Source organism: Delphinus delphis, chromosome X, assembly GCF_949987515.2.
Source record: "Delphinus delphis chromosome X, mDelDel1.2, whole genome shotgun sequence".
Classification (NCBI taxonomy): domain Eukaryota; kingdom Metazoa; phylum Chordata; class Mammalia; order Artiodactyla; family Delphinidae; genus Delphinus; species Delphinus delphis.
In genome coordinates this window covers 113,167,691-113,239,779 of record NC_082704.1, presented here as the reverse complement: position 1 = coordinate 113,239,779, position 72,089 = coordinate 113,167,691, and the positions used below count along the sequence as shown (strand labels likewise).

The window sequence follows — 72,089 nt, the reverse complement described above, 5'->3', positions numbered from 1 at the left end:
TGTGGGTTCTTCCCGGACCGGGGCACAAACCCGTGTCCCCTGCATCGGCAGGCGGACTCCCAACCACTGCGCCACCAGGGAAGCGCTGTGGTGAGAATTTTTAAGATATATTCTTTTAGCAACTTTCAAATATACAATACAGTATTATTAACTATAGTCACTGTGCTGTACATTACATCCCCAGGGCTTATTTATATTATAACTGGAAGTTTGTACATACGTATTGACCCCCTTCACCTATTTTGCCCACCTCCACCTTTGGCAACCACCAATCTGTTCTCTGTATCTATGGGTTTGGTTTTTTTAGATTCTACTTTTAAGTGAGATCATACCGTTATTTGTCCTTCTCTGTCTGACCTATTTCACTTAGCATAATGCCCTCAAGGCCCATCTGTGGTGGAAAACGGCAAGGTTTCCCTTTTATATGGCTGAATAATTTTCCGTTGTGTTTATATACCACAGCTTTATCCATTCATCCATCAATGGACACTTAGATTGCTTCCACATCTTGGTTATTGTAAATAATGCTACAATGAACACAGAGGTGCAGATATCTTTTTGAGTTAGTGTTTTGGTTTTCTTCAGATAAATAACCCAGAAGTGGAACTACTGGATCGTGTGATAGTTCTATTTACATTTCCTTTATATATTTTGGTTCCCATTGGCTATGGGCTTTCATCAAGTTGATTTCTCTGCCTCAAACAATGCTACATGGCTTGTGCAAGGGTCAACAATTTGGTGAAGGAGGTAAGGACTGGGGCAGGAAGGAGAGAAAAGGACTTTCCAGCTAAAGTATTCTTTACTCATAAGACTGTTACGAGTGCAGCATAGGGTCATCGATTTCTATCCATACTGGGGACAAGTGGAATTTCTTTGTGGTTCATCCATCTGTCCATTCATTTAATAAACATATATTAAACGCTCACTTTGTGCAAGATCTTGGAATAGAGAGGTAAATCATACCCACAGTGACACTTTGGAAGAGGGAAGCAGATCAGTAAGTAAATGCATATAAATGGAGAGAGCCTGTTTTCACCTTACAACCTCCCAGCCCTGAGTTAAATGCTTTTGCCATTTTCATCAGAAGGAGGGAGAACACAAGCTCAGAGCCTTCCGTTTCCTCACCCACTCAAGTGAATCGAGAAGGGTCTCAGCATTCTCTAAATGATGTGCTGTCCAAACGTATAAGCCGAGGAATGGGGTAAAACTCAGTGGAATTAATGTGAGCTGGGTTCCTGGACTTTTTCCATTTGCTTTAAAAGGTCAGCAAGTTTAATGTGGAATACGTGTGGGGAAAGATGAGCTTTGGGCAAGAATGAAGGAAAGATTCAAATACTGTCCAAGGTGGATGAAAGGAACTAACTGTGTTTTATCTTCAAAGAGGCCATGTAATTGGGGTCAGCAGTTATAAGGGGTGGGCATGATATGTCTGCCAGCCTCACACATCTGTTTAGTGGCAATTTGAATCCTAATGGCGTTTAACCTGGCTCGGGCAATCCTGCCCCCCAGTTCATGCCTATTATCCTGTGTAGTTATTAAGAGCACACCCTTTTGCTTTCAAAATGTCCTAAGTTAGAAGGCAAATTATGTGGCCATGGTAGTAACTCAAGAAGCTAAAGTCAAGCCCCATCTGCATTCCTCATGGAGAAGTATGACCAAAATATGTTTGTTATTAAAATCTTTCATGTTAACATTTTACTGGTGTGGGAAGTTGTAAATCTGCTGGAAATAATAAGGTCCAGCAAACATTGTTTCTGCAGGGCTTGTGTTAAGAGAGTAAAGGAGACAGAAAAATGGATAGGATAGAGGCCTACTCTGGAAGAGTTCATGGACTGACAGAGGTGACACAGAAAGAATAATGTGTGCTTGAGACACTAAAGGTTTACATCCCTAGAACTAAAACGCTGGACCAGGAAGGGACCTGGGGATAATCTTACCACCTCACTTTACAGATGAGGATGCTGTTCGCCTGGGTTCACATAGCCTTTAGGTGTGGAAACGCGGGCTTTGCCTGGGACTGTCCTTGTTTATGCCTATTGTCCTGGAATAGCTACTAATAGCATCCCCTTTTGATCTCAAGAGTGTCCTGGTTAGTATGATAAATGATATGGTTCCTCTACTGTAGGGAGCAGGGTTTCTTGACTCTGACCAGTATTTCTCCACTGTGGCACTATTGACCTTTGGCACTGGATAACTCTTCATTGTTCGCCGGACTGTGTCCTGCTCATTGAAGGATGCTTAGCAGCATCCCACTCAAGGCCAGTAGCAGCTTCCCTCCCAGCTGTGACATTAAAACTGCCTCCAGACATTGCCAAATGTCCCCTGGGAGGCATAATCACCCTGGTTGAGAACATCTGCCCTAGACAGTGACCTCGACAGTGGTCAGGCAGACTTTACCAGGTTGTCACAAAACTCTAAAATATAACCTACCAAGGATACTTTTATTTGCTTCTTTTTTTTTTTTTTGAACTGTTCATATGACAACCTCAAGGAAACTATTTAAAGCAAATGCTTTAATGGGAAGATATTTATTTCAAAAAGCCCTCAAGCAGAATTATTGTTTTTCAGGTAAATTAATATTTTCTGTGAACAGAATATCCTCCTACGCAAAGGGTATAGAATCTGAAATGTTGGTGCACAACTGTGCAACAGGTTAAAAATCATATGGATTGCTATTTTAACCTGTTGCCCAAGTGGAAAACAGAAAGGAGAGAGGATAGTAAAATTATTTCTATAGTACTTGGAACCTACTTTTAAAGTGATATTTCTGAGTATTTTTTTAATAAACAGGAAGAGATAATGCTGCCCCAAACTGTGAAATTGGTATTCTTCTCATACACCCCACTTTCACTCCTTCTCCTGTATTCTCTCCAACTTGGAATTATTATACTAAATTTTACCGTAATGAAAAAGACTTAACCTGTTCTCAAGAATAGTTTATTGATTCAAGCAATATATACTAAGTGGCTCCATGCCAGCCTGCTCCAGTGCTGGAGATGCATTGGTGATCCCTAGTCACTGCCCTTGAGATGCTCAATGTCTAATGGGAACTCATTCATGCCCAGGTGGACTTCAATGATAACATTTAGTGCATGGTGGTTCTCAGACTTGAGTGTACATCAGTATCACCTGAAGGGGTTGTTTCTGATTCACTAGGTCTGGAGTGGGGCCCAGACAAGTTCTTCAGTGATGCTGATATTGCTGGTCTGGAGACCACACTTTGAGAACCATTGGTTTTATCTCAAGGATATTTAGGCTTCATTAGCATTCAGGAGCACCCAGGCAGGGTGGTAACCTGGCTTCTTTGGCTTCATCTTCCTCAAGTCTCCCCTCCCTGTCTTTGCCCCTTTCCTTCCTCTTTTCATTTCCCATTTCACTTCATGCACCCAGCATTGTCATGCTCCCTTGACCCTCCTCTACCAAACATTGCTCTTAAGGAAGAATTTTATATCAAACATTAGCGTGGCATTAAGGCAATGTCTTACCTTTTCTAGGGTAATTGGCATTGGGACATATCCCTGCTTAGGAAATGGGACACAGTGTGTATGTCGACTTTTTAGGACTGATTTAGGCAAATCTCCTCTATATAGGAATCCTTACTGCACTGGACCTGTTGGTGTAGTTGTTACACACACATCAAGGGGTCTCTGCTCTATGATACACATACACACAAGCACCAAACAAACAGCCACCTGTGTAGTGAGGGTGTGATTGTTAAGGCACCTTCAAGTCCTGATCTCTTATGATGATTTAAGCAAATCCAGGGTCTGGGTAAACCTTGCTGAAGTGTCAGGATTGTCCTCTCTCTTGTTTAGATGCTAATAACACTTAGAAGACCCCACCACCAGCACCATCACCACTTTATTCATACCTATCAGTTGGCAAGAGAGCAAAACATGTATCCACCCTCCTACTTACTGGGATTGTGAAAATTAATTTAAATATGGAAGTATGTGCAGAATGAAAAATTTTAAATGACATCTTGACTTAAGGACTATTATTAAAGTTAAGGCCTCTCACATTCAAAGTAATCACTAGGTATTAACAATAGGAAGAAATACTTCCTTTTTAAAATTTTGGTGGTTGTTTTCTCTTCACCCCCAAATTACTGGGGTTAATCTTTGATAAGAAAGGGAAAGAACCTACGATTACTTCTAGTGTGTGAAGTTGAGGGAAATTCAACATGAACACTCAACCTACCAATGAGTTTGTAACAGGTCATGTGTCTGTTCCTCTGGGTTAATGTCATGTGCAGTTAATGACTGACTAGTCTAATTGGTTCTTGATCTAGTTAACTTTTAGCTTAATGGTTGGATCTGAATCCCAATTAGAGCAGTGAGTAGAAAATAACATATGTGTAAGTGTTGTGACCAGTGAATTTGAAGAATAAGAAAGAAAGAAAAAAAGCAAATGCTTTTATCTCTAGAAAAGTGTGGCACAGGCAGAAGTTGTCTTACTCTCTCCCATTGCTCCACCTCCACTCTAAGGAGAAGCAGAGAGGAGCTTTGGTGATGAGGGGACAGGAAGGGAAGGAGGAAGACAGTTTCTACCTGGCCTAGAGATTATGTTTCAGGAAAGATATTTGTGTATTACCCTGCATTTCCCCTTCATATTTTAAAAAGTCCTACCCACCCATCCTCTTACCATGTGACCATTCTAGAAGCCAGATACATAATGATGATGCGGACTTAGAAGCCTGCTAAAGCAATACTAGGTACAGGTTCTGGACATATTATTGGTAGCCTTATCATGCTCTGAAACTGTTTGCAAAGCTACCAGATATTTAAGGGAGGATGAACTGTCCAATCAGAATGAGTTGACGTATCCTAGAACAATAATGATAATAATATCAGCTGCAGATTATAAGACTTCACTGTGTATTCCTTTTCTGATAAGTACCTTTTACCCCTTTGGTTCCTCAGAGTATTACACTGAAACATTGTGATACATGGAGAGGCTGAAAGCATAGTGAGTACGCCAATTAGGAATGCATTTGGCTGCACGTAACAAAATTCACCTTCTAAATACCAGGCAAAGTGTGAAACCCTTTTCAAATATGGTTTTTATCTTTATAGCAACCCTGCAAGATAGTTTTTTTTTTTCCTTAAGTAAGCACAGAGCAGTTAACTAACTTTCCCAAGGACCAATCTTAAAATAATAGCTTTGCCTGGTATTTTTCAAATCAGTAAAAGTTATAACATTGCTTGAGAATATCAAAACTTCTAAATAAATACAGAAAACTCAGGATTAATTTCTATGTCACCTGATGAAACGCTCAGATGGGCAAGTTCCTAAGTGGAACAGAGGCCCAGGGACAAGGTTATTGTTTAGTTAGGGGTATCCATGGGATGTGTATTGTGTAATTATTACAAGTGGGTACCTGAAGGTAAAGATTGCTTAGAGGTAGGGGTGGTTGAGTACAGGGATCACATGTCCCTTATGTGGTAGATATCGTCGATTGTCTCGACAACCCTTTCCAATAGCTTTCACCCTTGCCTTCTTTTGTTATAAAGGATATAGAGCTTGAAACCTTATTTTCTAATGAGATATAAGTGGATATCTACTTAGGGTGGCTCTGGGAAAGTTTTGCTTTCTGAACATAAGAAGAGACTGTCAGCTACCATGGTCCTCTCTCCTTTCTCCCTGCCAGGAATATAGACTCGACATATGAAGCTACACCAGCCATCTTACAACCACAAAGACAAAAGCCTGTGCACTAACAATCATGGAGCAGAAAGAGATAAAGAGCTGGGTCTTTGGTGATATCATCTGTCTCAGATTGCCTGCCTTTGAACTGCTCGTCACATGAGAAAAATGAACTCCTATTTGTTTCAGCAACCGTAAGTTGAGTTTCACGTTATTTATTGTTGAATGCATTCCCAACTGACATCCCCTCCATGGGATAAGCCTCACCTTCCCCCATAATGTTTTAATATAACAGCCTGACTAACCAAAGGAAAAAAGTATTGTACCTGTCAAAAAAATGATAGAAAGTGAAGCCTTGTAATACATGTAATCAGCTTTGTAAATTGTGAAGCGTAAGTCATGTTGCAAATTGTGAAACATAAGTTTCTATTTGTCTACGGCAGTATAAGAATGATAACTGTATAGAAACAGACAAAAAGAAGAAATCAACCTGTAGATTAGACTGTTGTTCATGATATATTCATTCCTTCCCACCCTACTTCCCCAAAACTCCATGGGAGAAGTGTATTTCCCTTCCACATTGATGTTAGACTTGGCCATGTGACTTGCTATGGTCAATGGGTTGTGGGCAGAAGTGACCGCCATAGTCTAGGCCTTAAAGAGATATCAGGTGTTTCTGCTCTACACTCTTACCTTTCTGTCATCACCATGAGAAGAGCATACCTCGAGTAAGGTGCTGGTCTAACGAGGATGAGAGATGTATGGAGCAGAGATGAACTGAACCCATAGCCTAGAGCCAAGCCCAGCCAAAATCTAACTGACCCCAGGATGCATGAGTAAGAAGTAAATATTTGTTACTGTACATCACTGGGTTTTTGAGGGGCGTTGTTATGCAGTGTTAGTGTGACAATAGCTAACTAATACACAACCCAGATAGCATAATCTCACAAAATAAACTATAGTTATTTTAATTTTTGAAACAAATATTAGTGTTTTAATGACCTATAATGACATTCTAAGTGGAACCCAATTTATTAACAAATAAAAAGCCAACATTTACAAAGACATATTTTTATGCAATAAATTAAGTATTTATTTGCTTAATCCCATTACTTCAGGAATTAGGCATCTCCCTAAATTTAGCCAGTTAAAGTAGGCGTTCTGTTTTTTCCTCACCAAAACTTTAGCTTTATTCTTTCGGTCTGCTTCTGTCCTTCTTCTGTTAGTTATGCTGTGATCAATAATACCTACTCTTTAAATTTTTGTTTAACTAGATCAAAGAAAACCTCTCTTATAAAACAAACGGAAACAAACTATTGAACAGAGAAATGTTTTCTTTGCTTGAAAGTAATATTTGTTCTAAATTCTATTAGTTATCTATTACTGTGTAACAAATTACCCTAAAACTTAGAGGCTTAAAACAACAGTAAACAGTAAGCAATCTCAATGCATTAGGGATTCAGGAGTGGTTTGCTGGGTGATTCTGGCTCAGGGTCTCTCATGTGGTTGCAGTCAAGATGTCATCCAGGAATGTACTTCCAGGAATGGCTTCACAGGGGCTGGAGGATCCACTTCCAAGGTGGCTTACTCAAGGCTCTTTCCATGTGGACCTTGCCCATTGGGTTGCTGAGTGTTCTCATGACACGGCAACTAGTTTTCCCAGAGCAAGAAATCTCGAAAAGCAATGTCTCTTATGACCTAATTTGAAAAATCACACTCTCTCAGTTCCACAATATCCTATTGGTTACACAAGTCAGATCTGTTAAGTGTGGGAGAGGACTACACAAGGGTGTGAATACCAGGAAGCAGGATCGTGGGGAGCCCTCTTACAGGCTGGCTACCACAATTTCTAATATACTTTTTTTTTTTTTTTTTTTTTTTTTTTTTTGCGGTACGCGGGCCTCTCACTGTTGTGGCCTCTCCTGTTGCGGAGCACAGGCTCCGGATGCGCAGGCTCAGCGGCCATGGCTCACGGTCCCAGCCGCTCCGTGGCATGTGGGATCTTCCCAGACCGGGGCACGAACCGGTGTCCCCTGCATCGGCAGGCAGACTCTCAACCACTGTGCCACCAGGGAAGCCCCATTTTCTTTTTTAAAAAATAAATTTATTTATTTTATTTGTTTATTTTTGGCTGCGTTGGGTCTTTGTCGCTATGTGTGGGCTTTCTCAAGTCACGGTGAGCGGGGGCTACTCTTTGTTGCGGTGCACGGGCTTCTCATTGCAGCGGCTTCTCTTGTTGTGGAGTACGGGCTGTAGGCACGCAGCCTCAGTAGTTGTGGCGCACAGGCTTAGTTGCTCCGCGGCATATGGGATCTTCCCGCACCATGGCTCAAACCCGTGTCCCCTGCATTGGCAGGCGGATTCTTAACCACTGCGCCACCAGGGAAGCCCTCTAGTATACATTTTCAATGCAGTCTCTCTCAGACTCTTCCAAGCATCTTCTCAAAATGGATTTACAGTTTAAACTCGTGGTTCTCAACCCCCCTTCCTGGGGACATTCAGCAATGTCCGGAGACATTTTTGGTCTCCTGGCATCTAGTGAGTAGAAGCCAGGGGTGCTGCTAAACATCCTATGAATGCAAAGGACATTCTCCCCCCAACAATTATTCAGCACAAAATGTCAATGGTGGTAAGGCAAAGAAACGCGGCATTTAAACTATTTAAACTATTACAGTCTGTTAAAATTTTAAACACTTTCCCCTTACAAATCCTTCAATGTATCATATAAACACTGCTTTTCGTTTTCAGTCAGGTATAATCAGATTAAGCAAAATTGAGTTATTATAGGTGCACAACCAAAAGGGAGTGAGCAGGAGAAATGAATTTGGCCAAGAAACACACACACACACACCCCTCCCCAGAAGAGCTGGAGTCGAGGGAGAGCTTTCCCTATTGTGTGATATACTTGCTGAATTTGCACAAAACAACACCAAATAATTGCTATTTCACTTGAGAACTCCCTGCCAACAACTAGAAACAGCCCTAGCTGGGTGACACTGTGAATCCTGAGATAGTCAACTGGGGATTTTAAAGACAAGCAGAAGAAGAATAAGAAAGTGAATTCAGTAGTTTTATTGACAACTTAGAGCTTATAGAGCTTTTTCTATAACTCTTGACAAGTCTTCTTTGCATCCAAGGTTTGTTTGAGTGCTTAAAAGGGGCTAAGATAATACATTCACAACACAGTAGCTTTTTCTGTCAGAGACTGATCTCCTCCTTCCTTAGAAGCTGAGGAGGAGTGATTATTAAGCAGACTGCCAGATTTGGGACAGCCTCAGGACTGTTTGCAACAATTAGGGAGATAAAGAAGATCAGCCTGAGCTCTAATCTTCCTTGAACAAACCATGAAGAACTGAACTGGCTTCTGGGCAATGTTCAGAGCCACTGCGACAATGGGAAAAAGTCACATTACACCAGATCCCCTAAGTGTCTCTAAGCTAGCACATGGGTAATGGTTCTTTAAAAAAGGAAAAACGTTAATGTATCTTTGCATTGTAAGTTCTACTACTTGATGAATATATATGCCTATATTCTTAAACTTATATGATTTCATAAATAACTATAATATATACAATACATATATTCCCTCTTTCTCTCTCTCTCTCTATATATATATATGTATGTATGTATATATATATATATATATAATGATTTTTTTCTTTTCCACATGGGAAGCCATGTGAAGCATTGGGAGGGGAGGAATAAAGTAATTCTTAGAGATTGGGGAATGTACAATGAGAAGAAATTATTATCTCATTCCCCAGTTTGGCATCAGCAGGGGTGGGGATGGGGGTGGAGAGGGAGAGAGAAAGAGGTGGAGGGGGAGAGAGAGGTGTTACCTTATAAGGAAACAGGATCATTGAAGATGTGATTGAGCTAAGGATCTTGACAGTATCACTGGGCTGAAATCAAGGTGTCAGCAGGGTGAGACTCTAGGGATGGTCCATTCCTCGTCTCTTACAGCTTCTGGTGGCTGCTGGCTTCCCTGGTTTGTGGCTGTATCACTGCTATCTAGGCTTCTGTGGTCACATTACCTTCTCTTCTTTCATCTGTCAAATCTCCCTCTACCTCCCTGTGCATATGATTGCATTTCGTGTCCACCCTGACAATCCTGGATAATCTCTTCATCTCAAGATCCTTATTTTAATCACATCTGCAAAGATCTTGTTTCCATATAAGGTAATATTTACAAGGTTCCAGAGATTAGGACCTGATATATTTGGGGAGGTGGTATTTTTCAGCCTACCACACCCAGTATCTTGTTCCACCCCTATTCCTTCCAAGGTTCAGCCCTACACCCTATTTATACACACACACACACACACACACACACACACACCCCCCTACCTCTTTCTCTCTCCATCTCTTCTCCTTTTCTTTCTTGATAGAGCTGAATGAACCAAATCGTTAGCCTTCATTAGCCTGGCGGGCTCAGCTCTGTGTATGCACTCCAGCTGTAGTGGCAGTGCTGGTGGTGGAGTAGGTTTTTGTATATTCTTCTAATGCAGCAAAGAAAAGGAAGAAAAACAAAGGAGAAAATTAACTTTCCATACTGAAAAAAAGTTAAATAGTGTTATTTCGCTATGTGAAGAAATTACATGGTATAGTCGAGAAGTTGTTATAAAAAAACGAGTACAGAGATATCTTACCAGGGAAGAGGCTAATGATCGTTGGTCCCCAAAGGTAAGCCTTGATTCAACCCTTTTGGCTAGAATTCCATAAGCCAAAATATAAATGCTTCGCAGGAGTCTAGAAGATGCTGACCCTTCTTCCCCTCACATCTGTCTGTCCAGGAGACATACTTAGTTTTAGTCAGTAAAGAAACAAGGAGTTCTTTCTGAAACTTTTACTTTGAAAGTCAGAAATTAAATGTATACTATTTATCTGAGGATCAATTCTGCACTTTTCATGTCGCTCTTTAGCTATGGTTGAAAGACTTTCTGTTGTTCAGTGAGTGTTATTAAATATAGAACTGACATATCTAGACACAGGAGCAGCACTTCTGAAATCAGTGTGCTTTAGAAGTACAAGAAATGATAAAGAAAAATATTCAGCTACATAGAAATGAAGAGGAGTTCATTTTAGAAATAAAAATGTTAAAGCTAGAAGAGATCTGAAGTTATTTAGTAAACTTACTCCATTTACTGATGAGGAAACTGAACTGAGGCCCAGAAAGATAACAAGATGTGTCAGTCAGCTATTGCTGCATAACAAACAACTGCAGACTCTTAGAAGCTTAGAACAAGCATATATTTAGCATGCACCTCTGGGCATTTGCTGATTTGGAGTTTGGCTGATCTAGATTTTTGTGCCTAGGGTAGTTTTGTTTCACATTTTAGGTCCTTGGGTTTGCTCCAGGTGACTCTCACCTTCCTTGTACCAGTGGGCTAACTGGCGTAGGTTTTTCTCCTGGTAATGGTGAAGGCACAAGAGAGCAAGTGGATGTGCACAAGGCATTTTAATGTCTAGATTTGGAACTGAAACACTGTTATTTCTACCCAAATGTCATTGGCCAAAGTAAGTTACATGGCCAAGCTCAAAGTTAAAGGGCAGGGAAATACTCTCTGCCCACAATGAGGCCCTGCCAAGGGTATGGATTTTGGATGGGATGAAGAATTAGGGCCAGTCATTTAATCATCCATACAAAATTTGCCTAAGGTCAAAAAGCTACATAATGCCTCAATTAGGAGACTAGAATTCTACTACACTGCACAAGTGGTTACATTTATTTGATCTAGATTTTTCTCTTTTCCATCCACATAATTAAAAGCCATTCATAGATTTCTATAATTATTATCCACAGAGGCATATGACACATTGATGCATGTTAAACGTGGTACTGTTTTCATTCAGTGTCAACCCAAGTTTCTCTAGCCCATGGGTACTAAACTGCTCATATTAAAAAGAAAAGTCCAGATTTCACTGGCTTTGCAAAATCCCTTTCTGGCGGCTCATGAGAGACCTTCTCATCTTCTTCCCCTTGAACACCTCAAGAATATCTGCTACTGGTGCTGTTCACTGCTACACCAGCCCCTCTGGGAGAGCGCTGATGTCCCAGGTGCCCCAGAACTGGGAACCCTTGAGTTGCCCAAGTGACGTTGTGTTCCCTTCTGTTTTATGGCTGAATAATATTTCATTATATATATATATATGTGTGTGTGTGTTTGTGTGTGTGTGTGTGTGTGTGTGTAAAACATTTTCTTCATCTATTCATCCATCAAAGGACATTAATATTGTTTCCATGGCTTGACTCTTGTGAATAATGCTGCAATGAACATGGGAGCGCAGCTGTCTCTTCGAGATACTGATTTCCTTTCCTTTGGATATACCCAGGAGTGGGGTCAGCAGGATGTTTTAAATTTTTGAGAGAAACCCGGGGCTATGCAAGCTAATTGCTTGATGTAGTTCACAGTGTCAACATTAGATCTGGTGACATTACTTTTGATAGCATGATGTCTTTGTGAAAGTGGGAGTTCAGCAGTTGCTGTGGTAAAAAGAAAATACCAAGTGAAAATCAGTGTAGAACAGAAAATGAGGGTGGTGGTGGCCAATCTTACTGCAAGGTTTGAGAAACTGTACAGTGTCCAACAGGTACACCCATCCCATTGGGAAGTAATTGTGGTCATTCAAGAATGAAATTCTATAATATATGTTTTTTATTTCCATGCATTATTTTTTTTCAGATAGCTACTTAGTTGTTAGGATACAAATATTCAATAAGTCATTTGGACTTAACTACTTAATAAATGGAGTTGTTAGGTGTTCCTTTTGGCCCAGGGGTCCCATGAAAAAATTACAGAGACACAGAGTGTTGTAAACTGAGAAAGTTTTGGAACCTTGGGTTTATTATATTTTGTCTATTAAATAGCTAATTGAAAATTGAAATTGATTAAAAATATTTGGCACATAGAACTTTGTATCAGCCTACTACTTAAAAATCTCAGTGTCTTTGCATGCCTACCAAAGAAAACACCAAATTTCCCAGACCATTATTGCAGACCTTTCATGATCTTCCCCCCCAACATACCTTTTATTTTATTATTATTTTTTAAACATTTTATTTTTTTTAATGAAAAAAATTTATTTATTTTATTTATTTACTTTTGGCTGCATTGGGTCTTCATTGCTGTGCGCCGGCTCTCTCTACTTGCGGCGAGTGGGGGCTACTCTTCGTTGTGGTGCGCGTACTGCTCATTGAGGTGGCTTCTCTTGTTGTGGAGCACGGGCTCTAGGCACACAGACTTCGATAGTTATGGCACGCAGGTTCAGTAGTTGTGGCTCACGGGCTCTAGAGTGCAGAATCAGTAGTTGTGGTGCACGGGCTTAGTTGCTCCGCGGCATGTGGGATCTTCCCGGACCAGGGCTCGAACCCGTGTCCCTTGCATTGGCAGGTGGATTCTTAACCACTGCACCACCAGGGAAGTCCCCCCAACGTACCTTTTAGGTTTAACCTTCTATCACCATCATCTGGCTAAAAATATTCACCATTCTCAGAGCTCCGATTTGCCCTCTCTACCAACCTCTTTCCCAAAAATGTACTCTCTCTTCTGTTTATGGTATCGTACCAATTCTTTAAGAATCTTCAAAGTCCAAAGTAAATTCTGTCTCTTTCATTGAAGAAGTTTGTCTTTCTCTTCTGTCAGATGTGAGTTCTCATGCTTTGGAAATCTGTAGACATACAACTCCCGGGAGCATTTATCTCATATTTTCTCTTATTTTCTTTTCTCCCCTATTAAATGGAAGGTTCTCATATGGCAAGGACCATTTCTTATATGTGTCTATATGCACTGCAGTGTTACTCCCTTGAGTGGATTAGTGGAATGGATGGGTGAATAGAAGGATGGATGCATGGGTACATGAATGGCTGGATAATAAATTAATGGATGGTTAGAAAGATGGATGCATGGATGGAGGATGGATGAATAATAGATGGATGGGTAGATGAAGTAGTACATGGATGAGTGAGTAGATGTGTGAATAAATGTTACAGCAGTTTAAAAACCCATTTTTCCTAATATTTTAGTCCCTTATAGTCATAAATTACCCAGGGGTTACATTCAATTAACAATCCTTTTGCCATTCCATGCCTTATTAGAACTATAACATCCCTTTTCATCATATCATAAATTAGAACAAAATTTCTCCTATTCACCAATAAGATTTACTTTTTACAGTCAAATGTACACATCAGCTTCCTTATCAAATCATTTGATTTGTGTGTCCAAAAACAACTATAGTGATTATGATGTATTTTTATTATATTTATATTACATAATCACATAAAGGCAGTGTGCTTATGGGTAAAAATCAAGTCTTCCCATAAAAGATAGGAATTAGTTAATTGTATACAATGTGGTTCAGAGGACTATACTAGAGCTGACTGTGAATATCAAGCACAAAGTTAGTCAGTGATATCGCAAAAGGGAACCAGTGTTTATTGAGCATTGCTATGTGTCATTTAATGCTCACAACTACCTTGTGGGTTAGAGATTATTATTCCTATTTTATAAATGATAAAATAGAAATACATGGAGGTTGCGAATCTTGCCCAAGGTCACATGTCTCATACGTGGGGGAGGTTGTATTGAGAGTTGCACTATTACTACCAATTTAACGTGTCTCCGACCCATGCTCTTTGCTCCTCATCTCAGTGGGATGCATACATGGGCGCCCAGCAATAAGAACTAAGAAGAAATCACGTTGTTCTTATACCAAAACTGTAAACAGAGAAAAAGTGGCATAGGTTTGTCCTCCACTCCCCAGTCTGCAGACCCTTATAACAGCAATTCCAGTTTTCTACTTCATATTTCAGGGAATCAAGGAGTAGAAAGGAGAAGAGACTGAGGAGAGAGGAAAATAAAGGGAATAAAAGACAAGAGGGCCCTGGGAAATCTGCAGAATTAACTTTATCAGCAGCAGAAGCAGAGAGTCTTTCCCTCTCTTTCTCCCACCAGGCCTCTTAAGTATTAATCAGATTTAATTGCAAGTTGTTCACTTCTTAAGAAGAGATGTCTAGGAAAAGACAAGAACAGGGCCTGCTATTTCATAGCATAGTCCTTCAATATCTGGAGCTTGAGTCCTAGCCCCATTCCTTTCCAGATATGTGACTTTAACGTCTCTGTGCCTCTGACTTCTCATCTGTAAAATGGGTACAATACTATTACCTACCTCATTGTGTGGTTGTAAGGGTGAAATAGGTAATTCAGATGTAGTTCTGGTAATGAGTAGTATTCAATAGATGTCAACAGTGATGATGTATGGTAGTGGTGGTAGTGGTGATGATGCTGTGGGACAGTTCTGCCTGGGGAACTCCAGGAAGGTCTTATAGGAGTGACATTCTGGAGGAGAGAATGAAGGGGATTTAGGGCATTTCAAGCAGCATGTTTGAAAAATTATAGGGCAGCAAAAGAGCCTACCTAGAGAAGAACAAGCACTTCTGTGGGATAAATTCATTACATTCTTAATTGTATAGGAATTTCTTAAGGGGGAATGTTACATTAAGGATCACCTTCATGGAAGAGACTGTTGAAAGCACAATGTTGTATCTTAGCACTGAGAGATCTTACATGTAATAAAGACAAGAGAGAGGAGCAAAGGCAGTATTCAGAACACTGACTCCTAAATTTGATTGTTTTCTGTCACTTACAATGTTGGAAGTATCAAAGAAGTCGACTTGGTTCCTGTTCCCAGTGGGTCCTCCCCATAAAGCAGGCAATGAAACAGCATTAGGTGAGGAAGAGATGTGCTGGGGAGGTAACACCTGTGAAAGATACAAGGGGAAGGAAAGATACAAGGGGAGAGCCTCAGACCAGGATGCAGCTCCAAAAAAGTCTTCACCAACCCAGTGGGAAGCTCTGGGACAAAGATTGCCCATTAAAAGAGTCCCTCACTGGGCAGAAATGACCAGGTCTTAGTGTTCCCGCCATGCTGGGGTCTTTGGCTGGGGGCTGCTGAGAAGAGCATGGCCTCAGCTCAAAAGTTAAGGTGGATCTTGAAGCCATTTATCAACTGGAATTTCTTAGCTAACTGTATTCCTTGTATCTCAACAAGGAAGATCTGAGAAACGCATCTCTGTATATGCATTGTTCCTCTGATGAAGTGTCTCCTAAGAGAGCACCGTGGATGGGAGGTGGAAGAAGAGAAGTCAGTAAGCTCCCAGAAGACCTAGTTTCTGACCCCCACTCAACATTAGTTTACTGTGACAGTCTGTTAATTTTGGGGGGGGTCTCAATTTTCTCAGCTAGGAAGGTGTGGGGATTCTGGTTGAAATCTAGAATATATTTGATTCTAGATAGCAAGAATTCTTATTCAGAAATCCCATGGAATGAGAATGGTATTAAGAACATGGATTGCCTGAATTTGAAAGCTGGCTTTAGCCGTGACTAATTGTGTAATCTTGGGTGAATTATAAAATCTCTCTGGACCTTGGTTTCCTCATCTTTAAAATGGGACTAATACTAGTACCTACCTAATAGGGTTGAAAATCCAAAGAGAAGAGAGTGTTTAGAATAGTGCCTGGCACATGGTGAATGAATCCTCAGCAAATACTAGTTGTAACTCCCATTCCCTGCCTATACATGTTCTTGAAAGGACCCGACCTTAGAGTGAGAATTTAAGGGGCCAATGGGTCCAGGTTAGGCCCAGCAGCAGCTAAGTCTAAGGAAAAACTTTAGCCCTGCTTTTGTATCTCCTTGATTCTGAGAAAGGGCAAAAAGTGCTTTTCTTCCAGAGCACAGTTTGTGATGCTTCTGGATTGCCTAGTAACAAAAGCTTCTCCTCACTCTTTTTCTGGTCTGATTGTTTTCAACTCAACAGTTTTTTTTTAATTGAAGATTTTAAAAAATTATTAACTGAATTCTGCTCCCCTGACCATTTGAAGTCACTGCATCTCAAACAAAATACTTCAGAAGCCCGTAAACATCATCGTTTGGTCTAACCTGCTCAAAGTTACTAACTGTCTATTCTTTTATTTTTTGGATGCTTGGCAACCGGGCTGTCTTTGCTGTAGACATAATGAGACATCCCTCTTAAGTCAGCTTTGCAGCCGGGAGGTTGGTGGTGGCAGGGGTGGTCGGGTCAATCTCTTCTCAAAGGCAGGGTTCCCACACTTTCAGACCTTTGATTAAAGCAAGAGAATGTGCTTGGGGAATTGATTCCAATAGTACAAAACCCAAAGAGCAAGACTCTTGTCAATCATAGTCATCAAAAAGAGAGGTTACACATGAGGGAAGAGGAGTGCACGTTGTTAAATGACTGCAGTGAGGTCTTTCTCATCCCAGCAGTGCAGTTGAAGCTGTTCGTTTTGAAAGGTGGTGTCCTTACTGTTGGCAAAGCGATGCAGAAGTGGAATTAGGACTATTAGAGGGGTAGGATATGTGAGAGTGGAATGGAAAACGACGCATCAAGCCTTGTTCTGAGCCCATGAGTAGCCTCTTTGCCAGGAGATCAGAAACGGAGGCGTGTTCACTGTGGTTAAGAGTCACTCTGAAGCCACTGTTTTCAGCAAAATGATGCATAATTTGCTCATGTTTCCATGAGGATGTTTCATCTTGTTTACTGAAAGAAGAAGCACAGTTGAGGTCCTATCACCATTAGAAATCAGTGAGTTTCTTCTTCTCTCTATTCTACATCTTAAATTACTTTGATATTAAAGAAATGTGACTGTAGACATCCCAAAAAAACAGAAAAACAAAAATCACAGGACACCATTGCCGAGGAAGAAATAGAAACCACAGCTGCTGGACTCTCTGTGGTTTTCTTCCACTAGTTTTTCAGCTCCCTAATTTTCCCTAATTTCTACTTCCTTGTGTTTCAGTGTTTCCCCTCTTTCCTACTTGTCTGTTTCACCTCCCAGGAGAACTATGAGGCATGACTGTCTCTCTGCTGCTACCCTTTGTCCCCTGAGAGGCATGTGGTCTAGTGGTTAAGCACCCAGTTACCAGAACACACTTATTAACTGTGTAAATTTAGGCCAGTTGCTTCCCCTCCCTATACCTCATTTCCTCATCTGTATAAGGGATGTTAATAGTCCTGTATATAGGGTGGCTGTAAGGACTCCATGAAGGAACATGTATATAATATCTGGAATCAATGTTAGTTCTTTCTATTATTTTATCCTTTGTCCTCTCCCCTTCCCGTAGATCCTGTACTATTCATTATCTGGCAATTTACAAGAAAAGGATGAGAAAACTTGCTAAGAGAAATAGAAAGGTAAATGCTGGTAGTAGATTTCAAGCAGGGGGAAAATGGAGTGTTTAGTTGTTGTTGAAGTATAAGAAGGCCCTTTCTAGAATTTTAGCATAAGGGTCCAAAACAATCATTTGAGCCTATACAACTCATACGGGAAAATAGGGATATAGGCAAAGCCACTTCTAGTTTTTTGGACTCCTTGATAAAGAGCCTGGGTTAGGACACCTAGTCTTGAAAAGGAATTTGGTCTAAAAATTGGTCTCACATTTTTGAGTTCTGTAGGACACAAGCAGAATTTAAAATGCACTAATGTGGCCATGGAGAGGAACGAGAAAGGATGTGTGAGAGAGAGAGGGACGGGGTAGTAAAAAAAAATGTAAATCAGTCTATTTCCCCACTGCATCTAAGAGGCATTTTCCTAAGCTGACAATCCAACAGCCACTCTGAAATCAGTCCCATCCCAAATCATGTGTGCTCCATGCCACTTCAATCTTGGGTCTCCAGATTGATGTGGAATAGAGGAAATGCATATCTGAATCGCCAGAGTGATGCTGCAAACCTTCTAGGAAGCTCCACTCTATGCCAAGTTCTCAAAGATACATGTGTAGTTACTTGTTTGGCATTATTTATCATGTTAATAATAAATTACCTTTTTGATACTATTTAATTTAGTGGAGAATTTAAAACATATACAAAATAGATGCATTACATGAATCCCCACATTCCCTCACCTTTCTTCAACAATTACCTACTTGGCCAATCCTGTTTCATTTTTGCCCCTACTCACTTCTCCACTTTCCATGGTTTGGAAATCCTGGCTGTCACATCATTTCACCCATAACTATTTCAGTAAGTTTCTCTGAAACAAGGTTGGCAAACTCTGGCCCATGGATCAACCTCCTGTTTTACAAATAAAGTTTATTGGGTCACAGCCACGCCCATTCCTTAACCTATTTTCTATTGGCTGCTTTCCCAGAGACCCTATAGTCCACAAAGCCTAAAATATTTACTATTTGGCCTTTTAGAAAAAGTTGGCTGCCCCTGCTCTAAAAGATAAGGACTTTTAAAAACATAATTACAGGGGCTTCCCTGGTGGCGCAGTGGTTGAGAGTCCGCCTGCCGATGCAGGGGACACGGGTTCGTGCCCCGGTCCGGGAAGATCCCACATGCCACGGAGCGGCTGGGCCCGTGAGCCATGGCCGCTGAGCCTGCGCGTCCGGAGCCTGTGCTCCGCAACGGGAGAGGCCACAACAGTGAGAGGCCCGCGCACCGCAAACAAAACAAAACAAAACAAAAAGTGGGAAATGGTCACAGAAAGTCCAATCGGACTTCAGAAAGTATAAGAAAATTAGTTTCCATTTTCACATGACCTAAAACTCTCTATACAATTAAAGGTCATCACCAAAACAGTGTCCAGGTTCTTTAAACAGAAAGCTTGCTTATGTTTATAAACTTGCTTTTTTTTTTTAATGAAAATAAGCTTTATTACATCGAGTAATAAATACAAAGATGCAAACAGTTCCATTTTCTTCCAGATCTTTGGATCAACTTACAGGAAAGGCAGAACTGAAATCTACATACAGTCTCGGGAAAAATTTCGGGGATCCTTTTTGGGTTTGTTTGGGAGGTTGCTCTTTCTTCTGTATGTATAACTTGTGCATTTTAAAAATCGACTTCAGAGCACTAATAGTCATGCAAATGCTTAAGCAAAAAAGAATTTACGATAAGCAGAATCTATAGTGTATGGGAAACGAGGGGACCAGCTACTAGTTAAGTGTGCTGTCAAGTCCGCACTACAAAAAAAACCCTTCAAGTTGTATCAGCTTATGAAAAGGATCAAAGAACAATTCGGGTAACATAAATGTATTCAAAAGAGGAGAGCGAGACACTGGTATCTTGGAGACAAACTAGTTTGCTGTAAGATAGGTAATTTTTACGTGCATCTTTTGAATCAATGCTTTAAAAAACAACAACAAACACCTGGGTAGTTCCTAACTATTTAAAATGTAACTCCCAATCAACTGCAAAATCTTTCCTCAATCTTACAGACTGTAGATTCGGAGCCTAGTGAACCATGGGAGGGGCAGGGGGAGGAGAAACCAAACTGTTACCATTTTGAAAACGAAAGTTTCGTCTGAACAGGGGAGATGAACTGTAACTTCTCTCCGAAGATGGAAAACCGTCCAGGCTCACAAGGCAGCTACGACCTGGCATTCCGTTCCTTTTCAGCCAAGCACTCCCGCACCAATCCTCGAGCGTGGATGATGCCTCGTTTTAGTCTCTCCATCGCGCTCTTGCTGCCCGCGTAGGTGGGTCTGATCTCTTTCCCCAGCTCTTCGATGATGGCCAACAGCTCAGCGTATTTGCTCTGGGGCACCTGGCTGTTCCCAGTTCCCTGGGTGTAGCCTAGAGATGGCGGCCCGTAGTCAGCAGCTGGCGGTACTGTGAAGACGTCACCATACTGGTGGAGGGCGGGTGGACACTCCCAGCGGCGTTGAGGGAGGTGGCGGGCATGTGCGCGGTAAAGTTCGGTTTGTAAGACATTCCCCCGAGCGGCGGGGCGCACCGGGGCGCAGCGGGGCCCAGCCCGGGAGGGTGGCGGCGAAGGCGGCGAGGCCGGGCGACAGCGAGGCGGCCCGCGCGTCTGTGCGTGCGTCCATGCGCGCGCCAAGCTCCTGCACGCTTTTTGTTGTTAACGGCTCGGGCTGCACCGGCGAATATGGCCGTCCCTCACCCTGACACCCGCTGCAGTATATCACCCATACATCGGGCGGGCGCAAGGGCGGCCGCAAACTTTGAGCCTAAACTTGCTTTCTTTAAACAAATTGCAAATGTTGTCCTAGTTAGGCAATTATTTCCTTGAGGGTATGGACCATTGCTTGTTAATTTTTGTATTTCCAGGGTCTAGAACTGGGTCTGGTAGGGAATGACACTTAATATAAGTAATTTTGAATGGTTACATAATGTCAACATCATTACTTTGGGTATGAATACAGTCATATTTCTGGTAATTAAAAGGAATCTGTGCCCCCTAAACAATAACTTTACAGTGGAGAATCCTGGCCTACACAGCCTTAACAAAGTGTTGAAGATTAACATGGCCACTGATAAATCATATGGGTATCATGTACTCTGTGTTGGCTGAGCAATAGCCCCCAGTGATATCCAGGTCCTGTTCCCTGGAACCTGTGACTATTTTATATGGCAAACCTTATGTGGTGGGACTTCCCTGGTGGCGCAGTGGTTAAGAATCTGCTTGCCAATGCAGGGGATACGGGTTCAATCCCTGGTCTGGGAAGATCCCAAGTACTGCTGAGCAACTAAGCCCACGAGCCACAACTACTGAGCCCATGTGCCAACTACTGAAGCCCGCGCACCTAAAGCCCATGCTCCGCAACAAGAGAAGCCACCGCAGTTAGAAGCCCGCGTACCACAACAAAGAGTAGCCCCCGCTCTCTGCAACTAGAGAAAGCCTTCATGCAGCAACAAAGACCCAAGGCAGCCAAAAATAAATAAATTTATTTTAAAATAATAAAATTACTTTTAAAAACAAACAAACAAAAAACCTTATGTGGCAAAGTGCACTTTGCAGATGCAGTCAAGATGGGGAGATTATTCTAGGCTATCTGGGTGGGCTCAGTGTAATCACAAGAGTCCTTATAAGAGGGAGGCAAAGGAAGATTTGCCTATGGAGGAAGAGAAGGCAATGTGATGACATAAGCAGAGACTGGAGTGATGTGGCCACCAGCCAAGGAATGATGGAGGCCTCTAGAGCCTTCAGAAGGAACCAGGCCTGCCAGCAGCTTGATTTTAGCCTGTAAAACTTATTTCAGACTTTCATCCTTCAGATTGTAAAAGAATAAATTTCTGTTTTAAGCCACTAAATTCATAGTAATTTATTATAGTAGCAACTAATACATACTCCCTGATATGATGTGATGAGAAGAGCACCTCACCTCTATGGTTTTTCTACCCCAAATTCACATCTCCAGTCTCACAATGAAAAATATCAGACAAACCCAAATGGAGGGATATTCTACAAAATTCCCGACCAGTACTGTTCAAAAGTGTCAAGGTCACGAAAAACAGGAATGTCTGAGAAACTGTCACAGATAAGAGGAGACTAAGGAATCATGATGCGTAAATGCAGTGTGGTATCTTGGATTGGATAGTGGAACAGAAAATGACTGGTAGAAAACCTGGTGAAATCTGAATAAAGTCCATAGTTTAGATGATAGTCTTGTGCCCATGCTAATTTCTTAGTTTTATAGATGCTAACAATAGAGGAAGCTGGGAGAAGGGTATATGGGAACTCTTTGTACTATCGTGGCAACTTTTCTATAAACCTAAAGTTATTTTAAAATAAAATGTTTAAAAAGGAATTCATCCCAGCAACATGTTGTCTTGTCAGACATCTATTAGTAGAGGTATAGACATAATACAAGGGATGCGTTTCAGAGGGGCCCGGGGTCTCACTGATCAGATTCTTCCAGGAGAGAAGAAGAGCTGGAAAGAGAGATGGCTGAGGGCAGAGGGGAAGGTGCCACTTTATGTTGCCTTAGGTGCCACTGGGTGATACTAATGCCTCAAGTTGTCCTGAAGCATAGGCCAAGGGAAAATGCTCTGTATTTTATGGATGGGGAATCCATGGCACAGAACAGTTCAGTGGCAAATAATGTTCACTGAACTGACTTGCCCAAGCTCACTGAGCAGATGGGGAAATGGGATATAAATAGTCTAATTTTCAGGTACATGGTGGCCAGGCAAGAAAGTTCACCTCATTTATAATTTTTTAAAAATACACATATTTTATCCAGATAAAAATTCTGGTGGTACTGAATAACAAATGGATTTCAGTCTCCATAACTCTTCTAGATTTGACCATACTTTCCTTCACACTCTAACCACTCAAGGTTCAACCTGGTTTATAGCACTTGCCTTTTCTGGTATTTCTTTTCTGTTTTATTTTGTCTTTTTGGTGGTTCCCCCCGCCCTTCATCCATTCTACTTACCAGGTGTTCCACATCTATCACTGCATAACAAATTACCATAAAGCAGTGGATTAAAACCAAAAACATTTATTAACTCACAGTCTCTGTGGGTGAGAAATTCGAGAGTGTTTTGACTGGATGGTTCTGGCTTAGAGTATCTCTTGAGGTCGTGGTCAAGATGTTGGCTGGGGCTGCAGTCATCTGAAGGCTTGACTGGGGCTGGAGGATCCATTTCCAGGATCACTTACTCACAGAGCTGTGGACGGGAGGCCTCAGTTCCTCAGCCTGGGGATCTGTCCGTAGGGTCACTTGAGTGTCCTCACAATATGGGGGCTGACTTCCTTCAGAGCAAGTAATCTAAGAGACAGTGCACGGAGGGAGCTGCAATGTCCTTTGTCATCTAATCTTGGAAGTTACACACTATCACTGATGCTGCATTCTGTTTGTTGGAAGCCAGTCACTGAGTGCAGCTCATATCCAAGGGGAGGAAAATTTATCTCCACCTCTTGAAGGAAAGAGTACCAAGAACTGGTGGAATATGTTCAAGCCGCCATGCGAGGTGTTCTGTCAGCCTTGGGTCTGACTGAGAGTCCGGTGCTCCACTCCAGGCCTTGTCTGGGCATCGACCTGCCCTTCTGCAGCTTTGTGTGGCACAAAATGAAACCTGACTCTTTCTTTCAGAAGACTCCCCCCATCTCTCCTGAGTTTCCAAGCACCATGAAAAGCCACAGAATGTTAAGAGAAAAGAAGGGAACTTGAAGTGATCCCGGCATTACAGGATCTGGATACAGTCATCCATCTCTTTTGTTCCTGCTGCAGCACTAAAATTTGACATCTCTGATTCTTCTCAAGCAAGAGTTGCTGCAATCTTTTCAGCAGCTTCTCCATGGTGCTGCCACATATGTAATATTGCAATCATGTTTGGTACCCACTGATTTTCAGCACATGACCTTTTCCTCAGAGCCTAACTTCACTTGATTCTTGGTGATTTCTCTGTACAGTTAAACTACTGTCATTCATCATCCTGGTTCCCAGCCAGTCCTCTTAATTATTTACCTCTCTGCCTCCAGACTTCAGCTGTCATTTTCGTTGACTTCCTTCCTTTCCCTTGTTCATATAGTGAACTCGATATGCCTAAAACCAGATTCAGCATTTCCCTCCAGAGTGGCTTCTCTCTTGTTCTTGCTGTTTATACTGAGTCACAAGCCTAAAAAATTTCACCATCTTGGGCTTTTCCATTGCCTAGATTCCCTACATTTGTAATGGGATTCTGGCCCCTGTCTTGTGGCAAAAACAGCTTGCCTGCCATGCAGTCCGGGACAACTCCCAGCCATTATCAGGGGGATATCAAAAACCCCAAATGAGGGATTCTTCAGTCAGCTTCCAGTTGGTCCAGTTGCTGGTTTCATTCTGAGCTTGAGATTCCAGTTTCCTATCTGTTCCCAGTTCCTGCCCTGGTTTCTTAACCTTTTCTGCCAGAGCTCCCTAATGCCTAGAGCAGTACTTTTCAAACTTTAACATGCACCTGAATCCCTGGGGAGCTTGTTAAAATGCAAATTATGATTAAGGAGATCTGGGGTGGTGCCTGAGTTTCTGCATTTCTCACAAGCTCTACGGTGATACCCAAACTGCTGGCTCAAGGACCACACTTTGGGTATCAAGGGCCCATAGCAACTATCTCCTAAATGTGCTTCCTTGCTCACCCTCTCCCTCCACAGAGGGCAGGCACAAGGACTGTAATGTTGCCGTGATCTCGGGGTCACACACTGCCTGCATCATTGGTCCCCAGCATAGCAGAGGGCTGGAACCCCTTCAGGACCTCATGAAAAATAGTGATTCTTGGGTTCCATCCCTGGAGATCTCATTCAATAGGTCTGGGGTATGGCCTCAGAATCTGTATTTTTAAGAAGCACTCCAGGCAATCTTGAGTTTTTTTGAAGAACCAGTGTTCTATAGACTGAAGTCCAACCAGAAACCTTAAATGTAAAGTCTTCCCCAGCAGATCCAGTCTCCTTTTTCTCATTTATTACTCCCCTCTACAGCTTTGTTCAAGACTATCTCACAGACAGACCCAAAGCATCCCCTTCTCTTTACTCTGGTTCCACCTACAAATTCTACCCACTCTATAATTCATTTGTCTTTTCTGTGTATGTTCATTGTCAGTCTACCAAGAATGCCAGCTGCTGGAAGACACAGTGCCATGCACATAGCTGGTGGGCAGAGACTTTGTCTTTACTCTCTTTGGTCCTGTTGAGTCCACCCATCCTCCCAAATTCTACCAAATGACTGTGTCCCACCCCCATATTAAAAAACAAAATGCAATTGTCTGGAAGAGTGGAAAATGTGACTCTCTTGACTGAAATAGAAATGACGCTCCTGCCCCAACACGTAAGAAAGGATGCTGAGTCACACTCCAATTCTATTCAGAAACTGGAGTCCCTGAGGACGGGGACTTTGTATTATGTTTGTTCTATGTCATTTTCATAAGTCAAAGGCATCTCATGCTCACCATTAAATAAAAAGCTAAGCAAATGTCTAAGTATGTTTGGTGATCTGCTCGAAGGCGACACAAAGTGGTAGGGATGGAAAGAGTCATTATAGCTAATTAGTTGAAATGACATCAAAATTCTCTAATTAGCTTTCTAAAACATCCTTGCTCCCAGAAAATATTAAGTGTTGAACCTCAATATATCCTCACTCCTAAAATACCATCAGAACAGTCTATAGTGTTGTGGGACACCTAACACCAACAACAGCCATGAGGAATCACTGCTAACTCTCAGCATCAGTGTAACTTACACGGGAAGAAACACTAACAGCCCAGTTGGATTTAAGAGGTGTGGTTGACTCAGCACACGGGTGTGTCTAAAGAAATAAAGGGAAACAACATCTGGGAGTCCTCTTTGTGAACCAAAAACATGCCCTTCAGACCAAACTTCTTAACAAGAATACAAGATCCATCACAATTTCACCCAAACCTGCCTCAGGCTTCATTTCACACTGCTCTTTCCCTGCCCCCTCTCTTCCAGTCTGGATGCCCTTTCCGGGCTTGAAGCTGTCTGCTGCTCAATGCCATGCTCTTTCCTTTAAGCCTCCATCCTAGGTGCATACTATTTTCTCTGTTCAAAGGGTTCTGCCAAATAGCCTTTAAGGTCAAATGTCGGGACTTCCCCGGTGGTCCAGTGGTGAAGAGTCCACCTTGCAATTCAGGGAACGTGAGTTCGGTCCCTGGTCAGGGAACTGGGATCCCACATGCCGCGGGGCAACTGGGCCTGTGTGCTGCGGCTGCTGAGTTCGCACGCCTCAACTAGAGCCCGTGCGCCACAGACTACAGAGCCCACGTGCCACAGACTACAGAGCCCACGTGCTCTGGAGCCTGCACGCCACAACTAGAGAAGAGACAACCCACTCACCACAACTAGAGAGAAGCTCGCGCGCCTCAACGAAGATCCCGCATGCAGCAACTAAGACCTGATGCAGCCAAAAATAAATTAAATAAATAAATAAATCTTGAAAAAAAGATCAAATGTCACCTTCTCTGGAGAAAAGGGAGGGGATGGGGTGTAAATGCTGCGACTTTTTTTTTTAAAAGAAGCCAGAGTTTATTTCTATTTAAACAATACTCAAGGAACTTTCAGAAGGTTAAAAGGCCCAAAGATGCCCGGGTTTCATATAATAATATAGCCAGGTTCTGGCTTTTGCTACCTCTGTTTCGAAATGCTCAGGACTACCCTGGGCAGTTCAATGCCTCACTAATTCTTCTAGTCCAAGAATGGTGAATTTCTCTGAGTTTTGGCATAATTCCTACAAGGCTGTCCCTCTGGTAATGACAACAAAAACAACGCCAGAAGCAATGATTGTCATTGAGAGGAAGAAAGGTAAATGATCAGAGAAGAAAGCCACCACAGCAATTTCAAGAAGCAGAATTATGAATACGGTAGAGAACGAACAGAAGCATTTGCAGAATCTTCTTGAAAACCCTTCTTGGCATTATTCTTTGAAACCAGGTCCTCTGACTTTACGCTTGAGTAGTTGGGATCATGACGGGTCTTATCATAACATGTATCTTCATGTTATTTTTCTCAGGCTCTTACACAGTGCCTGGAAACTGGCAGGTGTTTGATAAATGACTTTCAAGTAAATGGAGGACTGGCTGCTATGATAGAACTTTTAGCCTATTGATCTGAGGTCAGTCTCTCTTCTGACTTTACTGGGCTTTTCCAAAATAAAATCACAAAAATAGTCTCTTTCAATCACAACAATAATAATAGGTTTAATAATAACAGCTGATTATTACTTGAGCACTTACTATGTGCCAAATACTATGAAGTCTTAACACGGGTAATTTCATTTAACTTCACGAATTATCCCCGCTTTACAGATGAGGAGCTTGAGGCTTAAGACATCAAGTAACTTGCCAAGGTAATGAATGAGGGAGCCAGGACTTAAGCAGGGAGTCCATGTACAGCATTATTAAGCTCTACTGCCAGTAACTCATCAACACCACTAGGCTTGTGGTTACTGACTCATTAATGGTGCTACTGATCACCACTGAGAAGCTCTTCGCCCTCTGGGCGTGTAACATTAGAGTCTACTGCTGGCTGAGAGGAGCACAAGCCCTTGGGTTTACGGAAGAAGCATGGCAGCCGCCTCAGTGTTGTAAGCTGCCGTTGGAAATTTCCATGACAGCACACTTGGTGGGCCCTGGCATGGTGATGAGTGCAAGCTTCTTTATTCCTTATGAATCCTGAAAAACCAAACTTTCAGTGGCAGCGCCTGCTAGTAACTGGCTTCCTGTGATGTATCTGGAAGAGCTTGAAGAGCTTCACATAAGTCTTGAAGATTCACGCTTGTAATGTAATTATGCATTTTTGCTAAAGGTCTAAGCTTAAATCTAATAGTACCTCCTCAGTAAAGCCTTTCCTGGCACCTGTCAACTCTGTTATTCTTTCCACTCCCCAATTCCTCAGTATTCTATCTGTAACTCCTTTACAGTTCATTTCTCACTCAGAGCTTACGAGGAAATTTGCTATAAAACGCAGCAAACATTAACTTAAAATTGCAAATAGCTGCACCAGAATGCCAATTCATGTACCTTTTAGATCCAATGAGAAAATTCTCCTGGAAAAGACTACTTATCTGTGAGAGTTAGAACACAGCTGGCTTCTGATTTTATTTCTCTCTGGTAAAGGGAAAAAGAATGGCCTGGCAGATCTACAGGACAGAGCGTGTGTGCGTTCTGCTTTCTGCTCTTCCCAGATGTCAGGTGCTGAAGGTTTAAGGCAGGAGTCGTGTGCCTATTTGCCCTCAGTAGCAGTCCCTGTTCAAATAGGCAGTGGGAAGGCCGAGTGGGACCACTCACATGTGGACGCTTTGCTCATCTGTGTGCAATTTAATTCAGGGACAGACCTCATTTTATAGCAACCTTAACGTGTCATCCTAATGTATTGGAAAAGATGAGAAAATGGGATGTGAGTCTGGATTTGGAGCCTAGTATCAGGAAGATTTCCAGTGCTTTGCGGAGTGCCGCATCTGAAAAAGAGAAGCCCAAATTATCTGCTAGGACCCGCAGATTGTTGGGCGAGTCTCATCTGGGCAGAGCAGGCGGCCGGGCAGTGACTGAAGTGTCCAGCAGGGGGCTGGCACTCTCTGCCTATAAGTAGCCCGGTTCCTCTTCAGAGCCTCAGCTCAGCAGAGCTGCCGTTTGCTGGTGAAGCCGGTGAAGCCGGTGACGTGCAAAGCGTTCCTGCCTATAGCATTTCAGGCTTTCTCGGTACAGTGTTTTTCTACCCTCTTTAAACCTTCAGGTTCTAAATATCAGGAAAGACGGGAAATGCCGTGTGAAAATAGCAGGCCAAAAGTTCTTAGTAAACTGCAGCCAGGGAGACTCAGACTAGAATGGAGGTAGAAGGAGTTGGTACAGAGTGGGTTTGATTCTAAGCCCTTTGGGAGCTGAGTTTTTGTGGGTGTTTTGTTGTTAACTTACTGAATTTAGAGATGTATTACATTGGTCACGTAAAGACCAGAGCAGCGCCAGCGTCAGAATAGTGACAATTTTGAATGCCATAGTCTCTATGTACTCAGAGTATTCTTATTAAAGAAGATAAAGAGCCCAGCATAGATTTTATCATCATCTTCACCAAACTGCAAAGTCAAAAGTTAAGCAACAGCATCTAAGGGCACTTTTTAGGTGGGAAAGAACCTAGAGGATGGCTCTGAATGACTGTTTGCTTCTAAACTTGGACGTGGACCATTTCGTACGCTGCAACATCTCTAATCACAGTGTGGATCTCCCCACGAACGACGACTGGTTCCACCCGGGGGTCCTGTATGTCATCCCTGCAATTTATGGGGTCATCATTCTGATAGGCCTCGTTGGCAACATCACCCTGATCAAGATCTTCTGTACCGTGAAGTCCATGCGAAATGTACCGAACGTATTCATCTCCAGCCTGGCTGTGGGAGACCTGCTGCTCCTGGTAACCTGTGCGCCTGTAGATGCCAGCAGGTACCTGGCCGACAGATGGCTGTTTGGCAGGATTGGCTGCAAACTGATCCCTTTTATCCAGCTTACCTCGGTAGGGGTGTCTGTCTTCACACTCACAGCTCTCTCAGCAGACAGGTAAGTCCTGGAGGACAGCGACCTTCTCTCTGAGGGTGGTAGATGCTTCGGTAAATGAGCTACCACATCGGGACAAATAGGGTTGTTTGTGTGCAGGGAAGTTTCACTCAAACTCCCATTCCCTTCCAGGCATGTTTCTGTTCTAGGGACTACTTCTTGAGTTTGACATATTGGTTTCAGAAAGAAAAGTCAGTGGATAGCGGTGGGGGTAATCTCTGAGTATAAGATTGAGGTGCATTTTCTGGAGACAGCTGATTTAGCCTTGCTTCTTCCTAACTTCTCACTCCCTGCAAAATTAATTGACTGGTGAGGAAAAAAAAAAAAATCACACCTAATAGAGTTTAAACCCCAGGTAAATGTCTCTTGGAAGCAATTCAAAGTCTTCAGAGAACAGAAAAGTCCCACTGCATTTCTTCTTCAAATGTTCTTTCAGAAATAACCAAGAGGAGAAAATAAGCAGCATTTCCTTGAAATCCATTCTCTTCAGACAGTTTAACTTTTCTCACAGCTGATGTTGTATTTGGTTCTCTGGAACTGAACAGTTTGTGTGCTGGTTTTTCTAAGTATCTCTTAGGTGAAACCAAGCATTATTTGGATTTTTTTCTTTCCTTGAGAAAGCTCCATTCAAGGTTGATTTCAAATTTTAGTATCTTTATTGATGTACTTCCATATACAATACTTTTAGGGTTTTTGTTTTTTGGGCGGGGGGAGGGAGTCCAGTACAGTGTTTTATTCTGGGAAATATACATATTTGTGAACTGCATTTCTTGTGTGAACATATTGCTTAAAAATTCACATTTATTCATTCTTAAACATTCATATTCATTCTTTGAGCATTTATCAGGTGTCTATCACGTAAAAAACACTTGCTTGAAATAACCAGTCAGGAAATACCTGCAGATTGTTCACATAAATTGCTGAGCATGTCTTATGTACTTCTGGGCTCTAGAACTGGACACAGTAATGAATAGGCTTCAGACACATTGTCGACCATATGGTCAAATTAAGAAAAACTGGTGCAAGGAAACAGAGACTATCAATTTTCATTTTAAAATCAACTGTATGTTATGGTGTTAAAGATACAAAGGGATTTGAGAGTGTACTGAGGAAGGCATAGAAGCAGCTCTTGAAAATTTATACTCTGAAGAAAATGTCCCACATTTTAATACATAAGGTGCTGGATTCTCACTTTGTAGAGGAACAAACAGTCCCCAGGTGATCGGGGTTTGTGGAGTAATGGACAAATAAAGAGAGTGTTATCAGTATTTGTAGACATGTGTTTATACTTAGCTGCCTGAAGTACACTGCTCAGCACACACAACTTTTTCAGACTGAAAAATAATAGCCCAGGAACGAGGTTTGCACACGGCGCCCACTAGGCAGGGTTTCTCGGTTCCTGCCACTCACTCTCAGCTCGCTCTAACCCTGAACATATGCCCACCAAGGCCTGATGACCACAGGCAGTCTCACTGTTGAGCCAGGGCAGGCAAACTGTGGAGCTGGCAGCAAGTTTGTGGCTGGTTACCAGTGGCCAAGGGCACCTCAGGATGACAGTCATTTTCTTGATGGGATGATGAGATTTTGGTTTCCGGGTTGGTGAGTGCAGTGGTACAGATGGCCTTTCCTGTCTTCCTGGGATGGGGTGGGGAGTGGGGGAGGGGGAGTGAGGGAGAGGAAAGTGAGGGAGTGCAATGGAAAGATACAGCTGCAGGGAACTCTTCTCCGGGGTTTCAAAGCAGACGAAATTCCCCATCAGCAGAAAGGCTCTCTCAAAAGCCAGGCTGCACCATTTGGCAGCTCTGGTGTGTTCTCAGTAAGTTTACAGTTACCGCACATCTTTCCCAAGTTCAGAAATTACTGTAAGCTTCCATATAACTAACTTTCTGTGTTTTGCTAAGGCTTAAAAAAGCTGACCAATTACCTGAATCACAAGTAGTGCCTCTAACCAATTTCAACAAGAATAGGTATTGAGCTAGTTAAAATATATAAGACTGTACGTCTCATCTTTGAAAGGTATTGGAGTTTTATAACAACCTCATGAGGTTGGCAGGGCAAATACACACACGCACGCACACACACACACACACACACACAATATCTGTATTTTTTTCTTCTCAACAAGGTATAATTATATACAGTAAACTGAACAAGTGTACAGCTCAATATATTTTCACATATTCTGTATAACAACATAACCACCACCCAGATAGAGATAAAGAACAGTTCCAGCACTCCAGGATTTTCCTTTATGTCCCTTTCCAGTTAATACCCAACCCCACAGAGAGGCAATCACTATTCTGAGTTCAATTACCATGTATTATTTTTGCCAGTTCTTTAATCTCATATACATGGAATCATACTTCTTATGCCTATCCTTGTGTCTGGGAGAGTCATCCACGTTGGTGCACATAGCAATGGCTTATTCTTTTTAATTGTTGTGTAGTGTTCCATTGTATGAATATACCTCAGTTTATTTATCCATTTTAATACTGATGGACATTGGATTTTTTCCAGTTTGGGGTTGATCATAACCTGCTCTGGGTATTCTTATTCATGCCTGTTGGGGGAACAAAAGTGTTTCTCTTGGGTATATGCCTGGGAGAGGAATTGCTGGATCATAGGGGCAGGTATTTAGTAAATATTGTCAAAGAGTTTTCCAAAGTGGTAGTCTTTATCTGATGGATTGGTCAAAGGGTGAACCAGAAGACCCTCAAAACTGGATGATCATCGCAATCATTGGGGAGCTTAAAAATATGCAAATTCTTAGCTCCCATCCATCCCTGACCCCTATAGATTGACCAGCAATGCGAGTACTCATCCCAGCCTCCCTTCTGCAGCTTTCTCTCCCCCAGGTGGACTTGAGTCTTTGTTAATATGAAAAGAATAACATTTTTCTAGAAAAGTTTATACTGGGGCACTAAAGGGAGACTTCAAGGCAGTCCCAGAAACCAGAATTCTGTGTTTCACGAAACTGACCAATTGCAGATTTGCATTCAAACCCCTTCACTATTGGTCCCAGCCTCCCCCTCACCCCATGCTATCTTCCCCTCCTTACACACATTGAGATCCTCATACACAGTTGTTACACCAACAAGTTCCTGGCTCTGCTTCCTTGCTCATGCTGAGTCACATCCACTCTCCAGAATCCTTTCTTCTTTCCTAAATAGAAGACTCTTCTCCCCAACCCATGTGATGTATGGAAGTGGAATGGATATCAACAGCCCTGCATTTTAGGCTTCTTTTATTCTGCCATTACTACCCATATAAGGGAGTCAGACCAAGTCTCTTACCTCTCTGACCTTAGTTAAGTCATCTGTAAAATAATAGACTTGAGCTAGATTATTTCTAAGGTCCTTCCGAATTTTAAACTCATGATTTTTATCTGTCATCTTGCCCATCACTCAGATTCTGGCTCAAGCCTCCTCCTTAAAGCCTTAAGTTGGACCATTCTAGTCCAGATTTTCTGGCCCTCTTCTAAACATGAGGCTTATTATCTAATACATGAATTATCTCGTGACATCTTTCATCTTGCTGTTTTGAAGTATTTCATTCATTTGTCTTATTTTAGTCTCTCGTATATTCATTGCTTTGACTTTTCAAGTAGATTATTAAGAATGTAGAAGGCAGAGATTGCGTATATATTATATCTTACAGTGCCTCAGATGGTTTCTTGTACCTAATGGGTGATCAAAAACTATTGATTAGGGCTTCCATGGGGGTGCAGTGGTTAAGAATCTGCCTGCTAATGCAGGGGACATGGGTTTGAGGCCTGGTCCAGGAAGATCCCACATGCCGTGGAGCAACTAAGACTGTGCACCACAACTACTGAGCCTGCGCTCTAGAACCTGCTCGCCACAACTAGAGAGAGCCCGCGCGCAGCAACGAGGACCCAAAGCAGCCAAAACTAAATAAATAAAATAAATAAATTTATTTAAAAAATATATATATATATAGATAGATAGATAGATAGATAGATTGGGGCTTCCCTGGTGGCGCAGTGGTTAAGAATCCTCCTGCCAATGCAGGGGACACAAGTTCGATCCCTGGTCTGGGAAGATCCCACATGCCGTGGAGCAACTAAGCCCATGCGCCACAACTACTGAGCCCGCGTGCTGCAACTACTGAAGCCTGCGCTGTAGAGCCTGTGCTCCACATCAAGAGAAGCCACCGCAATGAGAAGCCCACACACCACAACGAAGAGTAGCCCCCGCTCGCCGCAACTGGAGAAAGCCTGTGCGTAGCAATGAAGACCCAACACAGCCAAAAATAAAATTTAAAAAATTTTTAAAATAAAGTTAAAAATAAATAAATAAATATTGACTAATTAAAAGTATGGTTAATCATCTGAAAGCATACTCTTAAAAAATATATCACACAGTCACCTGCTTCTTCTCTGTTCCTCTCTATTAAGCTCTCATTATTTGGGCAAATGAGAGAAAATCTATTCTTTGTGAGTCAGTAAATAGATTTGGGGGATGAGATGGGTTGATGGATGGATAGATGGAAAGAGGTGGATGGATAGGAGGATGGGTGGTTGGATGAGTGGATGGGCAGATGGATGGAGAGATAGTGAATGTTTGGGATGGATGGATTTTTTTTTTACATACTGGTCTTTGCTACTAGATGCCCATCTCTATACTAGGTGCCTCAGTATTATATAAGTGGAATTTAAGACCTAACAGGAAAAGGGTAAGGAGAGTTTGCGTTTTCTTTTCCAGTATAAAAGCAAAGAATAAAGGTGGATTTAATGTTAATAGCATTTATATTACATGCCCAAGTTATCTTGTGTCTGCTGCAGTATTATTACTCAGTTTTATTTCTGCTAGAATGGGGCTGACAGAATAAATCCTATGGCCAGATGTGCTCCACTGTAAAGTCATCCTTCTTTGATTCCATAGAAAAGACTTTTCCTAAGTTTTCCCCTCCCTTGTGATTTGGAATGTGTAAAGAAACAGGAAAGTATTACATTAATGCAACCTTCCTGAAGTACAGATTCTTTGAATTCACTGCAAGGAATTTATGAGATAATGTAGTTATCAGCCTTTCCTGACATCTAGAGCTGTATGGTCCAACATGGGAGCCACTAACTACATGTGGTTATTTAAATTTAGATTTAATTTATTATTATTATTATTATTATTTTGGCTACGCCACACAGCTTGTGGGATCTCAGTTCCCTGACCAGGGATTGAACCTGGGCCACAGCAGTGAAAGCCCGGAATCCTAACCACTAGGCCACCAGGGAACTCCCAAGATTTAATTTAAATAAAACTAAAAATTCAGTTCCTTAGTCAAACCAGCCACATGTCAAGTGCTCAGTGCCACATGTGATTCTACTGGACAGCACAGATACAGAACATTTCCATAATTGCAGAAAGTTCTGTTGGACAACGCAGAAGAAAGTTTGTTCTGTGCCTTGGCGTCCAAATCTCTTTCCCAGGATCCATGTTAGCTGCTTTCGTTCATTGAGGGTATCAGGAATCCCTCAGGCAAATAACGAATGCCTCCCAGCTGCATGGGCTCTTCCTGTCTGTAAAATATCTTCTATTGGAAGATGCTCAAAGATGAAGAGAGAAGAATACAGGCAACCAATGCAATCACCAGTCACAGGCTTGGGGAATTTAGGCATCCCACTGATGAAGTTTTGAGACTTTCTGAAGAATACCTATGGGGTTCACTTTCCAGTCTGCGCTATGAACTTCTGTCTGATCCTTCCATTCTCTTTTGCCAGGCCCTCTTCCATCTGCCAGTCTATCTTTTTACCTTCTTATCTCAAAATTCACCAGAGCAAACACTGCTCTAGGTAAACTCTTATCGCCTCCCATACATGCTGCCTGACTTCTCCCCTCTTTTACTTCACTTCCCCCTCCCTGATGACTGAGCTGTTCCCTCCATCTATCCAAATGCTACCAATCTTTCAAGGCACAGTTCAAGCCCTTCTCTTCCATGAAGATTCCCCGACCCTTTGGCTTTCATTGATATTTTCCCCTTTCCTAAGATGCTTTTGCCTGTACTGTTCTTTAAATATCAAATTTATCCTACCTTGTATTACTAGGTCCTTTTTATAGATGTGTTTTCTACTTCCTTCATTATATGAGACGCTCCATGGGGTCTGTGCCTGCTACAACGCCCAGGCCCACCTTACATCTAGTAAGAGGACAATAACTACAGCGTGGTTGATGTTTAAGCAGCGACAAGATGATAAAGTGTAGCAGCTACAAGTAGAAGTCATTCTCAAGTTCATACCCTTATACATGGTGTTCTGAGACTCAATTTCCAACATTGGGGGAAGGAGTTCCCCACACATCCAACAAGCAATTCTCAGAACACCAGCTAGGTGTCTGAGAATTCAACTCAATTCTGACACTATTAACCCAGAGGTAGTGTCGCATTTCACAGGTTGAGGGCTCAGTCCTACGAGACTTGCACCACCCGCCACTCCCACTTCAGATGCCAGTCACAAACCTGTGCTTCTGACCATCTGGCTAAAAATCAGAGGTCCCCATGACCCCCTGTCCTCAGGTTCCATTAATTTGCTAGAGTGACTCACAGAACTCAGGAAAGCATGTTGCTTATTAAATCACTGGTTTATTGTAAAAGGGTACAATACTTTTATCCTCAGGAACAGCCAGGTGGAAGAGATGCATAGGGCAAGATACAAGGAAAGGGAGCTTCCTGGCCCTCTCCAGGTGCCACTCTCCCTGCATCTCCATGTGTTCACCAACCCAGAAGCTCTCTGAACCTTGTCCTTTTGGGTTTTTAGGGAGGCTTCCTTACGAAGTCATGATTGATTAAACCACTGGCCACTGACAACTGATTCAACCTCCAGCCACATCCCCCTCCTCAGAGGTCTGTTGAATCACGAGTTGAATCACTTGGTGACCAGCCCCCATCCTTAACTGCTTTCCCCAAGTCATTAACATAACAAAAGACACCTTTATCACTCTCAACACACTTAGGAAATTCCAAGGGTTTTAAGAGTGTGAGCCAGGGACTGGACAAGACCAAATGTATATGAGAAATATGTATTTGGTCATCTGAATGACCAAATATATATTTCTTATAAATCACAATATCTCACCTTGTTTGACACAGAGACCAAAAGAGGTGATGGAATTTGGCCTCGTCACAACAAATTCAGAGTAGAGTCACATTAGAACCCTGGTTTCCTCATTCCAAGTCCCAATTCCTTCAGGGAAACTGAAAACTTTTCTTCAGAAACCATCAAAACAAAGTCTGATTCCATTTCCCTTCTCTGGGCAGTGGGAGCTACTGATCCTGAACTCTTCTGTTCTGTGGAAAGATACCCTGAGTGATTCCAAGTTAGCCCTCTTCTGAGGGGATCACCCCAGTCATTCCAAAGCTCCTCTACTGTTCTAGAGCCCAGCTTCACTGATCCCAAGGAGACTGGCCATTTCTCACAAGGGAGGACAATTTAATGTCTCGTAAAGCAACTTTCCCAGGAAGTCTATCTGTTGAAGGAGTTTACATGAATCACCAGTCCATAACTTCTATAGGGTATGATTTTTCTGAAGCATACGCTGCCTCTCCAGAAGGAAGCTCAACTCCTGTCTCCCCATGGGGAGGGATCTGTCACAGCTGCTGGCCGGCTCTGGGAGTGCTCAGAGGGCAGGCGCAGTGGGAGGGGGGGTTCCCAGCAAGACTCTTTGAGTTGGAGTGCTATGGAGATAAGGGCAGCAAAGAAGTCTGACCTTGTCTCTCACACATTGTCTTTTAAAGTGGTAGACTTTTATGTGATTAATTATCATTTTTGGCGACTTAAAATGCATGGAGGCGAGACAGGTCACATGCTTAATCATGAAACATAGAGCATAGACTGAAAGGGCTCCCTGGTGAGGTGTTTTTGAACTGTGCTTCTCAATACCATCCTTTGAAAATAGACTAAATTTGCATTTTTGCACTTGTAAGTCCTCCTAGTGTGTGGGGTTTGCATAAATTCTCTCTTAATTAAAACACATGTTTTACAGAATAAAAGAAAAAATTTTTTCTTCATTCCTTTTTCTACTTCCCTGTAATAGATCAAGGGATCTTTTTTATTACAGTCATCTTTGAAATTCTGGTTATTAAGTATTGGATTAGTATCTGATATTTGCTGCTACATGAAATGATTTGATTTCCCTAGGAGCCCCTAAGAGGCTGCAGGTTCATTTTACACATTAAATGTCACCTTCTGTAGGAGGTCTTTGTTGGCCACTGAGACTAAAGTAATGACCAACGCTCTTCTATCATCCAGTTTCTTCTTTCAGGTTGATTGAGGTGTAACTTACACAGTAAACTTTTAGTCGTGCATTTCTATGAATTTTGACAATCTTCCACAGTCATGTAACCACCACCAGCACAATCAAGATATAGAACATCCCATCAGCCCCCCCAATTCTCTCATGTCCCTCTGTAGTCTATCCTCTTCCTCCACCCAGGAGGGAATTTTTTTTTCCACATCCAAACTTTCTTTAGTTTATAACCTCCATTACACACTAAGTTGTTCTTACAGAAAATAAAGCTCCTAGAAAAAGTAAAAGAAAAGAAAGAAAGAAAGAAAGAAAAAATCTCCTGGCAGCCACTGATCTTTTCCAAAATATATGAATGACATCATACAGTGTGTAGTTGTTTGAGTCTGGCTTCTTTCAACTCATGTTGTTGCATGTATCAGTAGTCCCTTCCTTTCTATTGCTGAGTCCATTGCATGGCTAGGTCACAGTTTGTTTATGCATTCTTCAGTTAATGGCTATTGGGGTTGTTTTCAGTTTTGGATGATGATGAATCAAGCTGTCATAAACATTCACATACAGTTTTTGTATGGATGTATGTCTCCATTTCTCTTGGATAAATATCATCCACTATAATCTTTTTGAGAATTATTTTGTTCATTTGTTTGTTTACTTGCTTTCTGTCTCCTACCACTAGAATATAAGCTCAAAAAAAAAAAAAAAAAGAGAGAGGCTATGGCATTCATTAGCATATTCACTGACACTAGGACAGTCCCTAACCTGTAGTAGGTGCTTGATAAGTGTGTATTGAACACATGAATAGATGGATACATGAAGGAAGGAATAAAAGAATGAATGAATTCTGGTAGGTTCTACTATCCGTGTTGCTGCAAATGGCAAAATCTTACTTTTTTATGGCTGAGTAGTATTCCATTGTGTGTGTGTGTGTGTGTGTGTGTGTGTGTGTGTGTGTGTGTGTGTATATACCACATCTTCTTTATCCATCCATTGATGGACACTTGGGTTGCTTTCATATGTTAGCAATTATAAATAATGCTGCTGTGAAAATTGGGGTGCATGTTTCTTTTCAAATTAGTTTTTTGGTTTTTTTGGATATATGCTCAGGAGTGGAATTAATAGGTCATATGGTAGTTCTATTTTTAGTTTTTTGAGAAACCTCCATACTGTTCTCCACAGTGGCTGCACCAATTTACATTCCCACCAACAGTGCAGGAGGGTTCCCTTTCCTCCACACCCTCGCCAGTATTTGTTATTTGTGTTCTTTTTGATGACAGTCCTTCTGACAGATGTGAGGTGATATCTCATTATGGTTTTGATTTGCATTTCCCTAATGCTTAAGGATGTTGAGCACCTTTTCATGTGCCTGTTGGGTGATATGTTTTTCTATAGAGAAATTAGAAAGATACCTCAGTCTTCTCGCATGGTTGATTCAAATTGACTTATTATTAATGAGAGGTTAGAAAAGTTTCTTTCAGCTTCATAACTCATTATTGGTAATGTCATATAAGTGTTTAAGGTTATTATCAAATGTTTAAGATCATCTGAGAAAGACACTATCAAGTTTCTTTCCTATACGGGCTGTAAAATTTCACAGCATTTCACGTTTTCTTGTGCCTTGAGTAATCTTAAATACTCATTTAATTGATGACGCCCATTAACCAATTTGCCATGGATGTCTTTGCATTATGAATTTTAAGTTACCTTCATCAATGTTGGTATTTTGTGGGTATGCATGACATGAGTGACTTCACACAAATGTATTTGCTATTTGTAACTTGGCTATAGGTTTCTGCCCTATAAACACAGACACTCTGATAACCTCAATTTTGCTGATATATTTGGGTTTTTTAAAAAATTAATTAATTAATTAATTTTTTTTGCTTCATTGGGTCTTCGTTGCTGCGCGTGGGCTTTCTCCAGTTGCGGCGAGCGGGGGCTACTCTTCGTTGTGGTGCACGGGCTTCTCACTGTGGTGGCTTCTCTTGTTGCAGAGCATGGGCTCTAGGTGCATGGGCTTCAGTAGTTGTGGCACGCAGGCTCAGTAGTTGTGGCTCACAGGCTCTAGAGCGCAGGCTCAGTAGTTGTGGCACATGGGCTTAGTTGCTCCATGGCAAGTGCGATCTTCTCGGACCAGGGATGGAACCCATGTCTCCTGCATTGGCAGGCAGATACTTAACCACTGTGCCACCAGGGAAGTCCCTATATTTGGGTTTAAATCTACCATTTTATTATTTGGTTTTTGTTGGTCTCACCTGTTTCATAATCCTTTTTCCCTCCCTTCTTGCTTTCTTTTCAATTAATTAAACATTTAAATTATTCTATCCTCCCCCCACCTCCTGGCATGAATTTGTTAATTATACAAACTCAATATTCTTTTAGGGGCTACTCTAGTCTTTACAACATGTATCCTTGACTTATTAAAATTTACTATAAATTAGAACTTTCCTACTTCCCAGACAAGGGTAATAGGACACTTTAACTTCATTCTAATTTCCTCCTGCCTTTTTTTTTGGTTATTGTTGTTCTATATTTCAACTCTATCCATTTAAACCCCACAAGACATTATGTTAATTGCTTTTACATACTTACATTTACTCACATATTTACCTTTAGATTTATTCCTGTATTCACCTTTTCTCGCTCTCCACTCCTTCCTGCATCTCTGTGACATCATCTGAGATTATTTCACTTCTGCCCAAAGAACGTCCTTAAGTATTTCACTTAGTGTAAGTCTAATGGGGATACATTTTATGGTTTCATTTGTCTGAAATTGTCTTTATTTAATGTCATTTGGAGAGGATAGAATTCTAGGCTGGCTGTTCTTGTCTTCCCCACTTTGAAGTTGCTATTCATTGTCCTCTGACTTCTGCTATGAAGTCAGATGTCAGTTTCATTGTAGCTCCTCTAAAATTATTGATTTTTTTCTCTTTGACTCATTTTAAGATGTTTCTCTTTATCTTTGGTTTTCAACAGCATTACTATGTTGCACTTAGGTGTGGTTTTCTTTGTATTTTTCCTACTTGAGATTCATAGCTTTTTTTTTCAACCTGTGGCTTGATGATTTTAGCCACATTTGGAAAGTTCTCAACCATAACAACTTCAAAGATTGTTTCTGCCCCATTCTCTTTTTGCTCTCCTTCTTTATGCTGTCTACATGTAAATAGAATAACTGCAGGTTAACTTAAAGCTTTTCAAGTTTTTTTCCCCTTTTGGTTGTTTTTGCTTTTATTGCTGCAGGCGATTTCATACTTCAGTCAGGCCTCTGTGACTGGGAACTATTTTAAACACAATTTCAGTTCACCATTTTGCCCATACATTTCTATTACCTTTTCTGTGTTTTCCATCCTTCTGTCTCACCGTACTTCACTCTGGCCATTTTCAGCTCAAAAATTCTCTCCAGTTGTGTCTAGTCTGCTTCTGAAGCTTCCATTTAATTCTTAATTTCAGTTACTGTATATTGCAATTCTAGAATTTCCATTTGATTCCATCTTGTCGCCTAATTTCTTGAATTAGTCCCAGTATATTGTAAAATCCCTCTTTGGTAACTCTAACTTGTGGAACGTCTATAAATCTGTTTCTATTATATATTTCTTCTCTTGTTTTTCGACCATTTTGTTTTCTCTCCCAGTATATGAGGCAATTTTTGTTTGACAACTTGATTTTGTATATGAAGAAGTGTAGATGATTTGGGGCTCTGGATAGTATTATCTTCCAGAAAAGATTAGCTTTTGCTTCTTGTGGGCAGGTAGGAGGTGGCGGTGTATCTGACCTTGTCAGGGATTGAATAGATTGGAGGCTGGGCTTGGTCTTTGTGAGAACTGGTCTATTTCTGGTTCAGTGCTACTACTAGGATGTACCTCTTTGGGCATCTCAACTGTAAGCCTGGAGTGTTTACCCTGGCTTCTCTCCTTTGTGGGCCCTGAATAATTTATTATTCCCCTTCATCCTGAAACTGCTAGAAGCTCTTCTCAGCTCTCAGTTTCTCTTGGTGCTGCTTGAAATTTGGTAAATGCCTTAAGGGGAAAATGATGCTGAGTAACAGCTTCATCTCTTTGCACTTCCTTTCTCTCCAGGATTTTGGCCCCTCAAATCCTTACTGCCTTGTTATTTCTCTGATGTTTTCAAAGGGATTTTCTAGCTTTTCATTTCTGGAGAGTTGGTCAGCAACAAGCTGGGTTGCCATTATCAGAAGTGGAAAATCCTGTACCACCTCTCTTAAAGACCTGATCTGCTGCCCACCGAGCTATCCACATCCCAGTTCCTCTAAAGAGGAGTCCAGAACTACCTAGTCAGACCTTTGAGATCAGCATTCAGAGAGATCAGCATCAGCATTTAATTGCTCAAATTAAATCAGCAATTTAGATGCAGAGAAATGAGCTCTGGCTAACCTCAAAGTGAGTAAGTCAGGAATCTCAGCTGAGGCCTGCGGCAGTGGACACTGCCAAGTATTATAGGTACGTCAAAGCCTCTGGGATCTTTCAACTAGGCCAGGTCTCTTAGCCCCAATAAGCAGGAGCTAGAGCTGACATTTAGTTATGCAGTGATTGATAAAAGCTGCAATTTTGTGGGAAGGACAGCGCCAAAATGTTGCTAAGATACGCTTCTTTAAACTTCAGTTCTTTATTACTTTTTCTTTTTTTGTATTGTACCCAGACTAATTGGCCAGTGGTGATAGCTAAAGGTTACATAGGAAAGAAATAGGGGGAAAACGTGAAATGCGGCACATAAAGAAATCTATTTCCAGTGTGAGAAGAATTTACTTTGACAATAGATAATAGGTCCATGTGACTCACTTATTTCTATGCTGTCTACATATAAATAGAATAACTACAGGTCAACTTCAAGCTTTTCAGGGTTTCTTTATTCTCTTTGGTGGTGCTTGTTTTTATTGTCAGGCAATTTAATACCAGGGTCAGGCCTCTGTTATGAGAAATACTTTAAACATAATTTTAAAACAATATAAAATTATGTAAAAACAAAATTACAGTAGTTTATCCGTGAGAACATATGGGAAATGCTTATTTATTTTAACATAAATGGCGGACAAAACAGATTGTTAAGAATTTCATTATCTTTTCCCTCTCCACTTTAAATGATTGGAAACATCACAGAAGAGCAGAAAAATCAGAATTTGGCATCTTTTCTTTCCTAGATTGTCAACAGAGGTGAAATTGAAGGTTAAAATGATGGCTTCAGGAATACATATATATACTACAAGATGAAGATAAATGTGGTCAGTATTTAGTTTTAAGCATTCTTCACTTGTGCTTTAAGAAGCCTGCAAATCCGAAGTGCTGTAGACAAATATAAGTGACTTGGGGATCCAGAGACGGAGGTTCTACTCTTGGTTTTCAGCTAACCGGCTGTGGGAACTCTGTGGGCACCAGTTTCCTCTTCTTTAAGTTAAGGAAATGGGACTTGAGGATGCCTAAGTTTTATATTCCATAGTTATATATAAAGCAGGTTTATAATCAAACATATTCTCATATGTCTGTACCATGATGACAGCAGGGCATATACCGACCTAGCATCATCTGTTCTGAGTCTTCCACGAAGGAGAATATACATGTGTGAGTATCATTCTCTTGTTCTTTAAGGACTTTACCTGGATGTATCTCAGTCCCTCGACCAGATTTTAAATCCTTAGTGGCCAGGGACTTTTATATCCATAGTGCCAAGGAGAGCCTGAGATACTAAATTAGTATTTAAATGTGCTGACAGATTGACTAAGTATCCTGAGCCATGAGTGTTTAATACTGGAAGACCAGTGCCAGAGGTTAGTGGCCTGTAGTCTTCACTATCACGAATTAATAAGCCTAATGGGCGGTTCAGTGTGAAATGCAAGACGGGCTTTCCTCTGTCTAAAGAAGGAACCACCAGCTCCAGTGTGGACAGGCAGAGAGCAACAGAAACGTGAGCCCTGGTCACACATTCAGTGCACATAGGCCAGGGACCGGGGAACCTTTTCCGTAAAGGGCCGTATAGTGGATATTTTTGGTTTTGTGGGCCATGAGGTCCCTGTTGCAACCACTCAACTCTGCCGTTATAGCGCAAAAGCAGCCATAGACATGATGTCAGCAAACGGTCACGACTGAATTTCAGTAAAACCTTATTTATGGACACTGAAATGGGAATTTCGTGTAATTTTCACATGTTGTGAAGTATTCTTCTTCTTTTGATTTTTTTCCCCCAACCATAAAAAATGTCAAAACCACTCAGCTTGTGGGCCATATGAAAACAGGCAGAAGGCCAGGTTTGGCCAGCTGGCTTTAGGTTGGTGTCCCTGATATACAGGCGTGTACACACTTGCTGAGGTGGTCATTTAGCAGAGAGAGTTTCCTATTTAGATGGAGTGGGACCTAAGGGGATCCATGACCCCTGTCCACTTAGCCAGGACAGACTTCCTAGGGAAGATCATAAAGACAGATCATACAGCTGTGTGATGCTTTACGGTATGAGGCACCATCATATCAGGCACATTAGCTTTTGGATCATCAAAAAATTGAGAGTCAGGCCAACGTTTTTAAGCCACGTGTCTTTTCCAGCATGCCTGGGTCCTCTGTGACACTAACAGTTGTTTAAATGAAGAAAATGAGAGTTTTAAACCCAGACTTAGCTGGGTTCCAGCTCCCATAGGAGGGAGTATCTTTTCATTATGCGCTCATGTAAGCAAGTCACCTTAAAATTGCTAAAAAGGGAAATTGTGCTCAGGGAGAATCATTTCTTCAGTACCCCCAGGGATTCTTCTGGACTTGAAATGGTTAGAGAAATAGGATGTGTTTGGGTCACAGGAGATCTCTTGGGAAAAGCCTAATAAGATGGTGTCCAGACTGATCTGGGGTAAGTGGACTTGAGAGGAGGATTTGGCTAGGAGCGTGGCAGCGGAGGAGTGGGTTATTTTGAGCATTGTGAACCCATTTCCTTACCTGCAAGTAAGACAATACAGGCCAGACAAATTGGGTGCACAGTTCTAGATTTTTAATTTTAATTATATATTTGTTCAGTAAGCAAAATAGGCATAAAATGAACAAGACATAGACCCAACACTTAAGAAACTCAGAGTCCTGTGACCCAGGGTGCATGAGCCTTTTTAATTTCCAGGATGGAATAAGAGAAAATGTCACTGAGTGTCCAGGGCTTATGCTTCTCTTGACCTCTTCTGTACCTAGTACAGGACCGTGCAAAAGTAGGTGCTGAAGATATGCTTTTGATTATTAAAAGTGCTAGTTTTTGAGGAGTGGGGATGCTTCGCTTCATTTAGACGGGACGTGTTGCACTGGAGCTAATCCTAGGAGGGATCTGTGAAGGCAGGGGCGTTGTCCTCTAGTGACCACCAGGGCTCCTCAGAGCTAAATGGACATGGTGCCCAGACAGGCCAGCTGGTATCTGCAGAGCGCCGCCTGCTGGCTAGAGGAGTCATGGGCATCTTGAGGCAGAAATGCTTAGGCTATATATAGACTCTAAAAAAGATCTCAAATTGTATGCTCTGGATTCTGTCCAAAAGACGAAGGAAAGTTGGAAAGAAATATATCAAAACATCACATGTAAGACTTATGGATGATTTTCTTCTTTTTTTTTTTTTTTAAGAATTCTCTGTCTAAATTTCTACAATGAACTGTTAACACTTTTTTTTTTGTTAACACTTTTATATTAAATTTTTTAACTGAAAAAAGTTGTTCAAATGAACTAACTGCCTCTAGACCACCTTCCTTGACATTGTCTTTGCTGAATCAAAGCAAACTTTTCCAATTGGTTCTTAAGATACCCCCAAAATTTCATGGTGACAGACTTACAAACTTTTTCCCTCCCTCCCTCCCTCCCTCTTCCTTCTTTCCTTTCTTCCTTCCCTCCCTCTTCCTTCCTTCCTTCCTTCCTTCCTTCCTTCCTTCCTTCATTTTATTATGTTTTGGAGGTTCACATTTAATAGAGCACTATTCATAGTAAGGATAAATTCAAAAGCATTGGATTTTGTTGAAGAGATGTCTGAGTTTGAGCTCTGATTCTTCTAATTGTCAACTGTGTGACTTTGGGCAAATTATAAGCCTCAGTTTTCTGATCTGTAAAAAGGGATAAGGGTATTTACTTTTCATATTTCACAGGACTGTTGTAATTTTTGTCATGGTGAAATGAAATAATGTGTTGACTTCTTTATGAAATGTTAGAATTCCCAGTCAAAAAAGTGAGTGTACCATTAGCACGATTGTTGTTTCTGTTCATAAGGGAGCTAAGAGAGCGTGGTTGAAATCTCACCTGATTTATGTTCTAGTGGACAGTCACTTGAAAAGTGTTGGGAGCTGTACCAGGCACACAATAAGTGCTAATAAGTTTTGGTTAAATAAAAATTGAAAAAGAAAACGAAACTGAGACAGCCTGCTTATACAGAAATAGCTAATTATGGAAGTGGGAGTAGAACACGGGGCTCCCAGTCTCCCTCCAGTCCCTCTCTCTCCCTGTCTTGGGCTCCTTCACCACTAGCGTTTACCTCCGCGATGCTGGCAGGATCAGCCTTCTGGGCCAGGAGACCTAATAAGCTACAAAGTTGGGTCATCATATCTCCACGTATAAAACCTCTCACAAAAGGTTATTTAGATATAGTGCTCTTAAATTTTTATAATTAGCCACAATGACTCATATGCCATGATGGTATTTTTGAGCTTTAATGATTCTTATTTTGAAATAAAAAAAAGATAATATTTTACTGAGATAATTTAGAAACTTAGAAATTCTTTTTTTTTTTTTTTGCCGTACGCGGGCCTCTCACCGTTGTGGCCTCTCCCGTTGCGGAGCACAGGCTCCGGATGCGCAGACTCAGCGGCCATGGCTCACGGGCCCAGCCGCTCCACGGCATGTGGGATCTTCCCGGACCGGGGCACGAACCCGTGTCCCCTGCATCGGCAGGCGGACTCTCAACCACTGCGCCACCAGGGAAGCCCAGAAATTCTATTTTTATCCCCAATAATTTGAAGTATATTTAAAAACTGAAATTGTCTCATTTTCTGTATATGTTTGATAACTTAACTGGACCAGGGGAAGAACTGACATACTGGATGCGGTTGGTGGACCCCAGAGGTCACTTACAGACCTGGGCTTCCTGTGTTTCTCTGACCGAGGGTGATCCTGGCCAAGGGAAGGTGTGCGGCAGGCCGGAGTGCCCTGAATTAATACTGCAGGACAATTCTCGACCAAAGAGGGATGGGAGTCGGTGGGTAGACACACCAGCCTCCTCGGCCCTTGGTGGCAAGTTCTGGAATGTGCTCACCACAGTCTCTCAGGGGGTCCCCAGCTGGCCTGTGCTCCAGTTGCCCTGTGTGGTACCCTATATTGCCTTTCATCCCCTCCCTGTGCCACTTCCCGACTCCCTCCCTGTGCTTCCGGAGAGCCCCTCCCAAATAAACTACATGCACCTAAATCCTTGTCTCAGGGTCTGTTTGGGGGTGAATGACAATTTATATAGACAATTAATTACCCAGAGTCTACTATACCCTCCACGCTAGAGCATGGGTGATTTTTTTTTTCTGTCTTTGTGATTTTTTTCCCGATTCTCTGTGTATCTTCTATGCCACGCAGTAGAGTAAATGCAGGCTGTGTAACTATCATTTGAGATGGGATTTATGAACGTTCTTCAAATTTTTTGGCTCATAAATTGCTGAGGGCTTCCCTGGTGGTGCAGTGGTTGGGAGTCCGCCTGCCGGTGCGGGGGACGTGGGTTTGTGCCCCAGTTCGGGAAGATCCCACATGCCGCGGAGCGGCTGGGCCCGTGAGCCATGGCCGCTGAGCCTGTGCGTCCGGAGCCTGTGCTCCACGACGGGAGAGGCCGCGGCAGTGGGAGGCCCGCGTACCGCAGGAAAAGAAAAAATAAATAAATAAATAAATTGCTGAAAAATTCTAACAAGTTATAAATATATGTTCCTCTCTCCGTAACATTTTTGAGGAATGGCCTTCGAACAACTTGTGCCAGGATGTTTGCACACCTACTGAAATTTAACTGGGTTACTGCTTTCCTTTGTCGTTTTAAACATACCCTCTGGCAACTGTAATATTTCATCCTGTTTATACCCCTTCTGATGGGCTCCTTACAGGATTAGCACTGAGCTTTGGAATTAGATCATCCTGCTGAAACCCAATTTGGGCCCAAGGGTTAATAGTTGCTCAACTCTTTCTGCCAAAGCACCATCAGATGTCCAACAGTTGCCTGTGTTTGTCTTCCCATTCTATACCTCAGCTTCTACATCCCTCAGAGCCCTACACTTCTGAAACCTTCCCCATGTCGTTGGCTCTTTCTCTAGCCTCCTTCCAGCCTTTGGTTTTTAGTCTTTCCCTGATGCCTTTTTACCTCTGCTCCAGTGTCTCACTGAGATGGCCTCTTTAAGCCCTGAGAGTTCTGAATATATGAAAGAGTCCAGACCTCACTCTTGGCCTCAGGCCACAGAGAACTTCAGGGTGTATATATGGGGGTGAAAATGCAGGAGATTAGGTATAACAGACTCAAGGAGGAAGAATAAAAATTTTGTGTCTGTCTAGAAAGACACTACTTTCCCCATGGCTGCAGCAGGCAGGGAAGAGACACTCTGATCCTTTCTTTGGTTTTCTTCCTTAGTTCCAATACCAGTAAAGGGGAGCAGAATTTGCCCCAAAATGTGCCTCATTGGCATAAGGATAATTTTCGACTTTTTTTTTTTTATTCTTTAAGAAAATAGCACAGGGACTTCCCTGGTGGCGCAATGGTTGAGAATCCGCCTGCCAATGCAGGGGACACGGGTTCGAGCCCTGGTCCGGGAAGATCCCACATGCCACGGAGCAACTAAGCCCGGGTGCCACAACTACTGAGCCTGCGCTCTAGAGCCCGCGAGCCACAACTACTGAGCCCACGTGCCACAGCTACTGAAGCCCATGCGCCTAGAGCCCATGCTCCGCTACAAGAGAAGCCACTGCAATGAGAAGCCCACGCACCGCAACAAAGAGTAGCCCCTGCTCGCCTCAACTAGAGAAAGCCTGCGTGCAGCAATGAAGACCCAACACAGCCAAAAATAAATAAATAAATAAATTTTTAAAAAGAAAATAGCACATATAGGAGAAGCTCTAAAAACTGAGTAGAAGTTACCCTGTTATAGGAAACATTTACATTTATAAGGGAAATCTCCATTTGTAAGGGTGTCTCCCTTTTGGTACCAGGAAAAAGAGGATGACTCTAAATCTCTAGAAACTTATCAATGTAGAAGGCGTGGACTGAAATCTGTAGAATGAGCTTGTACTTTACTGTTCTTTGCCTGGTAACCTCCTAGGACTGGCTACCCCACCCACTTCTTTTTTTTTTTTTTTTTTTTTTTTTTTTTTGCGGTACGCGGGCCTCTCACTGCTGCGGCCTCTCCCGTTGCGGAGCACAGGCTCCGGACGCGCAGGCCCAGTGGCCATGGCTCACGGGCCCAGCCGCTCCGCGGCATACGGGATCCTCCCAGACCAGGGCACGAACCCGTGTTCCCCGCATCGGCAGGCGGACTCTCAACCACTGCGCCACCAGGGAAGCCCTCACCCACTTCTTTGGTCTTTAGCTGAAGATGGTATTTAAGGTGATGGCTCGGGTCTTTTCAGGGAGTTACTCAGTTTTCCTGGGTCTCTCCCATGTTGTCAAGGAGGTATACATGTTATTAAACTTCTGTTTGTTTTTCTCCTGTTAAGCTGCCTTTTATTGTATGGGGTCTTAGTCAAGAACCTAGAAGGGTAGAGGGAAAATGATTTTTCTTCCCCTACACTAGAAAGCCCAGGTTGCCTGGTCAACCACAGGACCATCATTATAGGAAGCAGTAGGGCCTGGTGGTAGAGGCTTAGGGGAGAGCCTGCATGGGCTCAAATCTTGTTTCCACTGCTTAGCACTGATGGCCGTGGAAAGTGTACTTCGCATCATTTCCCTCATCTGTAAAAGAGCAATAATACTAGTACCTGCCACATATTATTACTACTAGAACTGTTGTGAGGATAAAAAGCAACATTTTAAACAAAATTCATAGCTTAGTTACCTGATCCACAGGAAGTCTCCAATAAGTTTTAGCCATTATCATTGTTGTTGTTTTTAACAGAATCAATCTAATTGAAACCCAGGTACAAAATTGTCCTGTTCCTCCACAATCTGTTACAAGAAAGAATCCCCACATGACACTTACAGAGTAAGCCTTTGAAGAAAGTAAATATTTAGAAGTCTAACTGCCTGCATCCATTGTACCCCAAATGTCTCTTCCATCTGCTGGATGGAGGAATAAACAAAAATACTTTGATTGGGAAACAGAGCCTTCCTTACATAATCAGAGGTAGAACTCTACATACAGGAAGGTCATCTCATTGACGTGAATCCATACTAAAGAGCAAATGACTGATACACACTCCCTTCCTCAAAGCAGGGAGACAGTGGGCTCCTCCAGGGGGAGAACACAATGGAGGGGAAATTTTGATTCACAAAGGTGTAACTTCAGGATTTTACTCAGAGGTGGTCCTGCGTGGATCCACGATCTGTATCTGGATCTCTCTGAAGAAAATAAGAAAAAATATGAGTACACTTTGTAATGTGGATCTTGATCCTCTGTCTTGGTCTGAGTTTTAAGCTCCCCTCTTCCGGATACAAGAAGGTCTTCACTGCAGACCCTTAGAAAGCCCCCTGAAACCTTAGCTAAATTTTCTGGAAAGTGTGTTCTGGGACAATGGACCCCAAAGTGGAGTTCACTTCTACTTATTTTGATTTTTATTTAAAAATAAGGATGAATTAAAAGTTAATACTGTGTAGTATCCAAATTGAGGCTCAACCTGTCACTGAGTCCACGTCAGAGGGTCCCTTGTCATGTGCAGCTCAGGCAGCAGGAGTGGGGTTCCCGCCATGTACAAGTCTCAACAATGACCTTACTCTTCCCTGCACTTTCAGCTAATAGAGAGGCATTACAGACTGACATCTGCTTGTGCATAATCTAGTGTTAATTAACCTCCCTAAATGAACATTAGCTTCAAAATATTCCTGCCAAAACAAAACAGAGCAAAACAAAACCCCACAGATTGTAGATGATACTAAAATTGCAACTCCAAGAGAACAATATGAACATAGTAGAGAAGACACTTCCCTCATTCCTGGTAGAGTCGCTAATCAGATATGACACATTCAATCCCATTGAAATTATAATTATAATAAAGTTTTCCCCATGACAACAGCATTTACTGTTAATAAAATATATACCACATTATTTTAAGATTATTATTTTACTACTTGCTCGTCTTTTAAAAATTCTATATTTTAGAGTAAGTTTTCTCCCCAACCTGTTTATGAACTCTTGTGTAATACCCACCCACATTCCACAATGAACATTTCCTAGATTTTGTTCTTACTCTCTTTGTAGCACATATATATGTAAAGTATATAATAATTATATGTCTCTCTAGTATATATATTTGTCTGTTTGTTTTGTTTTATTTTACTGAACTCTGGAAAGTAAGGTACAAACATCCTGACCTTTCACTTCTAAGTACGTTTGTGTATTTCCTAAGAACAAGGACACTCTTCTACATAACCCCAATGCTGCTATCATACCCAATGAAATTAACAATAATTCCTTAATAGCAAGTAATGTGTAATCCATGATCAAATTTCCTCCATTGTCCCCAAAATGTCTTTTATAGCTTTTTTTGCCCCCTAAATCCAGGACCAAATCAAGGCATATGCATTGCATTTGGTTATTATATCTCTGTTTTTCTGGCTTTATTATGACATAATTGACACATAACATTGTATAAGTTTAAGGTGTATAACATAATATTTTGACATAGGACATATTGTGAAAAAGATTACTTGTTATATCTCTTTAATCTCCTTTAAGGTAGAATAGTAGCTCCCCTACATTCGTCTAAAACGATGATGTTGACTGTTTTGATGAATCCAAGCCAGTTATCTTGTAGAATGTGCCAGAAGTGGATTTGTCTGATTGTTTCTTCAAAGTAGATTCAGGTTAAAAATTGGAGACAAGAACACTGCATAGGCAATGTTATGTCCTTCCCATTGCATTGCATAGGAGGCACAGGATCGCAGATTGTCCTGCTATCAGTGATGCTAAGTTTGATCAGGGCCACATTATGAATTTCCTGGGCCCTTTGCACTTTTACCTTCATGGCATCCTTTCGCCATAAAACATATAAAAAAGTATATTTTATAGTTGTATTGGCACAAAGATAAATATAATCCAAGGTGGATTATGTTTATTTTTTTCCTGATTTTAAAAGAAATTAAAACATTTTCCCGAGCCTCTAAAGTTATCATGGGCCCCAGACCCGTGCCTGCCTAATGGAGAAGTTCGCCCTGGGTTTGACCCCTTGATTAGAGAGGTGACCTCTGGACCTCCCCAACATAAAGGTCCATTTTCCTTTTGTAATTAAATAGTAATCTGTGGGGAAACTCTTTGAGACTATGTGTATACCTTGTTCCCCGAAAACCTCTCCCTCAGTGGTTTTACTATTTTTGCTTGAATCAGTTATTACATTGAAGGTTGCAGGAATTATGTCCTGTTCAGGGATGAGAATACTGAGGTGCAAGGAGTCTGTGATTTGTCCAAGATCACAAAGCTAGTGGGTAGAATCACCATTAGGAACTAGGTGTCTCTGCTCCCAAATTCACATTAGAGCCCCAAGGAAACTGGAGTATATTAAGAAGGAGTGAAAAAGAGCATTGGAGTTATTTGGCCCAGAGAGAAGAACAGAAAAGGATGACTATAATCTGTTACATAACTAAAGATAACAGTTGATGGGTACCAAGGACCAGCAAACTCTCCATTTGCAATGTAATAGCTCAAAGGAGGTAAGACTCCATTGCTCTGGACCACAGTCATTTTACAAACCAGCTAATAATTACCTCACATTTCTTCAGAAAAGTTCTTGGCATTATTCTCAGGAGGAGATAAAGCCAATGTTTAATAGTCTTGTCAAATCTTATTAGGTATTAGGATTCTAATTTAAATGCTGACAATGTGTCAATTACCCTAGAGAACATTTAGTTCATTTCGTTTTCTCTTCACCTCAGGCCTCTCCAGGTAGCGTGCATTAGGATTGTAATCGAGGTTTTAAAATATTGTTGTTCAACAATTCCTACAGACTTCGGTAGGTAATTGTGAACAAATAGGGGCTGAAATGCTGGATCCTTAAAACTAAACAAACTGCCCGTGTTTGAATAAAAGACATACCTTTCTGTGGGCAAAGGTTGCCAACCCTGGGTGTGGAAACCAGCTACTTCTACTTGCCAAGAATCCCTTTGACACGTTAATCTTGCAGAGAGAATGTTTTGGACCTTTCCGGTGTTTGCATAAGAAAAATGAAGCACGGATGTTTTCAGAAGTGGGAAGCAATTGTCTTTGGCCCCATATTGTCAGAGGAGTGAATTGGTCATTCTGTGGAAGAATGACTCTTACTAGGTGTGCGAAAGTGAATCTGCTGTCGCTTATTTATGAGAAGTTGAAAATAAAAGACACATCTGCAAGTCCCATATTATTAATCTTAATTGATTAGCAAGTATTTGCTGAGCCTCTACTTTGCAATAAGTGGTAAGAGGAACAGGGGACCTGGAGCATTTTCAGTGATACAGAAAGAAGAGAAGAGGAGAAGATATAAGCTTCTGACCTCAGGAACTTACGAGAAAGTCAGGTAGAAAAGACATGCCCATGGAAAGCTAGCAAGCAATTCAAGGTAGTGTAGAGTAAGCCTAACACGAGAAGAGTAAAATTAGACAGGTTGGGAGAAGCAATGGGAATTATCGAGGCCTAGATTGATCAGCAAAAGCTTCAAGATGATACTTATAAGCTGGAATTTGGAAGGACAGCCTTCAGATGAATGGAGACTCTGGAATCAGGCATGACGAAAGGGCAGAGGCAAGAAAGTGATGGCGAATTTAAGAATAGGACACAGACTAGTCTCTCTCTTGAGTACAATCGAAAGTTGACAGCTCTTTCTTTCAAAGGACCGGAAGTGGGGGATAATCTATGCGAAATGATCCTGGAAATAAAATCTGATGATGGCTTTAAATGACCACCATGTCTAATTGTTCTAAATAAGGCTCTTTTGTTGACAAAGAATGGTTGCCACTTAAACTAACTCAAGTGAAAAGGGAACGGGAGAATTGTAAGATTATAACAGAACACCTCTTGGACATTCAAAAGTAATTTGTGGGCCAGGAACCAAGGACCCTCTGTACGACTTACAGCCACATCATCTCAGCTTCTTCTGCTTTTATATCTGCCTCATTGTCTTTGTCTCACTCTACCTACTTTGCTTATTCATCTTGCACTGATCCCTTCCTCAGCATCATAATATTTTATTGCCATCATCTACGATTGACTAACTACATCCTCTCAATTTTTCAGTTTAAATGCTTAAGAGAAAGAGAGACTCTTTGGTAGTTGGCCAGGCAGTTTATCGGCTGGTTTCGATTATTATTGGCTGGTATCCATCCTAGTCCAACCAGTCATCACTCTTAAACGAGAACCGCCCAGTGGGGTCTCCCTTCATTGGGAGCTCCAGGCAGAGCAGCCCAAACCAGAAGATATAGACTGCTATGTTCCAAGCTCTATAGAACCATTAGACTTCCAGGGAACAGTTGGTATGTTCCGTACACATTTGGGAAATGGCTGGTCTATTTTTCTATCTCTAGGAAGGATTTTCCCAGAGCTTTCTTCTTAAAGAGCTGTACTATCCTGAAAAGAGCTGGTCCCAAATTGAATATTGACTTCACCACCTCTGAAACCATCTGAGCTTCAATTTGTTGCCTGTAGAGTGGGGATAATAGCACCTACCTGTTGGAGTTGTCTGGAACATAAATGAGATCATTTCAATGCTATTCTCTGCTTGGCACAAGGCAAGAGCTTAGTAAACGGGATTTCTGTAATTTCTTTGCTATTTTATGAATATTTCATAATAGAAAACTGTTGGCAGTGCATTTTTACTTATTTTTAATTGTAAAAATGATATATGAATATTTTAAAGCAAACCCTACACATTATATTATTTCACTGATAAATATTTTAGGGTGTGTTTTTGTTTTGGGGGGTTTTTTGGGGCTGCGTTGGGTCTTCGTTGCGGTGCGCTGGCTTCTCATCGCAGTAGCTTCTCTCGTTGTGGAGCACGGGCTCTAGAGCGCAGGCTCAGTAGTTGCGGCACATGGGCATAGTTGCTCCGCAGCATGTGGGATCTTCCCGGACCAGAGCTCAAACCCATGTCCCCTGCGTTGGCAGGCGAATTCTTAACCACTGTGCCACCAGGGAACTCCTAGGGTGTGTTTTTAATAAATAAAGATTTTTTAAAAGCACAGAACCACAATACCACTATTATACCTAATATATTAAAGATAATTCCTTGATATCACCAGTACTAAATCTATATTTGATTTTCTTCAATAGTCTCAAAAATATCTTTTTATGGTTGTTTGGTTTGGATCAAAATCCAAAAGGAGTCTACATATTGCACTGATATCAGTCAGTCTATAAACCATTTTCTCTGCTCTTCTATGCCATATATTTGTTGAAAAAATGGGGTCATTATTCCTCTAGAATTTTCCAGTTCAGGATTTGACTGACTGCGTCATCTAGCAGGTTCTTCTATCCCCACATTCCTTGAAAACTGGTACATAGATCTAGAGGCTTATTTAGATTTAGATTCAAATTATTTCTCTGGCAAAACTATAAAAGAAATATTTTATACTATCTTTTATGTTTTAAAAGTTGTGAATTTGAAATAGTAGCTCAATAGTTCCCATGGCATTTTGCACTTAGGAATACAAGACTCCCAAGAGAGAAGGAGGTAAGCCATTCGCTCTGGTTTCTGCTTCATGCCTGAGGGAATCACCTTCCCTTGGAGAGTTAATGGTACTTGTGACTGCTATCTGCCAGAAAATGCACATGGAAGTCATAACTACCAGTTTATCTCTAATGGATTTATCAGAGATATCTTTAGTCATATACATCTCTGGCTGAGGATATTCACATATCTTTCATTAAAAATATCAATTCCGGGCTTCCCTGGTGGCGCAGTGGTTGAGAGTCCACCTGCCGATGCAGGGTACACGGGATCGTGCCCCGGTCCGGGAAGATCCCACATGCCGCGGAGCGGCTGGGCCCGTGAGCCATGGCTGCTGAGCCTGTGCGTCCGGAGCCTGTGCTCCGCAACGGGAGAGGCCGCAACAGTGAGAGGCCCGCGTACCGCAAAAAAAAAAAAAAAAAAAAATCAATTCCTTGACTACATTCTAAACTAGGAATTAAAATGTTTGAAATGACTAGTGACTAGAGAAAGCACCACAGGACAGTAGAACCTCCTTTGAAATTTTTTTTTTTAATAAGTGTTTTGTTTTGTTTTGTTTTGTTTTTTTCGCCATGCCGTGTGGCATGTGGGATCTTAGTTCCCAGACCAGGGATTGAACCCGCCCCCCTCCCCTGCATTGGAAGCGCGGAGTCTTAATCACTGGACCGCCAGGGAAGTCCCTGTAATTGTTTTAAATGCACTAATACAAATTATGGACGGAAAAGCAAACCTGGGTACACAGAAGCAGGACTACAGTGTTGTTCTGGAGTGTTGGGGATATCTGATAAATACTCACCTTTTCTCCCCTACCTGAAGTGGGAACAGAGAACTAGATGTAGAAATAAGACAGATGACAATAAAAATAATTACTTCTATATCTCATAAAGCTGTTTGGAGAATGTGACCTAGGTGCCCAGCAATAATGAACTTGCAGACACTGATCTTCTAAATTACATATGCCACTCCCCTTGTCAGGGACACTTAGAGAAGCACAGGCCTCTCTCAGCCCAGTGCACATGCTGGGTTCTTTTTCCCAAACTCACCACTCAAAACTCACTCCCCCTTCCCTGGAGGGTCGCAGAAAGTGAGCAAGAAGTCAGAGTGCAGCCAAGAGTGGTAACTCAATGGAGGTTTGATCAACATGGAAATAAGTGGAAATAACTGTTCCTTTCTCACTGAAGTCCACTATATAAAAGAGCATCACAGGCAGAACCCAGTGTCAGCACAGCGTTTTCAACAATGAACACCCTCACATTTAGGTGGTCCCAACGCATACCACCTTCTACACTATAGCAGCTCATGTGCAGTAGAACAAATGTTTGTGCCGTGTGTGCAAATCGCAGTGCTGGCAGATACCAAGATAGAAAAAGACCCAGTCTTTGCCCCCCAAAGGCTCATCCTCTAGTGGGTTCTCAACAGGTGGACCCAAAATAAGTGTGTGGCCCACTGTGCTAGGCATTGTGTGGGGAGTTGTAGCAGGCATGGAGATGCTCTGCTCAGACCTCCCTTGAAGGAAAGACTTGCTGTTCAGCTCTCAGCTCCTTCTGGGTCCACTTCACGTTTCAAGCTATGGTCATGCTCTTCTTGGGCAGCTCCTGCCTAGTGACAGAACCAGGTAGCAACTGAGGTCACCTTCTTTTTGGGTGGCCCCAGCCAGTGACCAAGCCAGGTGGTGATACAAGGGCTTGGCCATTTCCACCAAGACGGGACCCCTTCATTGGGCAATCTTTGCTCCTGAGCTTCCCATTGGGCTGGTGTAGGGCGACCAGCTGTCACCGTCACTGGGACTGAGAAGTTTCCCAGGGCATAGGACTTTCAGTGCTAAAACTGGGAAATGCCCAGGCAAACTAGGATGGTTGGTCACCTTGGCTGGCGTAGACCTTGTCAGATCTGCATCAGGGTCTGACAGCTCCCTCTGCGCAGTCCTGCCTCCTTCCCTTTCCCCACAGGTGTTCATCAACAATAAACTCTGTGTCCTCCTGACTACATCTCAATGTCTCATTCCCAGAGCACTCGACCCACGACAGGGGCACAGGTAGCACAGAAACCAGGAAGGACCTAAATATTGCAAGAGAAGATGAGGCTGAAAGAGAGGGGGCGGGGCGGGGAGATTCATTTGTTAATTACAGGGATGCTTCTGTGTGTGACTTTTTCAGCGGACTATTTGTTCTGCAACCTTTGAAAAAGAAAAGAGGCTTATGTAAATACTCAGTGACAAAAGGTTTCCTAAACTGCATTTGAATACTCAAAATGAAGGCTTTGCCAAAAAAAAAAAAAAAAAAAGCCAACCTTCTTGTTCCAGCATCCTTTGTTAAACACGCGTTGTTATTCATTTCTGTGATTTAAGAAGAAAAATAAATAGAGCTTCAGCTTTTCTGAGAAGTATTCTTAAAATCAAGAAAGAATGTGGGCAGAATATTACTGCAGGGGGAAGGGAGCAGCACCCTTCAGGGCCAGGACTAGGACGAAGTGAGCCAGGTACTTGGGGTGCAGCATTTAAGGAGGCGCTGGCTGTGAGTTCAGAGTCAGCGCTTGCATGAACCTGACAGTCAACGCCTCCTTAAGTATTGCACCTCAGGGGCCTCACTGGCCTCACCCTAGTCCCGGCCCAGGCACCCATAATAGTAATAGATAACTTCCCTCTTCCCTGCCCCAGGTACAAAGCCATCGTCCGGCCAATGGATATCCAGGCCTCTCACGCCCTGATGAAGATCTGCCTCAAAGCCGCACTGATCTGGATCATCTCCATGTTTCTGGCCATCCCAGAGGCTGTATTTTCTGACCTACATCCCTTCCACGAGGAAAGCACCAACCAGACCTTCATTAGCTGTGCCCCGTACCCACACTCTAATGAGCTGCACCCCAGAATCCACTCCATGGCTTCCTTCCTGGTCTTCTACATCATCCCGCTGTCAATCATCTCTGTTTACTACTACTTCATCGCCAAAAATTTGATCCAGAGTGCTTACAATCTACCCGTGGAAGGGAATATACACGTCAAGAAGCAGGTAGGTGCTTAGAAGTGATTCATTTCCTCCTTGGGGATTTGATTCCTTGCGTTTCTTTAGGACTCCACTGACAAGTTCAGTATCTGGGTGGTCACGTTGCCTGATTCTGCAGTAGAAGTGGTGAGTGATCTGTGGCCAGATGGTAAACAGGAACTCCTAGCTTCAGAAGACTTGGCATGCAGGTGTTCTTTAAGAATCTGGTTCTCTCATTAAAGAAACCTAGGCAAGCGAGGCGTGGAGAACCTGAAAGCTTTGGAGTATGTGTTTCTTTCTGAGAAAAATCTGTTGTTGTTTTTTAAAAAATAAAATGTTGAGGCCCCTAGGGATGTGACTTCTTTAAGCTCCAATCACATTGTTTGGTGGGAAGACAGTTACCACATGTGATAAAGCAGAAAGGGCAGGAAAACGAGGCTGGTTGAAGAAAAAGCAGTAGTTTGATTAAGATGGGTTCACGTTGATTTGAGTTCAAATCCAGGCTTCCTGACTTACTTACCCTTTCTGAGAGTCAGTTTTTTATCCATGATGAGGGTAGTAACCCATATATTGTAAGGCTGTTGGAGGATCACAAGAGAGACACATGTACCCCCAGATGGCCCAGAGTGCAGGATGCCCTCCTTATGTGTTAGGCTCCCTTCTCCAATCCCCCTGTCACCCCCGTAATTTCATCCTGTGGTATAAATGGTAGAAACCAGGGGCTCTGGCTTTGTCGTCTTCATCAGTTTTTGTCTTCTAGTCCAAATGTAGATCGTGTGGTATTTATGATGGAAAAGCAGAAAGACTCCCTCCATTTAAAACGTGTAGCTGACTCAGTTGGAGGCTTCACCCTCTAAAATTCTTTTTTTCCCTCATCAATTATGGGGGGAAAATGGCAGTTCTCAGTGAAACTGTCTCCCTGCTTGAAAGACCTCTCAATGGTGAACATCCATTGTACCCCAGATTCTTTAAAGAGAACAATGTTTCCCCTTGCCGTAGCAGAGGGAGTTGGGAAAAAAAGGAGATGCTCAGCCCGCTTTTCTCTGAGACCCTTCCTGTGTTATATAGGCCAGAAAAAACTTGAGAGTAAAAAAAATAATAATAGGCAGTTATCTTGGTTTGGCGAATGAGGAAGAACAAAGCTGGCTGCTTTTTCAGGCATCAGAGGGAAGAAGAAATTATTAACTGTGGAGCCGAGAAAGACATGAAGTCATATGGCTGGTAACTGCACCAATGCCCTCCTGAGGACAGAGGGGGCACTTACTAGAATTTCATCGTGCAGTCCACTCGAGCATGTAATCAACTTTGTTTAAAGAGCTCAGAGGCACATTGGAACTATTGAACTTGTTTTCTGTGGCCTTGTGAGCCCGTCCATTTCCCTAATTCATTTTCCCCATCTTTTGCTCTGCCCACATCTTTGCCTCTGTGTCACTCTGTCCTCAGATCGAATCCCGGAAGCGCCTGGCCAAGACAGTGCTGGTGTTTGTGGGTCTCTTTGCCTTCTGCTGGCTCCCCAACCATGTCATCTACCTGTACCGCTCCTACCACTACTCCGAGGTGGACACCTCCGTGCTCCACTTCGTCACCAGCATCTGCGCCCGCCTCCTGGCCTTCACCAACTCCTGCGTGAACCCCTTTGCCCTCTACCTGCTGAGCAAGAGTTTCAGGAAACAGTTCAACACCCAGCTCCTCTGTTGCCGGCCCAGCCTGATGACCCGGTCTCACAGCTCCGGCAGAAGCACCACCTGCATGACCTCCTTCAAGAGCACCACACCCTCCGCGGCCGCCTTCAGCCTCATCAACGGAAACATCTGTCACGAGGGGTACGTCTAGACTGACCCTTGACCCTGCCCCCTAGGGACTCCTGGCTTTGCCGTATGGCTGGTAAGGAACCCTCGCCTCTGTTGTTGTCTCTGTACCCTCCAAAGACCCTTTGGCAGGCTCATGAGCGATGTGGGCGGGTTGGGGGGAGGCCCAAATGGGTCACCATTATGTTGGAAAGGCCCATCAAGGCGTGTGTTTTCCATTTCAACTTGTGAATGCTGCTTCTGACGCAGAGCAAACTTTCCCTTTTTTAGAAAAGGGAACAAATAGGAAATCATTATTTTAAGCATTAAACCCTGACATACAGATGTGCTCAACTAAGTCATAGAAACTATACGAACAACCAGATTTATATAGCAGAGAAATTGTACACTGAATGTCCACTTTGTGAAAGACTTCACCTTGTCGTTTCTTTAAGCACGAGTCAGTGCTTTAAGAATACGATTTGAGTCGTTTTTCAGGAATACTTATAATCACAAACCAAGGAACTGTTTTTTACACTTGTAATATGAAAAGTCAACCCTAGGCGAGTCCCATGTATAAGGGATAGTCCCCAAACTGATGACACTGGAAGCCAATTTAAAACAAATCCCTGAGTGTCGATTGTTTTTAAAAGACATTGCTGAGGACATAGGAGAAACACTCACCACATCATTTTAAGGCAAAAACACAACCAAACACACTGACACATATATTGAGGTCCAGGTGTAGCTGGGGAGTGATAGCTCACACTCCGAATTCTAACTCAATGCAGGTCCTTTTTGCTGTTGCCCAATTGCAATCATCCATGGTGTGGTTCCACCATATCAGAGAAATCCTTCGCGGGGAAAATTGATCATACTATCCATTCATCAAACATGTATAGAAGTGCATAAAGTACAGTATTTATTTTAGGCATATAGGTTTTCAGACAAATGTATTTACTTCTGTTTGGCTGTCCTTGTCTGCTACAGTGAAGAAGTAGTTTCACATGAGAAGAAAGGGATCATATCTGAGCGGAAATAGAAACATGTTTACATTTAATATCTGCTTTACCTAAAGTCTGTGGCAGGAAATGAATTCAATGTCAGTAATATGTGTTTCTGTCTCAGTATGTGTAAGAAAGTTGCAGGGGGAGGTCTCAGCTTTAAGAACTGATTGAAAGACAGCTACAGATACATTAAGTTTCTACTTATGAAGAGTATTTATGAAACAGCCCATGTGCAGAAAAATACTGGACTTAAATCTTTTTTGTTTTCTAAGTGAGTAAAAGGATTTGACTCTCTTTCTTTAGATACCCTGAATCAAGTTTTTCTTGACTCAAGGACAGGCCAATTCTGACAGATTGCAAATGTGTTACCCCACTTTCAGATAAATCCAAATTCTGCAAATGTGCCCTCATGTGTAGCCCTCACACACTAAGACAGTTTTAGTTCCGGTTTTCTCTATCCGGGTGAGATAGAACAGTCAGCTCTCTTTTCCACATGAGATTTTTATAAGATTTTTGTGTCTTGATACAAGGAAGTGCTCACTGTCTACAGAGCTTTAGCAGTTGGGACCAAGACTGTTGTAAAGATCTGTATTTATAATTGTATTAGCTGGAGTGAACCTCTGCACTTCTGTTTGCTACATGCAGTTACATACTGTACACGCCTGCTTTCCTGGTGCTCCATAATTACATGGGACAGTTTGAAAAGCAGACAGGTAGTATAGCTGAAAGAACCAAGATTTTTAGCTTGACATCCCAACTCTGTCATATATGTGTGTGTATATATATATATATATATATATATATATATATATATATATATGGCTAGCATTTTTTTAACTCTCTAGAATGAGAGGACAGTCCCTTCTATTGCTGAGATCCTCTGAGCCCCATCATTGTTTCGATTTCTGTCTCTTAAGCATTTATGTAGCCACCTGCTCACAGTTGTCCCACTTCTGCCACCTTTGCAGCAACTCCTCTTGAGAAATCCTTCAACCACCATTCTACACTCATGTTCCCAATAGTGGAATGGAAGGAGACAGACAATTCCATTGCTTCAAATAATTTGTATGAATGACATCCCGTTAGCTTGTTATGTTTTGTAATTAGAGCTGAAAGAGATAGAAGAAAACACCTTGCTCAATCTCCTCCTTGTACAAAGAGTACCTTTCCTATTCACACTTCTTCAACCTCCACGCACCTGTTATCTTGAACTGCTGCACCACAGTTTTACCCTTGGCTTTCTTCAAAACTCTTGAGTATAAGTGACTCCATACCTAGCTAGTTGCTAAAGTGCATAGCATTCTGGGTTCCTAGCATGACTTGTTCGAGCATCTCTGATCTCCCTGCTTCCGAAGATATTTTGGGAGTAGGACTTATCTTAATGCCTCCTTCATTTAACATCATGGCATAGACTGTGTCTGGCCTCCTTTCTAGCTTCTAGATAAACAGGAGATCGATGTCTGGGTCTAGCTGTGTGTCCTTAGGCAAATCTTATCATCTCTTTGAGACTCTTCAGTGAAAAGGTTGGAGGAGGCCTTTGCCAGCCAGTGACCTAGAGGACTGATCAAATTATTTTGTGAATCAACTGATGGATTGACTCCAACTTTCTCACTGGGGTGAACTCAGCCGGGCCCTTCTCTAGGGAAGTCAAATTTTTATTTCACCTCCGGAACCTAAAATCACGGTGAGGGAGACCCAAGCCCCCACGTGGTATCACCTCTCTGTTAGGGCTGAGTGTGGCAGCGGCTGGAGCTAAGACATTTCACTCCTCGCCTCCAAAGATAATCATGTTTAGAGCTAATGTCTTTGGTGAGGGAAAAAAAAAATCAATTTTGGCTGTGGAAAACCATCTGTGTTTATTCAGTTTATTCAGACACTACCTTTCAATCTATCTTAAATTGAGCCTCCCTGAGGCAGGCAGCTCAACAGTGACAGATTAAGCAATAAACAAAGCAGTCTTCCCACCAACGGCTGCTGCTCGGAGGGATTTTCCACAGCGAGAGATCCTGGCCCCGCCATGTTGTTGACGTGATGATTCCCCATAAGTGCAGATGGCTGAACCCTGTTCTTCTGGCTGCCCTCACTCCCCCACTGAACCTGGCCTTCCGCCTCATTAATAAGCCCTGGATTTCCCTGCTTTGCCCCACAAACAACTTGGGTTCATCTTGAAGGATGGAGAGCCCTTAGATAAAACAGTTTAGAGGCTACTTCACACAGACCAAGTTCAGCTTGTTATGAAAATATACGTTAAATAGAAATAAATAAAGTTGTCCACAAGACATGGGCACACTTAAGTTATAAAGTCTTCACTTGTGCCCAAGTAGCCATTGGTTACTGGTTTCGGAGTCTACTCACGTGCCAAGTAGCTTCTGGTAATAGTGATTAGCTCTGTTTGGGGACTACAAGTTGAATGACACCCTCAGTCTGTGGACTGCAAGGTGGCTAAGTCACTTTTCCCGGGAGCCAGATAGAAACGATGGCCCCGGGAACCTGACTGTATGAGAGTGGAATAATTGTACATACGGTGTTGTGATGAGACGGGGAGGTGCAAACTTTCTTGCCATTTGTGCCCTTCACACCCACACCAGGAAGGAGCTCCCATTAAAGAGTAGCTTAGAATTAACCCTGGGTTGCTGAGAGGAATGGAGCACATTTGAAACATTTGTCTAATACTTGGCTGAATTTTCATAAAATGGATTAACAGCTGAAAACAAAGGAATTAGTCACTCTCCTGGGACCAGGCTTTGTGTGAGCTAGTCAATGAAACCGACCCCTAACAAGCTCTACTTCATTCTGTATCGGGATGGTCACTTCTCTCAGCCCCAACCTCGACAACTCCGCCCCCCGCCCCCGACACACATACACGCCCAACACAAACACAAACACTGTAATATCAAGCAATCTCTTACCATGATATTTGGCCTTCAGAGACACCCTTTTTTAGGAGCAATCAAAAAACCACACACTGAGAACAAGTTTTTCTCACGTGAAAGTTCACATTAGAAATGCATTTGGTGGAATTTATCTAAATTTTTAAAAAGTTGAAGAGCCCCTCGGTTAAAATATTACATAGTCACAATTAATTCAAAATATACTTTGCATTGACCTAGTGTTCATGGTCTACCTTGCCTCATCTAATCCAAGCCTTCGCTGCTGACCAGAGAGCTGCTTTACATCCTTTACTGTGGAAATTTGTAAATGACATTGACTAGTGACCATTCACTATTAGATTAAAAGGCCCAGGGAACTATGAGGCCGAAGCATGAAAGTGTGGGTATGGGACCAGATTGACGTTAAAAAAGATGATTTCATATGGTTCAGCGTAACCTGATCTCATTCATTCTCATGGTCCATTCTGTGCTATTGAAGAACAGTGCTGATCGCCACCACCCCAGTTTACAGGATAGTCTGTTGCCCCTGCAAGTGACTCTGTTTAACTTGGCACGAGGGAGTGAATGGAGTTGTCGATGGTTGCCTCAGGAGAGGCATACTATTGGGAATGGCATTCCGCGTCTGAATGGAGTCCTGTGGCTCTAGAAGTGCTGGAAGGAAGGGGCTCAACTTCCCCAAGCCCCGAGGACGTGCCACATGCAGTGCTGAGCACGTTGCTGTTCATCCTAACCAGCACCTTGGAGAGCATTCAGAAGATGAAGCCAAGGCTCACGGAGATCGCTCCACGATGCCAAGGCCACATGGCTCGGCTGAATGACAGAGCATTAACCTGGGCCTGCATCTCTCTTACGTCCTCGTCCAGTCCACCGCTCAGCGTTGCTTCCCAAATCCAGCCCACGTGAGAAACTCAGTCCATGGAACATAATAGACCGTCCTGTTCCCTGCTCTAGATCTTGTCCAAAGGCCTGAACTAGTGATAAAGTCAAAGAATATGCACAAAGGGCATCGAAGATGTTTCTAAGCATATAAGTTAAGGACTCACTGCAGGCAGAGGCTGAAATGCAGCACAAAGTAGGTGGGCAAGGAGGCCCCTTAGTTCAGTTAGCCCCAGAGACACAATTCAGTTGCAATCGAAGGCCCTGGGAAGAATTTCCCACCTGGTTATGTGAGTAACTGAGGAGAAAAAAGCCTTGGTGAAGTGCCGTGTTCAGAGAGAGGAGCCCAGCGAGAGGCATCAGTCCAGGCGCCCTCCTTCAAATCAGGATTAGCTGGCGAAGAGGTGTCAGGAAGAGGTGGAACCACCCACTTCCCCCTCAAAAGAGTAAGATATGACAGTGGATGGTTTCCTGGAGTCTGGAGACGCAGGCTACGTGAATAGCCTTGAATAGAAAACGATCTCCTGGACTAAGGGGCCAAGTCATGGGCTCAGGTATGGACCTATAGCTATCTGAGTGTCCAGCCCTAAGTGCCCTGTTACAATCCCAGACATCACTGTCTCTCTGCTCTCTCTGAGCTCACGTTCTAGAAAATAAGATTATTTTCCTTTTTTTACCCAAATTTAAATTTCATTCCCAGAGCTATATAATGCCATGGAAGGACTCACGTAATTTTATGGTCTTTTAAAAGGATCATTTTAATGGATAGTAAAACCTCACACACTGAACACCTCATAAATTCCCAGACAAGCTTGAAAATTTTGGTATAATCCAGGAGTTCAGTGTTCAAAGTACATTATATAATTTGGGCCTGTTGTGAATCTAAATTTTTCATCACTTTGCTTCAATCTTAGCTACTGATGTTGATATATCAATATTGACCATGTACAACACTAAGAAAGTTAAACTGATTTTCTTTAAAAATGTTTTTTCCTTTAATTTGGGCTTAACTGATTCAAACATGACCTTTTTGCATCCGAGTCAGCAGGGGTTTGGGTAATAAAGTTTGTTGAAATGGTCAATTTAGTGAGTTGTACAAATACCTGGCACAAACTTCTTTAATGTCATTTTCCATTTTGTTTTAAATATTATACTCATATTTTGTAAATTATAATTGTACTTGTTACTATTAACTGTAAATATTTATTACATTAAAAATGTGTTCTGTATTAAATAACTCGGAACAAGTTCCAGGTGTGGTACTTAGTATAAATAATGTCATGGCTTGGATTTGCCCAGACTCCTTAGAGTAATGAATTATTTATAAGAAATTCACAATAATAATGTGGATGATTCAGATCCTTTTAAATGTACAAACTTAACTGTGTGACCATGTAAAATTTTGTCTGTGAATCGTGCTCATTGATTGTACTCTTATTTTTCAAGAAATGTTCCCAGTGCTATCCCATTGTACCTGGTCTGTATGACATTAAGTCAAATCCAGCATAGTAAGCTGAATATTCAAGTCACAGAAGATAAGACATGTGTTTTATTTCTTAATATAATAAAGCATAATTTATGAAATGGACAGATGCATGTATGCAATGTTCAATAAAAATATAGCTGTTGCATGAATGTAGTCTGTGGCTATATGCCCCATAGTTCCTTGGTTCCAGAACCATCTATCAGTACACCAGAAGCACCCAGGCTGCTTGTTGCAAAAGGCAGATTCCCCAATTCGATCCCTGTTGACTCTGGAACATCTGAGAGCGTGGCCTAAAAATCTGCATTTTAAAGCACCCTAGGGGGTTCCTTAGAACGTGAGAGTTTTGTTTCATTAAACTTTTAAAATACGTATTTAACTTTTGAATAAGTAAGCCATTCTCATGATTCAAAATTGAAAACACAGAAAGGTATTCAGTGAAAAGACACTAGGCTACTGCAGTCCCCTGTCCTCACAGTTCTCGGCATCCGTCACCACCTTCCTCCAAAGGGTGGCCATTGTTATTAGTTCCTTACCTGTGTATACCCCTGAACATTATTTGTGCATATGCAAATAAATGCAAATACGTGTTTTCCTGTATCCCACCACCGTTTTACATTTTACAGAAATGGTAGCATATTATATGCATTGTTTTGCCTCTTGCTTGCTTCACTACACACTGTATCTTGGCGATCTTTCCATATCATTATATAAAGTTCTTCCTCATTCTTTCTTTCCTTTTTTTTTAAAAAAAATTTATTTATTTATTTGGTTGTACCGGGTCTTAGTTGCGGCACGCGGGCTCCTTAACTGTGGCGTGCAAACTCTTAGTTGTGGCACGCGTGTGGGATCTAGTTCCCTGACCAGGGATCAAACCCAGGCCCCCTGCGTTGGGAGCGCAGAGTCCTAACCACTGCGCCACCAGGGAAGTCCCCTCATTCTTTCTTACACCTACAGAGTATCTCCTAATTTATTTATCCAGTCTGCCATTGATGAACATTTAGGTTGTTTCCAATATTTTGCTATTACGAACACTGTTGCAGTGAATCACATATATAATTTCATGCATGAGCAAGTGTTGGAAAAAGAAATCCTAAATGGGGAACTGTGGAACCAAAGACCATGTATCTTAATATTTTTGACAGTTATTCCAAATTTTTCTCTTTAGGGCTTGAATACCAAAGTTTGAGAGCCTCTGCTTTCCGGGATAATCCTAATCATCAGAGAGCAGGAAAGCCGCAAAGAAACGACACAACAGCTGGCCGCAAATGGGGGCTGTCCATGCTCCCTGCGCCCTAGGTGAGAAGGGGTAACCAGGCATGCCCATCAGATGCGGTCAGCCAATTCCGGGAGGGGCACACTGCCAGCCAGGCCCAGGGGCTCCAGCGTGTGGAGGTGTGTATAACCACCACCATGGGGTCATCTTGGGAGAAGGCTCTCTATTCTCAGGTATATCACCACCTCCCCTGCCACACACCCCACCCTTGTGAAGTATAGCACGTACACCCCCTGGTTAAATTGTAAATGCTCTCTGAAAGTGTCAACGCTTTAAATAGCTAAAAGTGATGATTCATATTTGTGCCTGAAGTAGACTCTATCTCTAGTTCTTCTGGATTACATGGGAAGACTAAAATCTTTGAGGCACCCAGGGCATAAAAACCCAAATTGACATTTAAGATTGATCCATGTTAATTGCTCAGAGCTCCACCCAAAGCACAGGTGATTTTTCCTATTAGAAACTCTGAAGCATGCTGCCTACCATGTCAGAAAAGAAAGCTTTATTAATGCACAGATTGTAGTTTGAGAATTTAATATTCTCTTAGAGTCATGGATTATTGGAGTTGGAAGACACCCCAGAGAATGCCCAGACCCAACCCTACATCTCACAAATGAGGAAGTTAAAGGAAAGTGTCATGATTTGTGTTTTCACACTTCATCAGGCTTTGGGAAAATGAAAACTAATTGGCTTGGAGATGACTTGGATGAGGAGAGGTCATCAGGCCCTTCTGCTAGAGGGAAGGTGAATCATGCAGGACTGTCCTATCACACACCAGGCAGAGAACCTTCCTGTTCACTGGGGTCAATATTGAGAAACAAGAGAAATGGGATAATATGTTGTCAAGAGAACGACACAAAAGCAGGAGTCCTTCCCCTTAAATATGGACTGAACTGTGCTCAGTATTACAGAAATGAATTTATAAAAGCACAGCCCCCTTCCCAGAGCTGAGATTAAGGAGGTCAAGCATTTTGCTTCCTATCACTTGTCAACTTTGACACCTACCCAGTGTGTTACCCAGTGTGTCCCTCCCACCTCAGTGCCTCTCAGAGGGACTAGACTAGCTCTGACTCGCTAGGGTGCTGTTTGCTAGAACACTCTATGTTGGTGTGTCCACTCTTGAGGAGTTTCCCAGGATATTGCAAAAGTATGGTCAGTGGACCAGCAGTGTCGCCATCACCTGGTAGCTAGTTGAAAATGCAGACTCTTGTGCCCGGCCCCACACCTATTGCATCAGAATTCTAACAGATGCCCAAGTGAATCCCATGCATATTCAATTTGTGGTCACTGGCAGAGGACATCATTTACTGTGAAGAAGTCCACACTGGGCTTGATATTTTTTTCTGTGCCATCTGGTGATGTCTACACATTTCCCCAAAGCACCTGGGTGGAGAGCCTTGGAATCCCTTTCCTTATATGGCCTGAGTTCAATTCAACACCTTAGTCATTTGGACCTAAACTCTGTCCATACAGAGTGGCAAGGTCCCCCAGCGTCCCATCCCTGCTCTCTAAGAGCTGGGAGTATACGAGTTGAGGACATCAGCCTTGCAGGACTGCTCGCCCTTATCGACCTAGAGTCATCTTAGAACTCACCACACAATTGATTGTTTTTCCTTTCTGGGTGGTACGCAAATGAGGTCAACCAACAGTGGCCGTTGTCTGTTGTACTCAAGTCATGCCTTACTCAGAAAGACTAATTTTACCTGATAGCAACTAATGGGACATGTCATGCTTCCCACGTTCCCATGAGAAACCTTTGTAAAACAACAACAGCAACAACAAAAAGTTGTATCTGCTTGTTGCTTAATGTTTCTTTTAAAGAACTGAGAGCTATCTGCCCATTAAACCCACCTCAAAGAAGGTACTGCTTTCCTGATTAGATGTTGCTTTTCCAATTTTACCTAGGTCAAAAGAGGTTGTTCTAAGTCCAGTGTACCTGCTTTTTCAGAAGTGGAATCCTGAGCAAAAGCTTCTTTGCTGTTCCTTTAAAGCAGGGGGTGCAGTTCTGCTTGAACAAATGAAAAAGAAAAACATCTCACGAGCCAAGGGCTAAAACCAGTTGGGTCCTATCTGAATGTCGTGGCAAGGATGAAGGGGCATCACCCCCTTACTGGTCTCTAGGTCTCTTGAAGTTTCTGCCTTGTTGCACATTTTAAGAGAACACAGAAAAGCGATCACTCCAAATTGTGCAGGTGCCTAATAATGAAAGCCAGTCCTCCTTTGATGCCAACTGGTTATTTATATTCACGACCAAAATCACTGTCTCTCAAGATCCTTCACCTCTTTTTGTGGCCCCTTTGCCTTCTAAGGGCCGTCAAAACTCCCCCAATCACTTAAGTTCAAAACCTCACCATCGTCTCTGGCTCCATCCATTCACCACCACCCACATCCAACTAGCCCCCAACGCCTGCAAATGACCATCCAAAATGTCTCGGGTAGCAGCCGTTTCCCAAAGGCTATGTTCTTCCAGTTCAAAAATACTTCTTCTGCTCCAGGGCCCCACACTTCTCCATGATCCACAAGCTAAGGGAGTAAGTCCCCAGAGCAGGGGTCTCTGAGGCTGGATAGTGGAGGCCATTCTGATGGCTTGGCACCCATGTCACGCCCAACTTGTTACAATTTTGACCCTCACCCCTGAATCTGCCCAGCCACATGTCACTGCCCTAGATAAGATATGCTCCTTGTTTTGCTTAAACCCTTGCAAATAGTCCCTAACTGGCTCTTATTTTCTATCTATTCTTCACGTTTCTTCTAGATTATGCTTCCTTATGTATACCTCTAATCATGTTGTTCTCATGCCCACATTCTGTTACTGTCCCTTTTCCTGAGACGAAATCCAATGTTTCTGGCCTCGATGTCAACTCCCTACTCCCCAAGCTTGTGTCCCACGCGCTACCCTTCCCCCTGCACCTGGAGAGTTCTTCCATCCACACTTTGCTCCTGAGTGGTCCCCGACACCTCTATAGCCCACTGCTTCTCAACCTGGGCCACCCTTAGAATCATCCGGGGAGCTTTAACAAAGCCTGATGCCCAGGCCCTGCCCCAGAACAACTGAGTCAGAATCTCTGGGTTGGGGGAAGAACCAGGCATCCCTATTCCAAGCTCCCCAAGTGATCGCAATGAGCAGGCAAGGTTGAGGACCACCTCACCTGCAATGCCCTCTTGGATCTCAGCTGGCCTGAATCCACCCCATCCCTCAAAGCTCAGCTCCCGTGTTCTCCCTCCGAGAAGCCCTCCTGCTCTCCTCTGCTCACACAGCACTTCCTCTGTGGGTCCCAGCTTTTATCATACCCTGCCTTGAATTATATTTACCTGTGTGAATGCTGATCTCTCCTGGTAGATCAGGGACTGACAGTCATTTTCTATAAAGGGCCAGAGAGTAAATATTTTAGGCACTGTGGGACGTACAGTCTCTGTCAAGACTACTCAACTGTGCCCTTGTAGCATAAAAGTAGCCACAGAGGGCTTCCCTGGTGGCGCAGTGGTTGAGAGTCCGCCTGCCAATGCAGGGGACACGGGTTCGTTCCCCGGTCCGGGAAGATCCCACATGCCGCGGAGCAGCTGGGCCCGTGAGCCATGGCCGCTGAGCCTGCACGTCCGGAGCCTGTGCTCCGCCACGGGAGAGGCCACAGCAGTGAGAGGCCCGCGTACCGCAAAAAAAAAAAAAAAAAAAAAAAAAGTAGCCACAGATAATACGTAATGGATGAATGTGGCTGTGTTTTAAGTAATCTGTATTTGCAAAAACAGGTGGTGGGCTAGATTTTGGCCTGAGAGCTGTCATTGCTGACCCCTGCATGAGACTAACATAGTACTTTAGGGGCAGCAATCTTTTCTCCTCCCTCCCTCCCTCCCTCCCTTCCTTCCCTTCCCCTCCCCTCTCCCCCTCCTCCTCAAAAAAATCCAAAAAACCCCTTTGCGGAGCTCTATGTGGCCAGTCTCTCACAACCACAGCCTCCAGCACGAGCAGGCAAAGTGAAGTAGGAAGAGTCAGCGTTCATCAATTCTGCCTTTTAGGCAAATATTAATATTTACCTAACTTACTCCCTATAGAACTGTCAAATGATTCCATCTGCAGTGCACAGAATCACTCACCGACAGTGAGAATGCATTTCCTATGCCAGGACTAATTTCCAGCAGTACGTGGACTCCCTTCTACCGTGCTGTAGGCTGGAGAGCACCTTGAGAAGGTTAGTAAGGTGCAGGCATCTGAATAGAAGTCAGTGTCTGTAAGAGGCAGCTGTCCAGTTTACAAACCCAGACTGGAGGAAAGCACTCTGATTAGCAGA

At 42.5% G+C, this 72,089-nt stretch overlaps 1 protein-coding gene and 1 pseudogene across 1 annotated transcript; one reads left to right on the top strand and one right to left on the bottom strand.

Annotated features, from left to right (window-relative positions):
* Positions 1 to 19,503: 19,503 nt before the first annotated feature.
* On the bottom strand, positions 19,504 to 20,409 carry LOC132418026 (cyclin-dependent kinase 2-associated protein 1 pseudogene; annotated as a pseudogene).
* Positions 20,410 to 28,958: 8,549 nt separating this feature from the next.
* On the top strand, positions 28,959 to 60,316 carry GRPR (gastrin releasing peptide receptor). Its single transcript, XM_060001776.1, has 3 exons — positions 28,959 to 29,448; positions 58,159 to 58,510; positions 59,927 to 60,316. The coding sequence occupies exons 1-3, from the start codon at positions 29,036 to 29,038 to the stop codon at positions 60,314 to 60,316; spliced, it is 1,155 nt and encodes a 384-aa protein (XP_059857759.1). The 5' UTR covers positions 28,959 to 29,035.
* Positions 60,317 to 72,089: the final 11,773 nt, after the last annotated feature.

Coding starts and splice junctions, on each gene's coding strand:
- GRPR (XM_060001776.1), top strand. CDS start 29,036: ATGGCTCTGAATGACTGTTTGCTTCTAAACTTGGACGTGGACCATTTC. Junction 29,449..58,158: donor ACAGCTCTCTCAGCAGACAG/GTAAGTCCTGGA, acceptor TCCCTGCCCCAG/GTACAAAGCCATCGTCCGGC. Junction 58,511..59,926: donor ATATACACGTCAAGAAGCAG/GTAGGTGCTTAG, acceptor CTCTGTCCTCAG/ATCGAATCCCGGAAGCGCCT.